The sequence below is a fragment of the Hyaloscypha bicolor genome (genome assembly GCF_002865645.1).
Source record: "Hyaloscypha bicolor E unplaced genomic scaffold K444scaffold_47, whole genome shotgun sequence".
In the NCBI taxonomy this organism is placed as follows: domain Eukaryota; kingdom Fungi; phylum Ascomycota; class Leotiomycetes; order Helotiales; family Hyaloscyphaceae; genus Hyaloscypha; species Hyaloscypha bicolor.
In genome coordinates, this window is record NW_020194549.1 from 395,648 (window position 1) to 467,736 (window position 72,089).

General features: G+C 23.3%; 7 protein-coding genes across 7 annotated transcripts; 3 read left to right on the forward strand and 4 right to left on the reverse strand.

Annotated features, from left to right (window-relative positions):
* Positions 1 to 10,394: 10,394 nt before the first annotated feature.
* Positions 10,395 to 10,550, reverse strand: K444DRAFT_521985 (uncharacterized protein; the record flags this gene model as incomplete). The annotated part of the gene is made up of 1 exon (XM_024874166.1): positions 10,395 to 10,550. A coding segment is annotated over one exon (156 nt), but the record flags the coding sequence as incomplete, so codon positions are not given.
* Positions 10,551 to 11,915: 1,365 nt separating this feature from the next.
* Positions 11,916 to 13,152, reverse strand: K444DRAFT_660853 (uncharacterized protein). The gene is made up of 2 exons (XM_024886512.1): positions 12,174 to 13,152; positions 11,916 to 12,100 (listed from the first exon to the last, which is right to left on the reverse strand). Exon 1 carries the CDS (start codon positions 13,048 to 13,050, stop codon positions 12,226 to 12,228), a length of 825 nt encoding a protein of 274 aa, XP_024740853.1. The 5' UTR covers positions 13,051 to 13,152; the 3' UTR covers positions 11,916 to 12,100; positions 12,174 to 12,225.
* Positions 13,153 to 17,405: 4,253 nt separating this feature from the next.
* On the reverse strand, positions 17,406 to 18,343 carry K444DRAFT_584032 (uncharacterized protein; the record flags this gene model as incomplete). The annotated part of the gene is made up of 2 exons (XM_024877847.1): positions 18,088 to 18,343; positions 17,406 to 18,032 (listed from the first exon to the last, which is right to left on the reverse strand). The coding sequence occupies exons 1-2, from the start codon at positions 18,148 to 18,150 to the stop codon at positions 17,406 to 17,408; spliced, it is 690 nt and encodes a 229-aa protein (XP_024740854.1). The 5' UTR covers positions 18,151 to 18,343.
* Positions 18,242 to 20,672, reverse strand: K444DRAFT_316875 (uncharacterized protein). Its single transcript, XM_024871857.1, has 3 exons — positions 19,835 to 20,672; positions 18,517 to 19,761; positions 18,242 to 18,408 (listed from the first exon to the last, which is right to left on the reverse strand). Exons 1-3 carry the CDS (start codon positions 20,605 to 20,607, stop codon positions 18,333 to 18,335), a joined length of 2,094 nt encoding a protein of 697 aa, XP_024740855.1. The 5' UTR covers positions 20,608 to 20,672; the 3' UTR covers positions 18,242 to 18,332.
* Positions 20,673 to 22,414: 1,742 nt separating this feature from the next.
* On the forward strand, positions 22,415 to 22,789 carry K444DRAFT_475222 (uncharacterized protein; the record flags this gene model as incomplete). Its single annotated transcript, XM_024872930.1, has 1 exon — positions 22,415 to 22,789. A coding segment is annotated over one exon (375 nt), but the record flags the coding sequence as incomplete, so codon positions are not given.
* Positions 22,790 to 23,122: 333 nt separating this feature from the next.
* K444DRAFT_504259 (kinase-like protein) lies at positions 23,123 to 24,627 on the forward strand (the record flags this gene model as incomplete). The annotated part of the gene is made up of 2 exons (XM_024873378.1): positions 23,123 to 23,437; positions 23,746 to 24,627. Coding segments are annotated over 2 exons (1,197 nt in total), but the record flags the coding sequence as incomplete, so codon positions are not given.
* Positions 24,628 to 24,888: 261 nt separating this feature from the next.
* Positions 24,889 to 26,018, forward strand: K444DRAFT_651063 (uncharacterized protein). Its single transcript, XM_024885678.1, has 2 exons — positions 24,889 to 25,075; positions 25,139 to 26,018. Exons 1-2 carry the CDS (start codon positions 24,991 to 24,993, stop codon positions 25,840 to 25,842), a joined length of 789 nt encoding a protein of 262 aa, XP_024740858.1. The 5' UTR covers positions 24,889 to 24,990; the 3' UTR covers positions 25,843 to 26,018.
* Positions 26,019 to 72,089: the final 46,071 nt, after the last annotated feature.

Consider the following 72,089-nt stretch of genomic DNA (forward strand, 5'->3'; position numbering starts at 1 on the left):
CTACTAGTTTATTCTTATTACTTTTATTATTCTCTTCTCCTTCGAATTCGGTAATATATTATATATAAGTATTACTAAAACATTTATTAAAGTTACAGGTATTTCGGAATCTAAATTAGTAAATATTTCTACCTTTAAATCGAGCCTTCTTAGCCTCTTATTTCTCTAGTATATATTTTTATAAGTAGTATTTAGGTCTCTTATATATAAAATATAACTTCGAGATATAATTATTATAATTATAGGGCTTGAAGTAGTTATTATAGATTCCGAAATTATAGCTAGATCTATATTAATAATTTCCGGACAGATAGTAGTTTAGATAGTTTTAAGAATAGTATTATTAATTAATAAAATAGGTTTTAGTAGTAATTTATTACTTTTTCTTATAGGTAGTAATAGATAATTAAAGCTTATTAATAAGCTAGCCAAGATTATTAAAAAAGTCCGAAACTATATATTAGTATACCGGTAAGCCTTAATAGGAAATAATAATCTTATTATATAGGAATTCGGTAGTTTATAAAATAAAAGTAAAGTTATATTATAATTTATATAGATTATTAATTAGTAATTAAACAAGCTCAAATATTGTTTTTTTAGAGTTTTTTATTATTATAATTACTAAAGTAATAGTATTTTATTTATCTAAATTTCGATAATAGTAACTAGAGCTTTTAAAGAAACTATAAATATATATATAGGCTTCTTTATATATATATTAAGAGAGCTAGTTATTATAGAAGTAGTCTTATACTAGTTCCTTTAATATAGTAGGAAAAGCTTTTACTAATATCTTTTCTAAGAGCTTTATATATTAGTAAATATTTAGAAAGATAATAAGTTTTTAGTTAAAACTATTATTAGTTCTATTATATTTCTATATTTTAGTATATATCTTTACTACTTTTCTAATAAGCTTTCTAGTAATAATAATAGAAATTAACTAAGTATTTTTCGGGTATAATAGATCTAGTAGTAGTAATAAAGATAAATATAGTAGATAAGTTTAATTTAAAGAAGGTAAATAGATATCTTAATTTAACTAGCTAGTTAACTAAGAATACTTGGTTTCCTTCTATCTAGTTTCTTTTAAAGTAAGATAAATTAATATAATAGGTTTTTTTAGAAGATCTATTCTAATTAGGCTATCTTTAATAATATTAGTTTTATATTAAATATATATTATTTCTTTCTAAATAATATCGAATAAGAATTATATTATAGTAAAATATATATAGTTCTATTTAATATAAATATTACTATATCAAAGATATTTTCGAAAGGTTTATAGTTTAGTATAGCTATATTAACTAAAAGTTATATTACTAATGTTCTTAAAGTTATTCTTAAATAGATTTTATAGATTCTTATTAGAAGTTCTATATAAAATATACTAATATAGCTTAATATTTAGATATTCCCGAAAATCTACTTTTATAATATTATTAGTATTAATTCTATTTTTCTATTTCTTAATTAATTTCTTCCTCTTTTTATTATCTATACTAAATTAAATTTAGGCTCTTTCTAGTATATATATATATATATAGTTTATAATAAGAGGTATTTAAAAGTAAAATAGTTTATAATAGGTTTATAGAAAGAATTTAGTAGTAAAGATATTTAGATATCTGGTTTAGATATCTAGTTCAGATACTAGATATCTAGTAGGATATTAAAGTAAATATTTTACTCTTAAATATTTTGTTTATAATAAGAAATTTAGGAAGTGAAATATTATAATTCCGGAAGAATCTAAAGCTCTAAAAACTCGATTTGATAGTAAAATCGAAGTAGTAGTTAAAGAGCTTTAAGGATATATATAGGGTATATATTTCGGAAAAAAGATTCTATAAATATAAATATTATATAAGTAGAAAAGATAGTTTTTAAGAAAATAGTCTTAGAACTAAAAGAAGTTAGTTTTAAAAGATAATAGAAATTAAATAGATAGATAAATAGTTAAATAGCTAATTACTTATTAATTAGTAAGAGCTAGTATTTTTTCTTTAGGCTATTAAATACTTTTCCGGAGTTAATAGTAGTTCCCTCTTTTAACTAGAAGTAAACTACTTGTCTTAAGCTATTAAATATTTTTCTGACTAGCTGAGTTTTTCTCTAATCTATATATATAAATTAATTAGTATTAGTTTACTAGTAATATATAGTACCGTTATATAAATTATAAAATACTATTTATATATAGTTAGTAAAGTTATTATTTAGAAATAAAGATTATAGTATTATAGTATTAATATATAATTCCTAAATCTACTAAGCCTAAAGGAATCTAGTTTACTAGTTAAGTTACTAATAGGATATAAGGTTATATAACTATATTCTATATTCTATATTCTATTATTTATATTCTATTACCTATATTCTATATCTTATATCTATATATATAACTTCTAAAGAAATAGCTATACTAATAATCTTCTATAACTTCTATAATATTAAGCCTAATTCCCTATATTAATAAGTTTTCCGAACTTTAATACTTTTATTATATAATTAATATAGGCTAACTAGTAATTAAATATTAATAATATAGTTCTATAATTATTTCTTATTTCTGTTTTATATATATATATCTTATTAAGAATTAAGCTTTTTATTTTAGTTTTTTAGAATATAATACTTTTATTTATAAAAGATTATATTAGATAAAAGAAAATATATTATATTTTAGTTTATTATATTAATTATAACTATTTTCCAGAATTTAATAAGAATTATTATTAATAGAAACTTTATTATATATATAATATAAATAGAATTAGATATATTATTTAATTATAAATATAAAAATAATTTTATCTAAAATAAAGTTAGTTTTCCTTATTTTAATTATATTATTATAATTAATTTATAATATTAATATTTTCTTATAAAGAAATTACTATAGAATTAATAAAAATATAGCTTTCTTATATAATTAAATATTAACTAATTCGGTTCTTATTATATTTTCTTTTATATATTAAGATATTTAAAATTAAATTCTTTTAAATTAAATAATTAAAGAATTATAATATAATTAATTCAAATATTAAGATATTATAAAGAATTATTTATAATCTTAATATAATTAAATTAATTATATACTATTATAAATAATAATTAATATTTTATTAATACTTTATTATATTCTATAATAAACTATATATAGTCTAATATATTTACTAAAATATTATAATATTTAAAGGCTTTAGGTTCTAGTAAATAAAAATAAAAATAAAAGTAATTCTAAAAATATATTCTTATATTTTTATCTAATAACTAGTACTAGCTATTTGAGTTTTATAAAAGTATTATAAAATAATTAGAAGTTTATAGAAAGTTATAATATCTTATTTAATATTAATAATAATTAAGTTTTAAAGAAATATATCTTATATTTTATTTTAGTATATACTTTTAAAAAAGTATAATTAATAATTCTTTACTATAGTATTAGTATAGCTATTTCTTTAAAAGTTATATATATAGTTATGGAATACGGGATATAGGATATAGATAATAGAATATAAAATACAGGATATAGTTATATAACCTTATATTCTATTAGTAACTTAACTAGTAAACTAGACTTCTTTAGGTTTAGTAGATTTAGGAATTATATATTAATACTATAATATTATAATCTCTATTTCTAGAATAATAACTTTATTAACTAATATAATTAGTATTTTTATATTTATATAATAATATTATATATTACTAATAAACTAATACTAATTAGTTAGTATTTATAGATTAGAGAAAGACTTAGCTAATTAGAAAAGTATTTAATAGCCTAAAACAAGTAATTTACTTCTAGTTAAAAGAGGGAATTACTATTAATTCCAGAAAAGTATTTAGTAGCCTAAAGAGAAAATATTATCTTTTACTAATTAATAAATAATTAGTTATTTAATTATTTAATTATTTATTCAACTTCTATTATTCTTTAAAACTAACTTCTTTTAGCCCTAAAATTACTTTCTTAGAAATTATTTCTTTTACTTATATAATACCTATATTTATAAAATTCTTTCTCTGAAATATATATCTTATATATATTCTTAAAGCTTTTTAATTATAACTATAACTTCGGTTTTTTTATTAAATTAAGTTCTTTAAGCTTTAGATTTATCCGGAATTATAATATTTCATTTCCTAAATTTCTTATTATAAATAAAATATTTAAGAATAAAATATTTACTTTAATACTCTAATATTTCTAGATATCTAAGATATCTAGTATCTTAATTAGATATCTGGTATCTGAACTAGATATCTAGTATCTAAATTAGATATCTAATATCTTAACTAGATATTTAAATCTAATATCTAAATTAGATATTTAGATATCTAGATACTTTTATTACTAAATTCTTTTTATAAATTTACTATAAATTATCTTACTTTTAAATATCTCTTATTATAAAGTATATATATATATACTAGAAAGAAACTAAACTTGATTTAGTATAGATAATAAAAAGAAAAAGAAATTAATTAAAAAATAGAAAAATAGAATTAATACTAATAATACTATAAAAATAAATCTTTAGAAATATCTAAATACTAAGCTATATTAGTATATCTTATATAGAACTTTTAATAAGAATTTATAGAATTTATTTAAGAATAATTTTAAGAATTTTAGTAATATAATTTTTAGTTAATATAATTATACTAAATTATAAATTTTTCGAAAATACTTTTAATATAATAGTATCTATATTAAATAAAACTATATATACCTTATTATAATATAGTTCTTATTTAATATTATTTAAAAGAAAATAATATATATTTAGTATAAAGCTAATATTATTAAAAATAGCCTAATTAGAATAGATCTTTTAAAGAAATCTATTATATTAGTTTATCTTATTTTAGAAGAAACTAGATAAAAGAGAACTAAATATTCTTAGTTAATTAGCTAGTTAAATTAAGATATCTATTTATTTTCTCTAAATTAAAATTATTTACTATTTCTATTTTTATTATTATTATTAGATCTATTATATCTAAAGAACCTTTAGTCGATTTCTATTATTATTACTAGAAAGCTTACTAGAGAAGTAGTAAAGATATATTCTAAAATATAGAAATATAATAGAACTAATAATAGTTTTAATTATAAACTTAATATTTTTCTTAATATTTACTAATATATAAAGCTTTTAAAAAAGATATTAGTAAGAGCTTTTTCTATTATATTAAAGGAACTAGTATAAGACTATTTCTATAATAACTAGCTTTTTTAATATATATATAAAAAAGCCTATATAAATATTTATAATTTCTTTAAAAGCCCTGGTTACTATTATTAAAATTTAGATAAATAGAATACTATTATTTTAATAATTATAATAATAAAAGACTTTAAAAAACGATATTTAAGCTTATCTAAATACTAATTAATAACCTATATAAATTATAATATAGCCTTATTTCTGCTTTATAAACTACTAAATTCTTATATAATAAGATTATTACTTCTTATTAAAGCTTATTAGTATACTAATATATAATCTCGGATTCTTCTAATAATCTTGGCTAGTTTATTAATAAGCTCTAATTATCTATTACTACCTATAAAAAGAAATAATAGATTAATATCTAGATTTTCTTTACTAATTAAAAATACTATTCTTAAAATCCTTTAAATTATTATTTATTCGGAAATTATTAATATAAATCTAGCTATAATTTCGGAACTTGTAATAATTACTTTAAGTTCTATAATTATAATAATTATATTTTGAAGTTATATTTTATATATAAGAAACCCGAATATTATTTATAAAAGTATATACTAAAGAAATAAAAGATTAAGAAGGCTTAATTTAAGAATAGAAATATTTACTAATTTAGATCCCGAAATATCTATAACTTTAATAAATACTTTAGTAATACTTATATATAATATATTACTAAATTTTAAAAAAAGAAGATAATAAGAATAATAAGAATAAACTAGTAAATAATACTTTTAAAGCCTTATTAGTAGAAATAAATAAAGGAAAAAAATATTATTCTAATTCCTATTTTATTTCTATTAAGAGCTTTCTAGCTACTCTTATAGCTTCTATTTCTGCTATTTTTATAACTAATACTCTTATAAATAATCTTATATTTCTTTCTTTTATATACTAGATAATAGGTAAAAACTATATCTTAAAGCTTACTAAATAAATAAAGAATATTTAGATATTTATAATTAATAATATATTAAGATATAATATTTATTATTTTTATAGAATTATAATTAATATCGGAATTTCTAGATTTTTAATTACTAGTTCTAACTAATTCTAAGCTTTATAACAGACTAATAATAGTATTTAATTTAATGAAATTATTAAAGATTAAGTTAATATCTAGTTTAGTATTAGATTTATATTTTCTATTAAATCTATAATAATAAAAATACTAATTAGGTAAGTATAATTATATATTATACTTATAAAAACTCTATTTCTATTTAGTTTAGCTAATATAGATAAACTAGAAATTTATTTTAATAATCTTACTAATTATTTTATTACTTCTAATAAATGCTTTATATTTATAATATAATGTTTTAAATACTTTTTCTTGCTTTAAAATACTATTCTATAAAGCTTTATTTCCGAATTCTTTATTTATTTTTTACGGAATTTATATATAATAATTCAAAATATTAGATTTTATAAAATATATCTTTTAATATATATTATAGATATTATTCTTAATTTTTATAGAATTCTAAAGATAGAATTATAAAAAAAGTATTAGTTATATATAAGAGGTTAGAAACCCTTAAAGTAAAATAGAAAAAGCTTAAGAATTTATAGTATTATATATAAAATAACTAGTAAACCTATTATAATAGGTACTAGTTAGTTTAATACTATTTTAAAGAAGCCTGGATAATATTATTAATAAAAAACATTAAACTTAAAATAGAAAAGCTTAAGCCAAAATTTATAAGTCTATTTAGAATCTTTAAATATATTAGTAATTTAATATATAAGTTAGAATTACTAAATATATATAATTATTTATATTTAACTTTCTATATTTCTTTCTTTAAAAAATATATAGTAAAAAAGAATTAGAAGCTATACTTATATTTCTTTAGAGAACTTCCGGAATTAGTAAATAATAATAAAGAATAAGAATAGAAAATAGAAGCTATTATTAATTACTAATAAAATAATAAAAGTAAGAAGTAATAGTATTTAATTAAATAGAAAGCCTAGCCTAAAGATTATAATATCTAATTATTTACTTTTTCTAACCTTGAAAATTCTAAAGAACTTTTAAAATTATATAACTAAAACTATAACTTAAAATCCGAAATCACCTTTTAATAATTTCTTAAGATTAAAAAGAATTCTAAACTATTAAGAAAAAGGCTACTTAAAAGAAAGAGAGGACCTAAATAGCCAAGAAAAGGCCTAGAATAATAATAGAAATATTCTTTCTCTAGGTTTTTTTATTTATAAAGGTTTTCTAGGGTTTTATTAAAGCTTATAAGAATTATATTTAAATTATTAGAAAAAGATTTAGAATTAAGAAAGGTTTATTATAGATAAACTAGCTATAAGTATCTTAAATAAGTAAACTCTAATTCTTATAAATTCCTAATTTCTAAAGCAAGAATACTAAATACTAGCCTTATTTAGAACTTAATAAAGAATTAGCTAATACTTTCCGGAATCTGCTTATTTTTTAATAAGATATAGTTATACTATAATAATATTAGTATTAAGAATATTAAAAGAAGTAAGTAAGAAATTTATAATAGCTATATATACCTTATAAAAGGCCCGAATTTCTAAAATCAGATCTCGAATAATTATAAATATTATATTATTAGTACTTAAAGTACTAGTAATAAACTATTTAGTAATCTCGGTAGTAAGCTTAATAATAAGATTAATACCTTAAAAATAAATATTATAGTATTTCTTTAAGAAATTAATAAGTATCTAAGTATATTAGAAAAAACTTATTTTTAGGATACTAACCTAAATAATATTATTATCTGCCTTATTAAGACAGGAAAAAGAATTCCGAAGCTTATTAGAGTTCTTCTAGTTTTCGAAAACCTAATTAATAGTATTATTTTTATTAGTATAATACTATTTAAGATATACTTTAAGAAATTTCTTAAAAGTTATAATAATATTTTCCTAGAACTAATAAGCCTCTAATAAATAGCAAGAAATCTGAAATCGCATTAGCTTTAATAAATATTAAAGCTAAAGAACTTACTAATATATAAGATTTAGAACCCTTATTATAATAGTTATAATTTTTCTTATTAGATACTATAGTATATAAGATAAAGGAATTAATAAGTAAATACTTAAAATATTTCAAGTATTTACTAGTAATAGAAAGAAAAGCTATAAAGTTACCTTTATACTTATTATTATATAAACGAATAATAAAGCTAGAAAAAGATATTATAGAATTAATTAAAAATAATTAAAGAAGACTTGAAAAAGAATAAAAGAAGAAATTAGAAAATAATAATAGGAAAAGTTATTATATATATAGTTATTAGAAAAAAAAAGAATATATAATAATATAAAGAGATTCTTTTATAGAAGTAAAGAACTACCTAAATTAACTACTAGTTTTTATATTAGTTCTAATTAGAAATTAGTATAACTAATTAATATATATTTCCAGAAGTCTATAAATAATCTCTAGAATCTCAGAAATATTTATATAGGTTTCTTATATAAATATTTATTAAATTCTTTCTATATAGCTATTTAGATTATTTTAATATAAGATCTAATAAATAGTATTAATTTTATAGAATAATATTTTAGTATTTTAAATTAAGCTAATTAGAATATTTTAATCCTAAATAAAATCGCAATTACTAGCTAGCTCCTATATCTGAAATATAATTATTCTTCTCTTTTACTTACTTAGCTCTAATCTAATTAGATAAATTTTATATCTATTATTTAGATTATATTAGTAAAACTATTTCTTAAGATACTAAAAGTTTATCTTAATTAAATAAATAATTAATTAAATATTTACTAGAATAGATTAATAGATCTTGGGAATAAGATTCTAGAAGAGAAGTATAGTTATAATATATATAGGGTTATATATAACTTAAGAATATATAATAAACCTCAGATATTACAAGTATTAATTAGAGAAATCGGTAGCCCTTTGACTTTATAACTAATTACTATTTATATTATATATAGTCGGCTTATAAATTACTAATTATATATACGTTATCGGGGCCCTCTATTTAGAGGGGGCTTCTCTAGACCTTATAGGAAAGACAGAGATTAGTTCTATACTAAATTTAATACTATAGTTTTATAACTTACTAATTCATTCTATTATCTTATTACCTACTAATAAATACCTTATAGTATTATTAGTATTATAAAGCTTTCTAATATAGGTATTATTACAAATATTTTTCTTTTTAAAGGTTATAATATTAAGTATCTTTTACTAATTAAGTACCTAAAACGGAACCGGATTTAAGAGGTAATATAGATAGGAACTTTTAGGGCTTTTTATACTTCTAGAATTCTTATAATATTTAAGGATATCTAGATTATTTTATATCTCTATTATTCTATTTATAAACTATATAAAGGCCTTATTAACTGGTATTAAGTAATTTGAGTTTAACTCTCTATCTAGAGTATTTATTACAAGCCCAAATAGAGTATATAACTTATTATTTAAGTCGGATACTTTATATATCTGTAATTAGTCAAGAAGTAAAAGAAGATCCAGATCTTTATCTTAGTTAATTTGGCTTTGTCTAATGCTATATAAGCTTGAGACTTTCTGGAAGTATATAAGATCTGGAGTTTCGGAGTTAAGATATAATACTTGCCGTACCCTATAGTATAATACTTGAATTATAGTTATAGTAACTCTTGTAAACTCTGTCTTATATCTGCTATATATGAAATAGGTTTATTCGGATATGTAGCTTTTTTGAATAACCTAGATCCGAGTCTACTAGTCTCGGTTAAGAAGCAGATCTAGTGCCTTGAGAAATCTGTTACTAAAAGTAGGAGGTACTAAGTCCGGAGGGTTACCAGATTTTGATCCTAACGTTATCTAGCTATCGTATACTATATTTATAGCTTCTATTATAAAGCTTCTGTTATTTATATCCAGACCTAGCCAAATAATTACCTTCTGGGCCTAATTATAAATGGCTTTCATATATTGAACCTGTCGCTTCGCTCCCGAGTATCCTCCTAGTCAATACAGACTGCATTTATCCAGAAGCTAATAGTCTATATATAAGACGGAATGTATTAGAGGGCTGTTATAAGATTTCGAGTAACTGGAAATAAGAAGCCATTGAGTAATATATTTGTTATATCTGCAGGATTGCCTCAGGTATATAAAAGCGCCTTATATAGTGGGAAAGTGAGTAATGAGGTATGTCCAAGACTGTACTCTATTTCAAATGAGGAGTTCGGCTGGATTAAAAGAATCCGTATTTCTCTCAACTCGCTGTCTAAAGCTCGATATCCTAACTTCGATCGTTTTTCGCGAACTAGCGGCTTATTTATGACTCTAATAGTTAATGAAACGAGTTTTCTATGACAGAGAGCTGAAAAATGATAATTTGTCAGCAAGTAGGACAATTACCGAAAAAAGTATGTAATAACAAGTGGCAGATATGAAATAAAAGCAGTTCCCCTAATTTACTTTCAGCCATTTGACTCCCCTTATTGAGTTATAACCAGACATACGCCCGACTACGGGGTGTGTACCCCAATACTCGGGCAACAGCTAAGACGTTAGATATACCACTTGCTGCCTTGCACCAGGCTGCGCCACTCGTACCTCCCTAGCTATTTACTCCGTAGGCTGCTAAGGCTATCAAGGCTACTCAGGCTACTCAGGCTGCTCAGGTGAGCCTCGCGAGCCTCGGATGAGCCGAGGGTGATTAGCACCTGAGTTAAAGCAGCGAGCTTACTAACCAACCTTAGGGCAAAGGAAGAAAAGTTGTATTCAACTACCTAGATAGTTGGGCTATCATGTAGAAACCAAAACCTGGTGGGTCGGTACCATTGTATTAAGCGAAAATTGAGATACTTCACATTTTATATAATCATAACGGGAAACAGATTGGAGTTTGGGTTAATTAAATTAATCGTTCTCCAATTTACTTTCATACCTTTTAGCATGGTGTAAAGAACGTCGTCTCATTGGTGCAGGAGTTCTGAGGAGTCCAAAAGCAGTAAAGCGCCTGGAATACCACACTGCCTCGCGCGTTAATAGGTCCAGCAGTAGGTAATCAGGAGTTAAATTGAAGTTACGTCCTAAACCAGGCTAAGTAAGGCCAAAAAGAGGGTCAAAGATCACGCAAGTGTCGGCCCGCTATAGCCCATCTCATGGCTTGGCGGAAGGTCTCAAACATTCAGGTTGAATAGGATGTGAAGGCTTCGGGTTAAATTTATTCCCAAGGGGCATTTTTTCAAGACAATTCGTATGGGATGATAGCATACAGCATAAAAATGAGAAGTTGAGGGCTCCGGGTGTTCCGTTACACGGCTGAGAAGTGGTTTCTCAGAACGAAGGACTCAAGTCCGCAGCTTAATTTCCATGCATGATTATCGTGAGCTTCAGACGGGAAGAATCACAGGATCCTATTTATAGAATGGTGGCATGCGATATTCCTGGGTCCTCGAATGAGCAGGTTGCGAGTGCCGGTGACATGCTGTGTTGTTCAACCAACTGCTTTAAGAGGCGGTCAATAAGTTGACGTTGCTTGTCACTCGCAGTACATATCTGCAATGGCCACATTTGCATCTGCGACAAGCTGTTCCAAAGTATCAGCTGCGACAGGTCTATACTGAATTTTGTAGGCCTTGTTTTGCTTCGAACGAAGGATTTGCATGAATTTAGTGGTTGAGATGGTATGGAAAATCACAGAACGACACTGCATCAAATTCCACGAGTCATTGATGCCCCGTATAATTGCATACCAGTAGACCGTTTGTATATTAAATCAGTGACACGTTAACAATTATGGGCAAGCAAAGGAGACTGTCTCTGTTGTATTTAAGAATTGAAATTAGTGACTATTGTACTTTCTTAAGTTAGTGGATTCCTCGAAAAGGGTTGAGTTTGATATACAAAAAGTAATAACCTTAGACGCTTACCCGGATGTTCTGCTTGTGAGCTCCCAGTAAGCAGCAGTTTATTTTACAAAGGTCACTCATCCGGAAGGTAGAGGTCGTACTCTCCCTCGGTGAAATCATCCTGGATCTTCTCGGCTTGCATTCCGTCCACGTCATATTCATCCAACTCGGCATCGAATTCGACTTCATGCTCGACGGGCTCATCATCGGTGCCGAAATACGCTCCGTGCTCTTCATCCGTCGCCGTCACCTTGTCGTCCTTTAGCTCCAGCTTCTGCACCTTGAAGGCGAGCAAGGTCGGCCCGTCGTCCTCCCAGTCAATCTTCAGCGTTCGCTTCTTAGACCGCTTGCCGCTGGGGCCGAACGAGACCCCATTGGCGTTGATGCCCAGGCTCGCCTCGTTCTCTCCGTCCTTGATGTCGGCTGACTTGAAGACAATGCCCGACGCCACCACAATACCTGTGATGAGGAAAGCGCATGGTTCTGAGCCGTCCTTGAGGATGTCCATGATAGGCTTTTGCGCCTGTAGTCCTGCGAGGAAGTCTGGAGTCGGCTCGAAGGCCTTGAAGGTCATGCTCTTGATCTCGTAGCGCTCCGAGACATCGGTCCCGGACGAGTGGGAGATATTGGCGCCGATACCGAAGAAGTCAAGAATCTTGGCAAAGAGGCCATACTTGGAAGACTTGGCGTCGACTTTCTCGATGTTGTACTTCTTAAGCGTCTTTGGAGAGGGTAACTCTCCGAGTGCAAGAGGTGGGACAGCCTTGTCTGGCCGGAAGAGCACCACGTCGGGTCGTTTTACTTGATAGATGACATTTCCAAGCTGGACTGTGGAATTGTAATTCTTCTTCTCGTCCGGCACAAGGAAGAAAGACGGCGGAGCTTTTGTTGATGGCATTATGATTATCTTCAAACAAGCTGTGGAGGAGGCCTGTTCTCGTTGGACGTTCGATGTCTTAGGTGTCCTGAGAGTGAAATATGCCGCACGGTCGAAGCATAGCAATCGGGCTTATGATCATACCAAAATCCGCGAATGATCCATCATCTATATGAGCCTGGTGTCCATTCGGCTAACTGGAAAGGGTCTAGGTTTTTGACTTCAACTTGCATTGTGCAGAAAAGTTGCATATGGCTTCTCCAATCACTGGCCAAGCGCTGGATCCATCCCAGCCAGCGGCCAAGAAATAATTTACTCAGTGGACAGCCACACTTACTACATGCACAGCTTGCCGCATAAACTAGCCACGTATAGCTGCATCTCGCGTAAAGTAACCCCAAGGAAACAAACAGCCAAAGAGCCTCAAGGCAACGCATCCATCCTACCCTGGACCCACTATGCCACAAATTATAGTGACTGCCTACCAGAAGACAAACACTATGGGAGGAGCTATACTTGGAACTATAGTATGCTTGGGACTTGGGACTGCACCGACTAAACCGCACCCCTGACTCACTAACACTCTATGAGGCAGACTGTGAAATTTCTTTATAACCTTGTTTAAACGGTAATATTGCAGGTGACATTAAGAACGCAAGTAACTGCGGGTTGTGTATCGAGTACTTCTCTTTCTCGACAACAGAGCGTGCAAGGTCTTCCTTGACATACAGTCGGTCCGATCCAAAAGCGACAAAACGGTCGCTATTTTACGCCCATAATAACTTTTTAACTATAACCCTAATTAATTCTTACTAAGTAATGTAATTATAGAATAGAATCAGGCAAAAAATACCTATTAATTAGATTTTTAATATAATTTGTAGTTTATTAATAATCGAGGCTTAAAGTAAATAGACCCTTTTTACTTTTTTGATTTTTCCCTATATAAAACACAAATATATTTGCTTGCTAAGATTATATAAGCCCGGGCTTTAGAAAAAGATTATAGTATCTTACTAGCTTTATTATTAATATAATAATAATAATTAAGCCTTATAAGCTCAAGTAAGCCTTTCTAAATACTAAATATAGCTTTTTCTAATATTATATATATTATATATATAGTAGGGCCCTAATTATATAGGTTTCAAGCTAATTTTTAGCTAAACTAAATCTATAAACCTTATTTATTACTTAGCTACTTTCTTTCTCTTACTTTTATATATTATTTTATTTATTTATTACTTTTTTAAATATTATTCTATAGTATTTTTGCTTCTATATATACTAAATAGATTATTTAATACTTAATTTCTTCTAATATATATTTATCTAGTAAAATATATAATTATAAAACCTCTATATAATCTTAATTAAATAAGCTTTAAGTATCTCTATTACCTTAATCTTAGTATCTAGAAAGCTAGTCTTTTTTACTTAATAATATCGAGTTTTACTATATCCCTAATATATTTTAATTAGATTAATTTTATAATAGAACTTTAGTAAAAATATAGCCTTATATTTCTAATCTATAATAAGCTTTTTAATTTGGGACTTCTTTTTAAAGAAGTTTTAGTAATTCGATAATATATAAGCTAAATAGTATATTTATTATAATATAGTAGGCTATATTCTCTAAAAATTATATTATTTTAGCGGTTTTAAGATTTTAATTATATAATAAAAGCTATAGCCTTTTATATATAACTTATAGAAATTATATAAGAAAGCTGGTTTTTCTATAATTCTAGAGAATAATTTCTTTTTAGTATTTAATTAATTAAGCTTTTATATACTATATACTATTTATACTTTACTATTTATATTTTTAATCTTATTATTTTACTATTAAGTTATATTTTATACTCTAGTATACTTTATATAGGTTTTTGTTTTATTATAGTTTCTTTCTTATATTATTTAATAATAGGAAAGTATTTAAGAAATATAGTATATTTAGTATTCTTTAGATACTTAAATCTTAAGCCAGAGATATTATAATCTTATTTAATAAGAATCTATTCTATACTTTTAGGCTTTCTTTCTCTATTTAAATTAAATTACTAAAATACTTAAATAATATCTTATAATCCCGGAATTATATATTCTAATAAAAAGTATATATCTCTTTTATAAGCCTTAATATTATTCTTTTTAATTCTTTCTAATTCCTTATTTATATAAAAAATATTTAGTATATCTTTACTATATAAAGTATATATAAAAAATTAATTAAATATTAGAATAGCTATATAATTTAGGTACTTCTATTTAAATATATTAAGTATTCTAGTAATCTATACTAGTAGCTATTTTATATTCTACTAGGGATCTCTATTTAAGCCTAAATATATAATTTAATAGATATTTAAATTAGAATTATCTAAAATAAAAATACCTTTATTATTTAGTACTCTAATATATCTCTTAAAGCCTATAAATTCAAAATTATAAATTAGCTTTCTTTTACTCTTTCCGGGCATTTTTTACTAATTATTTACTAGCTAGAGACTCTTTTTATAATTAAATCTATAGAAATAGCTCTTATTATAAAAATATATTATATATATCTAAACTTTAATTAGAAGTAAAAATTAAATTATATACTATATACTAGTTTTATTTCTCTTATATTAAACTATATATAATAAAACCTCCTTTATTAAGAATAAAAATATCTCTTAATAATACTTAATTATATTAGATTATTTATATTTATTTATATAAAGCCCTTTCTTAGTTTTATAGTAATAAAAGCCGAGTTTAGAAAGCTATAAATAAGCTATACTATAAATAATAGTCTTTTCTATTATTAATAATAATAAAGGTAAAATCTTCTAATTAATAGTATTTAGGAAATTATTTAATAATATTATTTCAAACTCTTAATTAATTAATTAAGTATAACAGGCTAAAAAAATATTTCTATTATCTAAATGAGAGATAATCTTTCTTTTACTATCTCTAGTTTCTTATAGAATATTATACTACTATTAATAGTAATTAAATAGCTTTTTAATTTACTAAACTAATATCTTTCTATTATTTAAATAGTAATTACTAGAAGCTACTAAAAGTAATATATTAATTCTTTTAAGTTAATATTATTCTAGCTTTAGAAGCTATTAAATATATTACTAAAATAAGTATAAGTTAGTAATTATATATAAAATATATAGTTCTTTAATTTAAACTAGCTTAATATTTATATTATTAAGAACTTCTTAATAAGTTATTTATATATTTAGAGCTTTATTATCTCTATAAGTATTTCTAATAAAAGTATCTAAAAGTAGCTTATTTATTTTATTATTTTTATCTTTAAGCCTTTACTTTTTCCTTAATTATATATCTCTAGAAATATTAATTAATTCTCTAATAATATTAAATTATAGCTTCTTTTATTTAAAAAATAATATAATTATAGAAGTTTTAAGCCTACTAGATTACTTTATAACTTAATATCTTTTACTCTCTAATTATATATATATATTTATTAAGTTCTTAATAGCTTTACTAATTCCTTTATTAATTTGGGAATATATAAGCCTCTAGAAGCTAGAAATAATATTAGTATACTTATATTATAATATAAAAATAAGAAAATAAGATAAGAAACTTACTAGCCTATTCTATAAGTCTTTACTCTTATTATATAAATATAGGCTTCTTTAAAATAATTATCTTATTACTACTAATAATAAGCTTTTATTAAGCCTAAAAGAGAGTCGAATCTTTAAGCTCTATTTTATTATTTTATTTAATATCTGATTTATTAGAATCGTCCTCTATATTAGAGGGTTTCCTATATTATTTATTAATAAATACTTAAATTATAGCTTCTTTAGCTATAGTAAGAACTATAATTGAATTAAGAGTCGAATTAGCTTGCTTATATTTCTAAAGGCCTATAGAGATAGCTATTAGAAGTATATAAAAGGGGTACTGAATTGGGTTTATAGTTATTAAGATATTAATATAATTATAGAAGAGCAGTCAATTAAGGGGGGCAGTCACGTGACAACCAAAGTAAAAAACGATTATATAAAAAGCAAAAATATTTACTCGCTTAATTACGTGCATTATAACTTCCTTAATAATAAAGATATTATAATTTTGAGAACATAGAATTAATTCCTATAGTATATAGTATAGTTTTAATTAATACGATTTATATTAATTAGTATTGTAGTGGGTTTTATTTTTTTTTGTCGCTTTTGGATCGGACCGACTGTATTCTTCTAGGCCTTGCTCATTCAAGCGACGAATACCGACAGGGGACGCGATGCTATTGTGTTTCAGGTACCTGAATATTCTATACTTAGGAACTGTGAATCAAGAAATCGATTACTCTGAGCTGCTTATTTCCGACTTCAGGCATAACCAATGCGGCGCTTGATTGCGTCGCCGATATCTTTCTTGGTGTTATACCCATTCCGCGCAAGATGCCACGGTGCCAGGTAGGTGAAATCTTCACTGTCCCCTTTCATACACATGAGATGAAGAACGCCTCTCATCCCTTTGAAAGATGAAATATGCCTCCACTTATAGTCATCTAGATTTAGGTTCCGCCGCGCAAACTCTATTATGTTGCCCGCAATTGCAGCGGCAATTGGAGCCGCATATGAGGTTCCGGTCAGCCACACTTTCTCTCCTTTCCATTCCGATTCAATGGCGACTCCCAGGGTCGCAAAGGGCGGTAGCTTGTCAGGGTCTGCTTCGTTGTGCGTGGAGTACTTCGGAGCGAATTTTCCATCAAACCCAAATCCATTCACAGAATAAACACAAAAGACGCCGTACTTGCAAGCCGGGAATGCTAGTGGGAAGTTGTAGCCCCAGTTGGATGCCGCAGCAAAGACGACCCTAGGTCTAGTGTTTTCGTTTCCTTCTTCTGGATTGATAGCGTCTTCAAGTTCAGCATCAATCACGGGGATGTCTCTCTTGAACCCCAAGGAGAGAGAGATTATGTCTGCATCCTCCTTGACTGCCCACCGGATAGCCTACATTGGAAAGATTAGATCTGTAGAGCTAAATAGGCCCTCCTTCGAGCCTTACCTGAGCTATCTTCAGTGAATCTCCTTCCTTGAACTCTTTATCCTCCGAGACCTTGGCCACCATGATGTCTGCTGTCTTGTTGACCTGGAGAACTAATCGCACAAGATGCGTGCCATGGCCACAGGAGTCGCTGAAATCATTAGGGTTAGACCCAACCCAGCTTTGCCCCTTGATTCTTCCATTGACATGCTCTGGCAGTATGAGGGGATCAGAAAGGTCTACACCGGTATCGATCAAAGCAATCTTTATTTTCCGGATCTTTTCAGGCTCCTCTTTAGATTTAGGGGCGATGATTTGGCGCCGCAGTTTCGGTAAATGTGTCTTATTGAACTCCCTTATTAGCTCCCAGTAGTCATTAGCCCACTTGGCTAGTCTGTAATAGTATTCAGGTTAAATGGAATATTGTGATGCTTTTGCAGGGTCACTTACCTCTTATTCTCACCTTCCAGCTCAGTATTTTCTATTTCGAAGAACTGCCACGGTTCTTGAGAATTTAGATGAACTGTATCGTTTGGACCGTCTAGACCAGCAAACCACCGCGACATGTGGTAGTTTGGTGTTGCTTTCGTCATATCTAGAGAGTTGTCCCCTTGATTGTCGCCAGACATGTACTGCTGGGATTTACTAATCTTACTTGGTGCCGAGTTTTGATAGTGGTGGACTTCACTGACTGAGGAGCTAGAGCTCGAGCTGGATTGAGGAGGCACAGAGAAAACAGCAGATGCTGAGGAAGTGTTGTCTCTCGATCCACTCCCCTGAGAGTTAGAGGTCCGAGGAGAATTTCTAGGTCTGATTGAGAACAGATAAGAATGTTTCGACGTATCCTGAATCGTCTTTTGGCCTCCGTGGTGGTCCACCTTCGAAGTCGTTGTCTTCGCTGCTGTAGGAATACTTGTGGAAGGTACCACAAGCTTCTCGACCACATCCTTGATGTATCTTCTGTCCCACTCGCACCACTCCCCAGGATCTCCAGTTAACTCCTCTGCCTCAAATTTTATCTTGCGAACCTTGTGGAACCTGAGACACGCGTCGATTGCATCGCCGTACTCGAGATGACCCTTAGAGTTTTTGTAAATTCCCGATAAAAGTAACCAGACGGTCTCCTTTGTATCTTTCTTCAACTCCTCTTCAATATGGCTGTCCAAACTTCCGCCAAGATCGATCTCTAATAGTAGCTTTCCAAGAAAGAGGAATACGGGTGGCTTTGTATTTGCAAGCTTTGATTCCCATTTAACATAGTCAGCAAGGTAGGGGCCAGCCGGAGAGCACGATATGAATGGTCCAACAGGTATGTCTGATTCACTTTGGCCATCTTCATCGGCGAGAAAGAGCATGTCTTTGGCGCACCATCCTTTCCCAACCCATTCCGAGCCCAGTAGACGACAGAGGGAGGAGGCGATACTTGTGGCAAGAGTCCTCTTCTGGCCTCTACTAAATCGATTCGAGGTCATGCTATTAAGATCGAACCCCTTGAAAGCCCCGCTCTCAAGTAAGGTGTGGAGAGACTTCCTAGGAAATTTGTTACTGTGGAGTGTAGTTTGTGTTGCTTGTGAGAGATTCTGAATCTGGTCCCCAGTCACATGTAAATGCAACCCCTCTCGGTCTGACTGGGAGTCTTTAATCTTGCTACAAAGGTCCATATTTCGTACTGTTCGAGGGCCAACGTCGAGATTTCTTGGGTTGATCAATTAACGCTAAGCACTTTCTCGGTGGGTTCTTGCTGAGGGACACAGAAAAAGCAACTTACTCGCGCTTGCCACATTGCGTCTCTTGCCAGTCGCAATGATCAGGGCAGACAGAAATAAACATATCCAGCAATATCTTCGGTGCACAGTCACTACTATCGTGTTGCTTAGGGAGATAAAGCATGAGCTTGTGTTCCGTTTGGCAGTGCTGGAGGTGACTGAAAATGGCGCCAAAAGCCGACGTTGCATAGTCTCGTATACTGGAATCTTGAATTTCGACGGAATCGGACGACTCCAAAGCCGCTGGAATCGATTTGGTCTGCTGGGGGAGTGGTACTGAGTCGAGAAAGTGGTTGAGATCCAGAACTGTCTCCAGGTTGGCTGCAACCGAATCGTCTGGTGGCAGATTAAATGCAGGGCCCAAAGGGCCGTTTATGAGGTTGAAAGGCACTCGTGACGTTTCTAGGAGTTCTAGCAGCGCCCAGAGCCTCTTGTACTTGGTGTCATGACTGAAAAGATGTCCAAACTTGTTATCGGGCTCTTGTCCCGTGAACTTTTGGTTATGACTTGGGTTCACCAGTGACTCAAGCAGTAAAATGACTTTCACCAGCTTTTCTTCGCAGGTAGCAATCCTTTCGGGAGGTATATCACAAGGCAATCTGGGCCGAACAAAGACTCTGGTCAGTTCAAAGTCGAAATTTTCCTTTGAGTTACCAATGAGGATAGCAGCCTCGTCCAGACAATCAAAATCCTCAACTGTCTCAGGCAGGGTGAATATCAAGTAGCCACTAAGGGCACTGATAATTCGCCATGCTAAGATGCTGTTTAGGGACATGTCAGACCAAGGTCGCAAAGTCGAAGGCGAGGGCGAGGGCGAGGAGCGAGAGCTGTGAGACTTTGAACAAATTACCCGATTCTGTAACTATTGGAGATGGGAGATATTTCAGTCTCGGCCCGCGACCGAAAGGTGCTTGCGGGATGGCGGGGCAGGAATAAGCGGCATTGCACGCACCAGCGCCATTGAATGCATGCCAATTGGTGGCTGAGTCGGCTGAGATACTTTTGCTTTTGCACAGGGAGGACTCCACCACCAGTTGGCAGAGACTTTAGCCTATCAATCGCTGAGGTGATGGCGAGCCGGGCAACGCCATGCAGCAGCTGAAAGTTTTACTTCGAGGCACCCACTGTAGGGTTGTTGTGTTCATAGATGATTCGTTGGATCTCTCATCATCACGTGTGTGGCTTTTGTCTGCAGCAGAAGGACCTTGACCTGCCTCTTTGCTCTTCGAAGCAGGCAATTGAGGTTGTGCAACTATCACACAATCATTCAAGCAGATAAGACACTTTAGAGGAAGGTCCCGATTCGAAACAGTAGTGCCATATCTGTTGAGGAGCTTACTATTCCTGCTTGTCTCAGTACACCCACAAGGCTCAGGCCGAAAATTCCGGCGCCAGGAAATGCTTAATTTATCGGATTTAAGACAAGATGTCCCCCAAGCTCCAACCCCGCCTCAGCGAGCGGAGCTCTATATATTTTCAGTGGCAACTGATTGCTGGGAATCCTTTGCCAACCTTCTTGCTGAGCTAGACAACAACGTGCCCCTGACATGGCGTCTTGTCACTGAGTATCAGCAAAGATACGAAGCCTGGATCGGCTTCCTCGGAGTCTTTGCCGATGGGAATCTCAGCCTTGACCACAGGCTTAGGAATAGTGCTGAGGTCAAGAGTCTTGTGATACAGCAGCTTCATTTAGCTAAGAAAAACCTAGTCGCAGGTACGTTTAATATACCTGTTGGTGGTCATGTGGCATGCTCAGCGCTCGTTGCCAATAACCTTCGAACGTAGCATTTGAACTTGTCAAGAAAAAGACAGCGGACGATGATCCCGCCACTCATCTGGTCGAGGAGAACCACAATGTTCGTCTCTCACCGCCTCTGAAAGCTACCTTCAACGGGGTTGAAGGCGCTCTCGATCGGCTTCATCGGCTGGGAGTGGCAATACGCCAAGCTTCAGCTGGGCAGCTTATGTCCCGAATCAAACCTTTCGACCAGGATGAACGAGTGGGTTCATTTGAGATGTTGGCCTACTCTCTCCTGGAGAGCCTATACCCCAGCACTAATCCTCGGCTTTTGGAGCATGTGAGTGCATCATTGTCCCAGAAGTACAAGGTGTTTCTGTACCTGCAAGAACGTGGCACACAGTATCGTCCGTCTCCCGGGCGTTTTAAACCGAGAACGATCCAGGTGCAGTCAGGTTCAGAGGTAGACAGTCAGAAAAAAATCGAAGCAAGTTCTTCGACCAACCCCAAGCCAGAGACTCATCAGCGACCAGGCTACTTCCGAAAGTATATCCAGCCGTCTGTAAGATCATCCGCCTTCGATGAGGACGAGTTTATGAGGAAGCAGTCGCAGACGACTCCGATTCTGGAACAATCTGCCCCACCAACAACGTCGGTCGCAAAAGGCCTTGCTGGCTACCTTCCCCTTCAGGCCGTCCCCGATAAGGCCATGTATGCAGACTGTGAGTGGTGTCGCGAGAATCAGCTAGCTAAGGTGTTTACTACACCATCTCTGTGGAAGTATGCTCAAACCGAACGAATTGAAATCCTCGACTTCAGATGGGACTTACTAACAATTCTTCCCAGAGAACACGTGAAAAGGGATTGGAAACCTTATGTGTGTATCGCTGAGGACTGTGCCAAGCTTCATCCAGTTCCCAGCTTTGCGGGATCTAGACAGTGGGAAAGGCACATGAGGAAGACACATTCAGCAAGGTGGTCCCGAACAATATACAAGCAGCCAACATGGATCTGTGACATCGATTCCAAACCCCCGGCCGGACATATAAAAACTCTTCGCTTTGCCACGGAATTGGAATTTTTGGAGCACATCCAAGAGTCTCACGGGCCTTTCACTTCTCAACAACTGCAGACCATGGCCCATCAGAGTATAGTCTTTCTCAACCGAGCTGAAGATATCTGTCCGTTCTGTTGTTTTCTAATCGAAGACGATAGCAGCCCCGAGGAAGCCAAAGCCGGAAAGAGAAATGATCCCAACCTCGGCAAGGATTTACATGACATACCCGAAGAATCCACGGATTCAGATGAACAGGATCCAGACATGAAACCCGAGTTGTCGGCTTCAAAACGGATGGCCAAGCATGTTGCACGTCATATGCAGACCTTCACATTTCTTGTGGTTCGACTTCTCTCTTTGCCCAAAAGTACGGAAAAAGAGAAAAAAGAAGAAGAAAATAATGATTCAGTCACTTTTGCTGATACCAACCCATCGGAAGCTGTCCACTCCGACTATCAAAAATGGGCCAAGGAGGACTTACCACCTGATTTACCATTACCACATCAAATTATACGAAAGTACGTCGACAGCAAGTTTGATCCCGAAGTGAAACGGTTTCTGCCTGCGAGCTGTATGGATGAACTGATAACGTCGGATACCGTCATTAAAGAAATATTTGGGAAAGACGAATTGGCACCTGAAGATTTAGATCTGCGAGAGGGGCCAACGATATCAGAACTTGTTGGATTCGTGCTCTCAAAAGCAAAGAAGGTGTTTGCGATCACTATTCTCAGTGGTCTCCGTGGTAAGGAAATAGAGAGGGCGGTATTCACTTTCATGAGGGCAGACTTCACCGATAGCTCCCTACCCGTTAAAGAAAAGAGCGCAGAGGAAGATATTGGGTGCTTCCGCGATACAGTCTGGTCGAAAGTGCGGATCCACAACTTTTGTCGAGAGCAATGGAGCTTTTTGGCACCGATCTTTCCTCAACAGAACTTCGTAATCGATCTCGAACCAGAGCATATTCTGCCCTTCACTGAGAGGAGCAGCGCATTGAAAGAGGGAGCCTTTTCCCAGGTTTTCCAGGTGGAGCTTCACCGTGCTCATTGTAAGGATCCATACTTGAATGTAAGATCTCTCGAAACCTCAATCATTTCTTCCTACTTCAAATGGTCGAGCACTTACATAGAAAATTTATTCAGGGCAAGGGCAATCTTGCCAAATTTGCCATTAAGCAATTCATGCCTCCCCCGGATTCCAAATTGGAAGACGACATTGATTGGATCTGGGAGCCCGAAGTCATGCTGTTGGAGGAAATACGTGGCCTAAGTCACCCGAATCTTACTCAAGGTATTGCTGCAATAAGAAGAGGCAGAGAACGCTATGTAATGTTTCCATGGGCAGACGGTGGTAATTTGCGAGATTTATGGATCGATAACCCGGAACCAAAGGTCACAGCAGGTCTAGTCCGTGACATTATTGAGCAACTTTTGGGGATGGCCGAGGCATTAATGCGATTACATTTTTGGACAGACCAGCCTCATGTTCGTCATGGAAACATCAAGCCAGAAAATATCTTAGTCTTTCCGACAGGAGACAAGTCATGCATAGGAACCTTAGAGCTATCCGATGTGGGGTCAGTCCGAGATCATTCTGCTCGCACTCAACTTCGATCACGAAATTCAGGAAATTCTTATGGGACTGTGAAGTACGAGCCACCGGAGTCTGTTACCAAGAAACTATCTCCAAGGTCTAGGCTGTCTGACATTTGGTCCATGGGATGCGTTACTGTAGAATTTATGGTATGGCTTCTGTATGGCTATGAAGAACTCAAAGAGTTCAATGCACACATCAGTGGAAAGCTAGAGGAGCCAAGCCGTTTCTTTGTGGTCGACCAGATAGAGGACCAAGGGCAGCAAGGCACCTTTCCACAACTCGTTGCCAACGTTCACCCTGCTGTCCAAGCTTGTATTGATCATATGTCAAAGGACAAAGAGTGTGTAGGAGAGACGGCATTAGGAGATCTCCTTAATATTGTCAAAACGAAACTTCTAGTTGTCGAACTCCCCAATCAAACAGTATCGGCCACCGCAATGATGGAAAATCCTTCTGTCACGATAACCAATTATAGCTCCAAAGAACCGAGATTTGGACGGGTTCGCGCAAATGCTTCACAACTCGTGCATGCACTGGAAGAAATCATGCAACGTGGGATTGCATCTAACGAGCGCTACTGGCTCACAGGTCATGATCGAGATAATGTCCGCCTTCCTCGAGTAACTTTGAGAAATATTACCAAAGGAAGATCTTATTACTTATCTCCTGAACGGACGCTAGAACAGCACATTCCGGGTCAATTTGACCCCCTTGTTGATGAAAATGGACTTAACGAACAAGGAGAGCGAGAGGTTGTGATTGCCGTTATGGGAGTCACAGGGGCTGGAAAAAGCTATCTAATACGTCAGGTAACAGGACAGGATGTTGTGGTTGGCGATGGGATAGCGGCGTGTAAGTCCCCCAATAAAAATATTGCGTCCCTTGCTACTCCCAAAATCTGACGGAACAATATAGCTACCCAGAATGTTTTTGGAGTCCGAGTAAAGTACAGGGGAGTCAAGTTGACCATGATCGACTCTCCTGGGTTCGACAATACCTACCGCACTGATACCGAAGTACTCTCTGATATCTCGACATATTTGTCTCGAACATATAGCCAAGGATTCAAACTCTCTGGCATCATATACCTACACCCCATCTCTCAAGCAAGAATGGACGACTCTTCACTGCGAAGTCTTCGCATGCTCAGGGAACTGGTTGGAGATTATGCCTTGGGAAATGTGGTTCTTGCCACGTCACACTGGAGCAGAGTCTCGTCCGAAGAAGGAATTAGACGGGAGACCGAACTCAAGAACACTTTCTGGAAAGATCTTATCAGTCGAGGTGCTATCATGACTAGATACTCTGGAGACCAGAGATCCGGCAACGCGCTCATAGACTTGCTCATCGATAAACGCCGGATTGTTCTCCACATCCAGCGTGAGCTGGTCGATGAAGGCAAGAAGCTCATCGAAACGACTGCAGGCCACGTCCTTAACGAAGAAATAATCAAGCTGCAAAAGAAACATGAAGAGGAATTGAAGAAATTAAAAGAAGAAATGGATGCAGCAATGAGAAATCGTGACAAGAATGCCCAGGAAGAACTAGCAGAATTGAAGAAGGAACTGGAGCGCCAAATCGATTTGACGAAGAGAGAGCGAGAGAATGTTAAAGAGTAGAGGGAGAATCACATTTCGAGACCAGCAACAGATTTAATCTCAACTGCAACTCATTCAAATGAATTTGGGGAAGCAGCAAAAGGAGAACAAGATGTTACAGGAAGATCACGCGAAGCAATCAAAGGAGATATAGAATAAAAAATTGACCTGAAAGCTCAGATCGCTAATCAATCCACAAGTTCAATATCAGATGTTCTTTCCTATATTACACTTATTGCGAATATTGCTTCAAAATGCTTTTATTATGTAGCTACGCGCAAGTGATCGGTGAGCAATTTGTATGTAGCGAGTAGTATAGTATAATGGGAGCAGCTGTTCCCAGTAGCGTGAGCTTGACTTCATCTCCAAGAAAGCTCTAGAGGTAGCCAGATCCGCCTATATCAACAGAGTTTTCTTCTGGCTTTCCATTAGCCTCAAATAAGCCGAGACGTATAAGAGTGGTAACGAATAAACGTTAAACCTCTATTTCCCGTTGAGAAAGACATCTATTCGGTTCCTTATCCTCTACTGCAAGGCTATAAAATGCTATAGTTGCAAATCGATTCGCCTGTTTAAGATTAACTAGGGGTGGACGCTTGGTTATATAGTCTAGTTCAGAGATGCTATTGGATATACTATTTAAAATCAGCTATTATCTACTTGCCGGAGGTCGGAATAATTATGCTTCCCAGCTTTTATATATAAACTAAAGTTTTAATAGTAGACGTTTTAGATTATATCTTATATTACTTATATATACTAAATAGAAGTAGTAAGTCTAGTTAATAAGTAGTTCGATATATGCCTAGTATAGTATAGCAGGCTGTACTTGTCGAAAATCACGTTATTTTAGCGGTTTTGAGGTTTAGGTCATATAGTAAAGGCTACGGCCTTTTGCACGTGACTTGCAGAAATTATATAAGAAAGCTAGTTTTTCTATAGACTTAGAGAATAATCCTTTATAAATATTTAATTAATTAAGCTTTTATATACTATATACTATTTATACTTTTGATTTATTATTTTACTATTAAGTTATATTTTATACTCTAATATATTTTATATAGGTTTTTGTCTTATTATAGTTTCGCTTCTATATATTTTATAATAAGTAATATAAGAAGAATAGAAACTTTATAATTAAGGTAATACTCTTATAAAGTTCTAAGGAATATTTATAAGGCGGATTATTAGCTTAGTAAGTTAGGAAAAAAAAGAACTATTATAATACTTTAAACCTAAAGCCGGAATATTAAGGATATATAAATATTAATTTTAGTATCTTATATTAATTTCTGATATATCTAGTAACTTAAATACAGATTAGCTATAAAATATAGTTACTAGTATAGTATATAGAAATAGTAGAAATAGAGACTAATTATAAAAGGAAAAAAAGTAAAGGAAATAGAATAGAAAAAATTATACTAAAATAGTATAAGTTAGATCTTAGTTAGAAATAGACTTTAGTATTCGGAAATAAAATTATATTATTAATTTATATATTAGTTTTAGTTATAGTAAAAACAGAAATAGAGATAGTATTAATTTTAGTAGAAAAGGTTATTTCTAAATCCGGAAAAAATATCTAAAAGAAAGAATATTCTTAAATTTAAGTAAAATAGTAAATAGAAATCAGAAATAAGAATTAAAAAGAAATCGGAAATAAGAAATTATATAAATAAACTAGAGAAGCTTCTAGAGAAAGAAAAGAATACTAAATAAAGAAAAGAAAAAAAATTCAGAAAAATCAGAAAAATTAGCGAAATTATATTTATTATTTTTATTATTATCTTTAATAATATTATTAGATATATCTAGTTTAGTAAAAATAAGAAGAAATATTATAGATATTAAGCTAATAGAGCAGAAAAGAGAATATAAGTAATAGAAATAAGACTAAAAAAGCTATTATTTTATTATTACTAATACTAAAACTCGAACTCTAACTATATTTATTATTATTAACCGGGTTTTCTCTAATTCTAGTTTCTAAATTAAAAGATATACTTAAATAGAAAATTAGTCTTTTAAAAATATTATTAATAAAAGTCTTAAATATAGAAACTCTATAATTAATTATAGAAGAAATTATTAAGATTAATATAGCTAAAAATAAGTATATACTAGTACCGGATTTAAATCTACTATTTATAGAAGCTTCTAAAATATTATAGTTTTAAGAAAGTAATATTTTTATATTTTTAAAATAATATATAAATATATATAAAAACTATTATATTTCTAATAATACTAAAAGAAAGAGAATTATTTATTATATCTTATCTATTTATAAGAATTAGATTAAAGCTATACCGGAATACTATATTAATAACCTAAGAGATTACTAGAAAACTAAGTTCTTTAAGGCCTTACTAAAGGAATTCCGAGAATATAACTAGAAAATATTTAAAATTAGCTATAACTTTTTTAATTAGATTATTATATAAGTTTAGAATAGAGGGATTTCTTCTAAGTTCTATATTAATATATTTAATAAAGTATTAAAGAAATTACTAAAAAGAAAAGAAATAGATAAAATTATTTAATACCGAGAATTTATAAGGGAATTATTTATTCTAATAAGAGATTATATTTTTAAAGATATAAACTTCGAATTTATAAATATTTCTATTTATAAATATAGTAAGATATATAAGAAAATAATAATATTCTATTAGTATAAAAAGAAGAAATACTATTTTAATATTACTAATAATTCAAATATATTTAGATTTAGATAAAAATACTTGAATATAGTAGTCTATAATATAGTTTCTAAACCAGAAAATAAGTATTTTTTACTAGTTTCTTCTATTATATTTCCTAAAGCTATTATAGATATAAGTAAGAAAAGAACCTAGCTTATAGTTAATTATATAAAGCCTATAAAAAGCAGTAAACCTAAGAAAAATAATATTAACTAGCTAATAAAAAGTCTAAAAAAACTATCTATTATTATTATAACTTAAAAGAACTTATAAAAATAACTTAATATAGCTACTATTATAATTCAAAGAAATATCTATAGCCTACTTATATAACTCAGTTAATTATAGTAAATATAGCTAGTATAATAGTATTAATAGCTTAATAAATATAATTCAAGTTTTTAGGAAAAATATACTAGAATTTATAATAAAGAATATAGAAAATATTATAATAGTTATAGTAATTAAGCTAGAATAAATAAAGAGTCTAAATAACTATATTCTAGAGAAAGTTAGTCTTAAGTATAATTAGAAAATATTATTTAAGTTAATATAGCCTATAATATAGATTTAAAACTAAAAGAATAAATTTGTTATAGATATTATAATAGAAATAAAAATAATAATATTAATCTAGAATATATTTATATCTTTTAGTTTTATTACCTACTAATAAAAGAACTTATAAATTATAAATATATTTACTAATTTAATAGAAAATAGTATAAAGAACTATTTAAGTCTAGATAAGAAAGTATTTCTTTTTTCCTTACTAGTAAGTATTAATAGTTTAATTAAATTATTTCCTAAGTTCGAAAAAGAGAATTTAACTATAACTTAAATATTTAACCTAAAAATATCTAGAAATTAATAGAGGATATCTAGTTTACTAAATAAGAGAGGAAAAAAAGAACTAGCTAACCGGAATCTATATATAGAAGTAAGTAAGTTATATCTAGGGAATCTAAATAGCTACTTTACTTTAGAGAAAATTATATTGAAATTACTAATATTTTGGATTCTGGAATTAATAAATAATACTAAGATTTAATTATAAATAGTATTTCTATTAATACTATAATAAGTTCTTTATTAAAAAGAAAGAGAAAAGAGATAAAAATAGTTAAAGAAGTTTTCCGAAAATAAGCTAGAGTAAAAGAAAAGCTATTTTATATAAGAAACTAGAAGAATATTATTTCAAGAAGTAATAAATAAAGAAATAGCTTAGCTAAAAATATAGATATTAATAGTTCCGGAAATAAATAAAATAAATTAGAAATCTAATATATATTTAACTATAATAAATATAGAACTTCTAAAGTTAATAATATTCTAATAAGATTACTAAAGAAAGTAATTATTTTACTTCCGAAAACTTAGAAAGAAATAAAAATACTTATTAATATTTTAAAAATACTAGATTTAGCTATTTTATTTTAGAACTAATAAATTAAAAATAATACTCTTTATTTTATTATTTTATAAATAGGAAATACTATTATATTAAATATAGTTAGATATACTAGAAAATCTATAAAGCTAATAGTTATAGCTTATATAATAAATAGAATATTTAAGAAACTAGAAATACTAGCTTAGATATCTAATACTAATAGAATTATTTACTTTAAAAGTAATAGTATTAATATTCGGATATTACTAGCTTATAAATATATTATATAATCTTTATATCTTTAATTTATATTTTAAGAACCTTAAGAAAGTATTAAATATAAAGAAATAATTAATATTAGAACTAAAGTTAATATTTTTCTCGAAAAGATCTCTAGAAATATTAGTAAAATAGTATATAATATTATAAATTATTAAATATTTACTATTATTAGAATAGAATTTAGATTTATAAAAATAGTAAAACTCAGAGCTAAAATTATAAATAAAATAGAATATAAAGATATATTTTTCCTAATTAAAGAAGCTTTAAAAATTCTACTTAATTAACTATTTTTAGTAAAAATAAAAATAAATATTATATATAGAAATAATAGTTTATAAAATAGAAGATTTATTAACTCTAAAGATAACTAGAATATCTATATTATTATAATTATTTTATTTTTAAAGAATACCGGAAAATAGAAGAAAGTAATAGTTTAAAAGTACTAAGCTTTTAGAATTAAGAAATTAAGTAATATAAAATAGGAAACTAAAAGTAAAGAAGAAAAATAGAATCTAGTATTATAACTAGTAATAATACTAGAGGAAATAAGAAAATACCGGAATTTCTTATAGATTCTTTTATTTTAGGTTTAGAAATTTAGGAAATTAATAATATTTTTAAAGAAACTAAAATAGAAAAGGCTCTAATTAGAATATTATTAAGAGTTATTCCGAATTTAATAAAAAATAAAATAAAAAGAATATTAAGTAAAGATATTTCTAAAGAAGAAATAAAATAATATTTTCTAATAATAAAGAAATATATTTCTGAAGCTAAGAAATATTAAATCTAAAACTAAAAAGAATTCTGGAATATATAAGAGCTTAAAGAAAATATATTAAAATACTAGATAAAAAAGTATTTTCTATATCTAATTAAGAAGAAGCTAAATAGAAAAATTATAAATTCCGGAAATTAAATAAAAAGAATACTAGAAAGAATAGCTATAGCTTTTAAAGAAAAAGATAATAATTATAGTCTATTTCTAGTTATAGAAATATATAAAATAAAAAATAAAAAGATTTAACTAGTAAATATTAATAATAGAACTAGAAAAAGTTATAATAAATATCTAGACTAGTTTAAGAGATCTAAAGCTAGAGAATATTTATAGAAATATACTAGAAAGTATAAGAACTATTTTTTATTAAGAATATTAGCTATTTTAAAAGATTTATAACTTATTTTAAAATGCTTTAAATAATTAGATATTAGTAATTAGTTCTAGAAGAAAAATAATAGCTATATTTCGAGAATTAATAATTAATTAAAAAGATATTATAATAATTAATTAGAAAGAAATAAGAAAAATCTATAAAAATATTAGTTCTTTTATTCTAATTAAAACTATTAAATATAAAGCCTAATAAGAAAAGAATTTCCTATATTTTAAAGTACTAGTACTAGTAGTAGTAAAAATATTATTAAAATATCTAGATTATAAAGTTCTTAAGAAATATAATAGATTTTACTAAAATCTATAATTTTTAGTTATAAAGAAGGTTACTAGAGCTTATAAACTAATTAATACTACTATAAAAATAAATTTAGTAATCTTATAAAATATTAATCTATTTCTATTTACTAATAAGATTTCGGAAGAATTTATTAGATATATTTATATTTCTCTAATTAATTTCTTTTCTAGATATAATTAACTTATACTAGATATTTATAATAGAGATTTAACTATATTTATAATATCTCTAAAGCTATTAAGAATAATTATATTACTTTAAAAAGCTACTAATTCTGTTATATAGTTTATATAGATTATTATAACTATTCTAAAGAATCTATTTCCTAAAATTACTATATTATTTATTAATAATATCGGAATTAAAAGACTTTATATAGATTATAATAGATAGTTTATTTTATCTGAAATTCGGTGTTTTATATTTAAATATTTTTAAAATCTAGATATAACTTTAAATAAAGTTAAATAAACCGGAACTAGTATTAGAGAAAAATTATAGTTCTATTATAATAGTATAGTTATTATTAGCTTTATTTATAAAATACTTAAAAGAAGCCCTTTAAGTTTAAATATTACTAAGATCTTAAAATAGAAATATTATAATAATATAACTAAAGGTAAAGTATTTATTAGAATTATTATTTATTATTATATTTGAATTAAAGACTTTATAATTATTACTAAATCCATTTACTATTTAATAAGAAAAGATATAATATAGAACTAAAGTAATAAATAAATATTAGCTATATAAATTCTTTAAGAAAAGCTTATTATTATTCTAATACTTTATAAATTATACTATAATTTATTAAAAAGTTAGAAAATAATTATATTAGTAATAGATATTAGCCTAGATAAATAAAATAGAATTTTTAGTTAATATAATAATAAAAGAAAAAAGAAAGTTATATAATATAAGTCTAAAATCTAGAATAATATTAAATAAAAATATAATATTATTAAAAGAAAATACTAAGAGCTAGTAAAATATTTATAGAAAGTATAATTTTAGCTATATAGAATTTACTTTATTCTTGAACTAGATACTAATATACTTGTTATATAGCTAAATAATATAGCTATAGATTTTTCTAGAGCTCTAATTATTTATTAGCTAATATAAATTTAACTATTTAATTTTAAAATCAAGTATATTAAAGAAATCAAGTATATTACTACTAATAAATTATTAAGATATTTATAGCAAGAAAGTAATACTAAAGATAATAAGAATATTAATAAATAGTTAATAATAGAGCTTAATACTATTAGAATAATATCTATTAAGTAGAAAGTTTAGTTAAAGAAAGTAGTTCCGGTTTAGTTATATAATATTATTTTAAGAAATTAGATTTCTAAGACTTTTACTAGATATTTAAATAATAGTATTTAGTTACTAGAGATTAATAATTAAAGCTTTATTATATCTGGAAGCAAATTAGTAATATTAAAAAATAATAAAATCCGGAAGTTATATAATAAAAACTATAGCTTTTTATATATAATCTTTAGTAAAATAATAAATAATAATACTAATTTATATATTTTATTTAATAACCTAACTATTTTACTAGACTTTTTAGATAATAGCTATTTCGAATAATATTAGAATATTATATAATATCTTATAATACTTTCTAGACTAGAAGAAATATCTAGAATCAAGTTTCGAAAATTAAGTAAAGAAGCTTTAAATTATAGTATAAGAAATTAATTATTCTAGAAAATTATATCTAAAATATACTTATTTTAACTTATTATTAATAATTAAGAATAAAGGGAAATTATTATTAAAGAGCTATATAATAAGATTAAATATACTAGAAGAAAGAATACTTTTTATTTAGTAACTAGCTACTATTACTAGGAAGATTACTATAACTATATATAGAAATATATTAGTATTTATAAAGTTTATTAGTATAAAAGTAAAAAAAGACAAGAAAAAGCTCTATATCTAATAAAAGTTATATTTCTTTTCTATTATATTAGAATTAATATAATTAAACTATTAAACTATAAAAGATATAATTTATTAATTATTACTAGAAATAACTTCTCAAAATAGGTTAAAGCTAGACTTTTAAAGAACCTAACTAGTAAGAAGATTATTAAATTTATTTGAGAAAAAATTATTTATAAGTATAGTTTATTTAGATAACTTAAAATAAATAGCAGATTAGAATTTAAAGAAATAGTAATTTAGGAACTTAATAAACTAAAGATTAATAGAATTATTATTTTAGTCTATAATTTTAAAAGAAATAATATAATTAAAAGAAGATATTAACTAATTATTTAAATACTTATTATATTTATAATAAATAAAAAAAAACTTTAGATAGATTTACTATTATATATTCTATTTACTAATTAAATTATTATATATAAACTAACTAGATTTACTTCTTTTTATATAGTCTATAATAGGAAAGTTATACTATTTATAGAAAGATATTTTCTAATCTAGAAAATACTTAAATAAAATAAAGTTTATAATAGAGAAATATTTCTAGAAATATATATAAAGCAAATATAAATAAGAAATAAAGATATTAAAAAAGCTAGAATAAAAAAGAATAGATAATATTAAGAAAGAAAAGAGTAATTTAATATTATTTACTAGATTTATATAAAGTTTATTTCTAAAAAGAATCTAGTTCTTATATATAATATTAAATTAATAAATTAAAACAGGTTAAGAAATATAAAGCTACTATACTATTAGCTTAGCTTATATAGAATAAGATATATAGACTAATTAAAAGAATACTATATACTAGAAAAGCTTAATAGTACTATATTTTAAAGAATATATACTAGAAATTAATTTAAGTAGTTTATTAAAAGAAATAGATTCTAATATTTCTCTAAAAATAAAGTTAATAATAAATATATATTTATAAATAAATATTTTAAAACAGATATAGAACTAGAAAAGAAAGTAGTTATAAAATATTATAAGTAAAATAGTACTTAGAAAATTAAGAAAGCTACTAATATTATTATATATATTCTAGAGTTATTAGAATTAGAAAGAATAAAATATATTTTCTTTATAGAGAATTAGAAGAAAATATCTAATAATAGAAACTTTTCTTAAGATAAAATAAAATCTATTACTTTTAATTTTTTATATATCTTTTATTTCTTTTTTCTAACTATTATTTATAACTTTTAGAGAATATTATTATTAAATTATTATTCTGGAAATCAAATAAGTTTTATTATTACTTATTTTCTATTATTATCTAATTATTATTACTAGATAGTATTCTTAATATAAAATTCTATTATTAGATCTTAAAAATCAAATATAAAGAATTCTTTTTAATATAAAAATAAATAGGGAATTAAAAGATTATTTTATAGACTCTGAATTCCGAACTATAATAATAGATAATAATTATATTTGAAATTAAGGAAAAAAAAAAGAAGAAATATAATTTTTTATATATATTTTATTAAAATAAAAACTTTTTAGAAGCTTTATTTACTTTTTTAACTAGCTATTTTTATAGCTTATACTAGTTTAAAGCTTAACTATAATATCTATAGATCTTAACTTTAATTTAAACTATTATTATAAGTTTTTTTTAAGATATTTAAATAAACTTCCTAATTAAAAGTTATATATAGATAAAATAGCTAAACTAGAAGTCTTATAAAAGGAAAAACAAACCTTATTAAATCTAATAAATATTTCCAAAAGTATTTAATAATATATAATTCTAGAAATCTTTTAAATATTAGATAAACTAAATTTATTTATTATAAGGTATTTATTAATAAGTAATAAGATAATAGAATAAATTAGTATATTATAAAACTATAGTATTAAATTCAGTATAGAACTAATCTCTGTTCCTCCTATAAGGTCTAGGGAAGCCCCCTCTAAATAAGAGGCCCTAATAGTATATATATAATTAGTAATTTATAAGTCTAATATATATAATATAAATAGTAGTTAGTTAGGATATTAAAGGGCTACTAAACTCCCTAATTAATACCCGTAATATCTGAGGTTCGTTATATGCCCTTAAGTTACGTATGACCCTATATATATTATAACTATATCTCCCTTCTAGGATCTTATTCCCAAGATTTATTAATTTATTCTAGTAAATATTTAATTAATTATTTATTTAATTAATATAAACTTCTAGTATCTTGGGAAGTGGTTTTACTAATATAATCTAGATAATAAACATAAAAATTATCTAATTAAATCGGGGCTAAATAAGCAAGAAAGAAAAGTAATTATACCCCAGGTATAGGGGCTAGCCGGTAATTACGATTTCGTTTAGGATCTAAATATTCTAATTAGCTTAATCCAAAATACTAAGATACTATCTCATAAAACCAATACTACTTATTAGATCTCGTATTAGAATAATCTAAATAGCTATATGGAAAGTATTTAATAGATATTTATATAAGAAACCTATATAAATATTTCTAAGATCCTAGAAATTATTTATAGGCTTCTGGAAGTATATATTAATTAGTTATACTAGTTTCTAATTAGAACTAGTATAAAAACTAGTAGTTAATCTAGGTAATTCTTTACCTCTATAAAAGGACCTCTTTATATTACTATATATTCTCTTTCTTTCTAATAATTATATATATAACTTTTTCTATTATTACTTTCTAGCCTCTTTTTCTATTTTTCTTTAAATCTTCTTTAATTATTTTTAATTAATTCTATAATATTTTCTTCTGGCTTTATTATTTATTCCTATAATAATAAGTATAAAGGTAATCTTATAGCCTTCTTTCCTATTACTAGTAAATACTTGAAATATTTCAAGTATTTGCTTATTAATTCCTTTATCTTATATATTATAGTACCTAGTAAGAAGAATTATAACTATTATAATAAGGATTCTAAGTCTTATATATTAGTAAGTTCTTTAGCTTTAATATTTATTAAAGCTAATATAATTTCAGATTTCTTACTACTTATTAGAGGCTTGCCAGTTCTAGGAAAATATTATTATAACCTTTAAGAAATTTCTTAAAATATATCCTAAATAGTATTATACTAATAAGGATAATACTATTAATTAGGTTTTTAAAAACTAAAAGAATATTAATAAGCTTCGGAATTCTTTTTCCCGTCTTAATAAGGTAAATAATAATATTACTTGGATTAGTATCCTAAAGATAAGTTTTTTCTAATATATTTAGGTATTTACTAATTCCTTAAAGAAATACTATAATATTTACTTTTAAGATATTAACCTTATTACTAAACTTATTACTAAGATTACTAAGTAGTTTACTACTAGTATTTTAAATACTAATAATATAATACTTATAGCTATTCGGGACCTGACTTCAGAAATTCGGGCCTTTTATAAGATATATATAACTATTATAAGTTCCTTACTTACTTCTCTTAATATTCTTAATACTAATATTATTATAGTATAACTATATTCCGTTAAAAAATAAGCGGATTCCGGAGAATATTAGCTAATTTTTTACTAAGTCCTAAATAAGGCTAGTATTTAGTATTCTTACTTTGGGAATTAGGAATTTATAGGAATTAGAGTTTATTTATTTGAAATACTCATAGCTAGTTTACCTATAATAAACCTTTCTTAATTCTAAACCTTTTTCTAATAATTTGAATATAATTCTTATAAGCCTTAATAAAATTCTAGAAAATCTTTATAAATAAAAAACCCAGGGAAAGAGTATCTCTATTATTATTCCGGGCCTTTTCTTAGCTATTTAGGTTCTTTCTTTCTTTTAAGTAGCTTTTTTCTTAATAGTCCAGAATTCTTTTTAATCTTAAGAGATTATTAAAAGATAATTTCGGATTCTAAGCTATAGTTTCAGTTATATAATTTCAGAAATTCCTTAGAATTTTCAAGATTAGGAAAAGCAGGTAATTAGATATTATAATCTTTAGGCCAGGCTTTCTATTTAATTAAATACTATTATTTTTTACTTTTACTATTTTATTAGTAACTAATAATAGCTTCTATTTCCTATTCTTATTCTTTATTATTATCTACTAATTCCGGAAGTTCTCTAGAAAAATATAAATATAGCTCCTAACTCTTTTTTATTATATACTCTTTAAGAAAAGAAATATAGAAAATTAGATATAAATAATTATATATACTTAGTAGTTCTAACTTATATATTAAATTACTAATATATTTAAGGATCCTAAATAGACCTATAAATTTTGGCTTAAGCTTTCCTGCTTTAAGTTTAATATTTCTTATTAATAGTATTACCTAGGCTTCTTTAGAATAGTATTTAGCTAACTAGTACCTATTATAGTAAGTTTTCCGGTTATTTTATATATAATATTATAAATTCTTAAGTTTTCTTTACTTTATTTTAAGGATTTCTAGCCTTTTATATATAGCTAGTATCTCTCTTATAATCCTATTCTTAGAATTCTATAGAAATTAAGAATAGTATCTATAATATATATAGAAAGATATATTCTATAAAACCTAATATTTTAAATTATTATATATAAATTCTATAAAAGATAACTTCTTAAACTAGTTATTTTTTTAGATATTATAATAATATTTCAGGTAATATTCCAGGACCTAGTTTTGCCTTTCTATCTAATTATTTATCTAAGAATAATAAGCTATATTTAAATACTATTTATATATTAAATAGAAACAGAAAGCAGACCAGAACTAGCTAATAAATACCATTCCTCGGTCGGAAATAATTCTATTAGAGGAGCTAAAGATTAAGAAAACATATTCCTATATAATCTTAGTAAGCTCCGGAGAGTTAATAGTCTTATAATATATAATATATCTTATTATTTTAGAATACTAGTTAATAATTATAAGAATTATATTAAAATCGGGATTTTTTACTAGGTTCTTATATAGTAGTAAACCTATAATAAAATTTATAGAGATCTTATTCTAGGGTCTTTTAGGCTATAGTAAACTACTAAGTAGACTATATAGTAAATGCCTCTTTGCCTTAACTTTCTAGTAGATATTATATTCTTAATAATAATTACAAATATTTCTTTCTATATTTTCCTAATACTAGGACCTTCTAAGAAATTCGAGAGTCTTTTTTATTTTATAATATCTAGCTATTAGGTTATTATAATAAAGCTTTATGACTTCTTAATATAAAGCGGAATTATTAGGTATAATAATTCTTGAATAGTACCTAAATAGGCCTAAATTATTTTTCTAGATTTCTTTTCCCTTAGTATTTTTCTTACTAAGCTTTTATTTTATAATATTCTAATATCGAGAATTATTTCTCTAAGCTACCTAAATAATATCTAGAAAGGATTTAGATAAAGGGGCTAGTACTATAGCTCTTTTAGTAATCATATATATTTATATATAGGGAATTAGGTATTTATAATTATCTAATTTAAAAACTCGGGAAACTAAGAAGTCTTTAATTCTATTAAGTAATATAGTTATAGATACTCTTATTACCTTAGCTATAGTAATAGAGCCTTTAAGGCATCTCCCTATACCTTGCTTCTTAACTAATTTTATAATTAAGGGATCTATAAAATAATCTATTTATTTGTTTTATAGCAAATATTTCTTCTTGGCTATTATAGATATAGTAAGTATTAAATAATACCTATTTTAAAGAGGAAATTCTTTAGATATTTATAAGGACCTCTAAATTATAATTATAAAAGCTTTTTTTAACTTATTCTAAAAGGTTAGAAGCCAAGTTATATTAATAGGACCTTTTTTATAATCAGGTCTTCTATTAGGTCTATTTACTGGGTTTGAGGCGCCTCTATAATAAATAATATTAAAATTATATATTATAAGATATATTACCTAATATACTTAATAGCTCTCTAAATACTTTATTTCTATAAAATATTAGAGATTATTATAGTCTATAATAACCTCAATTATAAACCTGGACCTTTTAAGATAATAGTACTAATACTTAAAGGCTTTAATAATTATAAGTAGCTTCCTATTATAGGTACTATAGTTATATTTAGCTCCGGAAAGTTTCCAGGACTAGAATACTATTAGATACTAGTATTTTTTTAGGCTATTACTAGAATTAACTTATTATAAAATAGTACTAGTAATTACGAATTTTAATATATTAGTTTTAATATAAATCTTCTTAAAAAGGTCAAAATAGATTAGGATAGGCATTATAGTAAAAGCTTTTTTTAAAGTCTTAAAGCTTTTAGTTACTTTATTTATCTATATAAAGGGACCGGATTTCCGGCTCTTTTCTATTCCTTTTAAGAGGTTTATTAAGCCTATAATTACCTGAGAATAATAGTAAATAAACCTATAGTAGAAATTAGTAAATCCAAGAAATACTTAAATATTATAAAATAATTCTGGTTCTAGCTATTTAATAATATTACGGACCTATTTAGGATCCGTATAAATATTTTCTATTCTAATAAGGAAGTTTAAAAATTCGACTTCCTTAATATTAAACTTATATTTACTAAGTTTATAAAACAGGTTATTTTTATATAGCCTAGTAAGTACCTAGCGAATATAATTATAGTATTTATCCTTATTTCGGGAATAAATAAGAATATTATCTAAATAAATAATTATAAAATAATTTAGGAGCCCTATAAATATAGTATTAATATATATTTAAAATATGGCTAGTATATTAACCAGCCCAAAAGATATTATAAGATATTTAAAATGGCTATAGTAGGTCCTAAAAGCCGTCTTTTACTTGTATTCTTTACGAATTCTTACCTAATAATATATATTCTTAAGATCTAGCTTTATAAAGATCTTAGCTCTTCGGAGCCGGTTAAGGGTCTTATTAATAAAAGAAAGCAAATACTAATTCTTAATTATAACTTAGTTAAGTCTATAATAATTAATATAAAAATATAGTTCTCTATTCTTCTTAGGAATAAAAAAAATAGGTATTCCTACTAGGCTTTTACTAGGCCTTATCTAATATTTATAAAGTATATCCTGCAAATATAGATATAATACTTCTAGTTAGGTCTCTAATAGATTATATAAAGGCCTATATAGGACCGTACTATTTATATTAATAAAGTATTTAATACTACCAAGATTAGGAAGTTCCGAAGCTTTATTAGGGTTAAAAACCTCTAAGAAGTCTTTATATTTATTATTCCGGAAATAAATAGGTACTTTTAAGGCTCCTTTCCGGAAAGTATTAATTTACTATATTAAAAACTCCTATTTAGTATTACTAGAACCATATAATAAAGTAGAGATCTAGTAACTATTATAAATATATAAAGCCTACTATCTAGAATAGTTATATTTGCCTTTAGTTAAGAATAAGACTTAAGATACTAGCTTAGGGTACTAGTTAAGCTCCTTACCAAATTCTTTTGGTATTAGGATCTTAATATTATTAGGCTATATAGATATATATACTTATTATTTCTTAATATAGTCTATATATTATATAAGGGTTACTTTATAAAATTTCATACTAAAGACAAGGCTATAAGAGCTAATATTCTTATACCTATAGAACCAGAGCTTAAAAGGATATATCTCGCTATAATTATCTATAATAAATACCTTAAAATTATAGGCTTAATAGACCTTAAATCTGTTCCTATAAAAGGTTATAAACTCTTAGTTATATTTAGCTAAGGTAATAAAGCCCCGGCTTTAAACCCAATTATTATTAAGGAAGTTATAGTCTAATCCGGTATTACCGAGTTTGCTATATATCTCTAAGATATTTATTTCTGGCTATATTAATCTTACTTAAATAGTTATATAAAGTAATATACCTTTTTTATTATAGCCAAAATTATTAATATTTAAGATTTGGCCTTCTCTTTTCCCTATTTCTTAGGAGAGTCTCCTCTGGAATATTTTTCTATAATAATAGTATTAACCTGCTTTTGTAAATACCTTAACTTTTCTATAGTTTTGGCCTTATTAGGGTTTTACTAAGCCTATTTAATATACTTAAAATACTTTATATTTCCTAAGAAATATTCTTTTTATTTATAAGTCTAATAAACTATACCTAAAGTGGATCTGGTATTCTATTAAGGCCTTAAAGGGGCCAAAGTACTACCTAAGGGTTTCTTATATGATTTTCGGAACTTATCCTTTCTTTTTTAATAGTCTTACAAATTAGAATTTGCTAAGTCAGAGTTCTTAGAGGCAGAATTACTCTTACTAGATTCTCTTGCCTTTACTTTCCTTGATTTAGGGTAAGTAGTATATTCTGCTTTCTGAGCTTTCTTAAGCTATTTAGAAATAGATACTATCTTATCTCCTAAGAGAATAGATATAAGTATCTAATAAGTCTTATAATCAGATAAAGTAGTATTAAGAGTCCGGACCCGGTTCTTCTCAGGATATAGGTCCTAGTTAACTTTAAGACTAATTATCCGAGTATATAACTCGGTAACTATCTCGCTATTCTTCTAATAAAGATCTCGGAATTCCTTAAAGGTATTTTATTAACGGGTTTAAGGTACTTGGAGTATATTAGCTAAGTAGGCCTTAAATTGCTTCTAATAGACCTTATATAATAGTAGGCTTTGCTTTATTATAGTCTCCTAAGTATTATAAGATTTGTTCCTAAGGGCACTTATAGTAAAGTTAACTCTAGAAGAATATCTATTATAAATCCAAGGCTAGGTCCTAAAAACCGCCTTTTAGGAAAATACGAATATTCTCTATTCCTTAAGGGACTTTCTATAATATAAATCAGGTATCCGGACCTTAAGAAGCTTCTCTCGGTCTAAATATATCTTTAGGATATTATATAGTAGCTCCTAATAAATAATATCGAGATTACTCTCAAAGCTTATTATATTAGGAAAGGGGGTAGGTTCTAATCCCATTTCAGGAAGTTCCCTAGTAGGAATTACTAAAGAAGAGAGAATAAACTTACAAATAGAGTTTCTATAAGATATAGTAAACCGCAAGGTATCCCTAAGGGTACTCTTATATTACTCTAACTATAGGATATACTAGTTAATTACATCTACTAATTCTTGCTTTTATTAGAGCGCTTCGACTTTAGTATATAAGCCCTGTTCCGTAGCTTGGGCGGTAGCGACTCGGGTATTAATCTCGGTATCTTAATTATTACCGGGATTATTTCCATTATTATTACTAGCTCTCGGAGGCTCCTGAGGGGCCCTATTAAAAGTATTAGACAAGCCTTTGCTATTACCCATATTGGGGTTAATCTGGTCGACTTCCTCTATAGGAATAGCTTTGGTAAGGGATTATATATTTCGCAGATTTCGAGATATAATTACTTATTAAACTATCTCCTTTAAGGATAGAGAGATTAGCTTATAAGGTATTTATTAGTAGATAATAAGATAATAGAATAAATTAGGATATTATAAAACTATAGTATTAAATTCAGTATAGAACTAATCTCTGTTTCTCCTATAAGGTCCAGGGAAGCCCCCTCTAAATAGGAGGCCCCGATAACATATATATAATTAGTAATTTATAAGCCTAATATATATAATATAAATAGTAATTAGTTAGGATATTAAAGGGCTGCCGAATTCCCTAATTAATACCTGTAATATCCGAGGTTCGTTATATGCCCTTAAGTCACGTGCGACCCTATATATATTACATTTATTTAAAGCCTATCTTATATTAGAAAACCTACTTTCTCTTTAATATATTTATAGCTACTCTTAAAACTTATATTAAAGCTTAATTAATATATTATATATTTCTATTTTTATAAAGAACTTCTTTAATATAGAACTTATTCTCTAACTATAATACTATTTTATTACTAGAAACCAATTACTTCTTTAAAAAGCTAGTATAACTTATTAATTTTTACTAATAATCTATTTCTTACTATTAAATATTATCTAAATAATTTCTATATTCTTAATACTAATTTAGAATACCTAATTTCTCTATATTCTATATTAATTTTAATATTAACTATTTCAAACTTAATAATAGTATTATAAACCTTATTTATACTATCTTATAGTTCTTTTTTCTATAATTTCCGAAGTATTTAATATTACTTTTATAAATATAGATATTACTTTAAAATTCTAACTAACTAAATAGTTTTATATTATATAAAGCTAGCTTTAATAAATACTAAATAAATATAATTAGCTTTTAGAAGAGATATAAATTAGTTTCGGAAAAAGTAATATCTTATTCTAAGTTATTTTTTAATCTTATTATTCTGATTTCTTTTCTATTAATACTTATTTTATATTTTCCTAATATTTTTAATATTTTTAATATTTTTAATATTTTTAATATTTTTAATATTTTTAATATTTTTAATATTTTTATATATCTTATTTTTTATATATTTCTTATATTATTTCCTTTCTTTTATACTATTTCTTAAGTTAATAGAAATATCTCTAAATAAATAAAGAATTAGAATATATTTATATTATAAAATTTTTATTATTTCCTTTTATATTCTAATACTTTAGATACTATTATTATTATATTTATATTTCTATTATATTACTTTCTTATTTCTCTATTATTACTATTTAGTTTAATTTACCTTAATTATTTTCTAGATTATATTTCTTTAAGTATATATTTTTATTTTTTATTTTTTATATTTATTTCTAATTTATAATTATATTATCTTAAATATATCTAATTATTATATTTATTTTCTCTATTATATATATTACTATTTCAGTTTTATTTTCTTACTAAAAAGAAAGAAAAAAAGAAAAAAAAAAACTCGAATATATATAATACCTTTATATAATCTAAGACTATTTTAATTTACTTTTTATTTTGAAATATATTTAAAAGAAATCCTTATAATTTATTAAAAATAATAAAATAGCTAAAGAATAGATTTCTTAAGTTAGTAAAATATAGTAGCTAGTTCTTATAAGCTATAGTATTATTAAAAGCCTATAGATTAATAGTATTAAAGTTTAGAGTATTAAAAAAGTTTAGGCAATTATAGAAGCTTTATTAATACTAGAAAAAATAACTATAATTACTGAATTTAATATAAATATTCTAGATAAACTAAGTAATATATATAATAAGCTCTTAAAATAGAAAACCTTTATTAGAGATAGAACTAGACTAGAATTAACTAAGGAAAAACTAAAGAATTACTAAGCTAATAATAGAGAATTCGAGAATATTATTAAAGGCATTTCTAAAAGCAAATAAGAGAAGCTTAATAAGATTAAGACTATAGTAAATAGTTTAAAAACTAAAAGTCAGAATAGAATTATATTATATAATAAAGCTTTTAACTAATATATTAATAATATCTATAATAACTTTAGTAAAAATATTTATAAAAAGTTATATTCTCTCTTTAAAATAAAAGCTTTAATATATAAAGCTATTTAGTTAATTAATAAAGCTACTTTAAAATATATTAAAAATAAAAAGTATTAAAATACTAGTATATTTACTAAATTAAATATTACTAAGATATTTAAATATATTAAAGCTATTTCGGAATCTATAGAATTAGAATTTAAGCTACTATTAGCTAATAATTTTAAAACTAAATAGTATATTTTTAATACTTTCGGAATTCTAATTAAGGAAGCTTATAGTAATAAGCCTTTTTCTATTTTCCGAAATAAGCCTAAAAAATAGGCCTTTATTATAATTTTAACTTCGACTTAATTAGATCTAGCTAAGAAAAATAAAGCTAATTTAATAAAACTTAGTAAGAAAGCTACTAGTAAAGCTAGTAGAACTAGTAAGACTAGTAAAACTAATATAACTAGATAAGAAGAATCTAGTAAAAATAGAGAGTAAACTAAACCTAAAACTTTTAATAAATAGTAGAGATCTGAATACTAGACTAAATATAAAGTTTATAAAATAGAGGAAAGTAAAAAAGAGCTCTTTATATTAAAAGGAAAAATACTATTTAAAAAGACTCTCTTAATTATATTTAGAACTAAAAAGTAAAAGACTAGAAATATTAAATCCGGAGAACTTAATAAAGGCATTTAATATATTTATAAGATACTAGCTAAATAGAAATTAATACTTGCTTAATAGAATAAATATATCTTTAAAAAATATATATATAATAGTATTATAGGTTCTATTTATAAGCGAGATTACTATAGGATTAATAATAGATTCTTTAAAGCTTTTTATATAATATATATTTAGTAACTTATTAATACTTTCTCTATTAATATATAAGAGATTAAGAATACTTTAAAAATAGTTACTAAAATCTATAAAGTTACTAAAGGCAAGAAATATATTTCTATTACTTGAATAAATAAGAAAATACAGGATTTTTTCTTTAAAAACTAGAAAATTAAAAAATATAAATATAAGTACTATATTTCTAATTAATTCCGCTCTAATCTATAGCTTTAATTCGATATTACAATCTCTATTTCTAAGTCTAGTACTACTAATTTAGGTATAAATGGCTATATTTATAAGAAGAATTATCTAAAGTAAATTAAAAAGTTTAATATTCGAGAACTCTTAATAAAAGAGATAGAAATATTATAGTTCTATTTTAAAAAAATATATATTAATATATAGAGATCTTAGTAATAGCTATTTTACTTTAGTTTCTTAACTTTTAATAATAGATCTATTAATATAGCTTGAATTTCACGAGATATTAAATAAGTATTTTATTTATCTAGTTATTTATTTTTAGCTAGTCTAATACTTTACTTCTAGAAATATTAATTATAATTAATATAAAGGCAATATTAAAGATCTAGCTATTACTAAAGCTTTAAATAGCAAATTCTATCTTAGTAAAAAGTATTAGAATATTAGCTATATTTTCCTTATAAATTATAAAAAGCTATTACCTTTAATAAGAAGTTCTTTAAAGATATTAATTACTTTTCTATTTCTAATAAATTTAAGCTAGAAATAGCTAAAGAATTAGGCAAATATTTACTAAAAGTAGTAAAAGAAAAGACTTCGAGTATAATTTATATAACTAGATAAATAAATACCTTTAACTAGATAATTTATAAGTCTGGAATTATAGGAAAGTATTAATTCTCGAATAATATATAAGTTAAAAAATAACTTAATAATAATTTGCTATTTAATAAGCCTTTTATTATAGTTCTAATAAGTCTAGTTATTATTAAAAATAGAATATATAAAAATAAAATCTCCTATAAAGTTATTAAAGCCTCTTATCTAGAGCTTTCCTCTTCTATTAAAGATTAATTTAAAAATATAGTAAATAATATAAAATTTAAAGAAGTTATCTATTTAGAGTATATTAGTATAATTTATAATATAATTTACTATAATAAGCCTTTTTAATACCCTATAATAAAGGCAGAAATTAAGTAATAATTAAAAGTAAATACTAATTAATATAGAGAACTATATTGGATTTAATATAAGAATATAACTAAATATATTCGGATTACCTTTAAGCAAGTTCAGAAATATGAAATAAGACTATTTAAGGGTAATAAGTCTTATTTTAGATATATAGAAAAGAAGTTAGATTAACTAATAAAGGAAGATTCTAAATATTTTATTATTTCGGATTCTGAATAGAATTTTTCTATTATTTTTAGTATTTAGGAAATAAGTATAAATAAATAGAGAATCGGATATAATATAATAGGCTATATTTATTGAAAATTATATTATTTTAGCGGTTTTGAGATTTAGGTTATATAATAAAAGCTATAGCCTTTTATATATAACTTGTAAAAATTATATAAGAAAGCTAGTTTTTTATAGACTTAAAGAATAATTCTTTATAAGTATTTAATTAATTAAGCTTTTATATACTATATACTATATACTATTTATACTTTACTATTTATACTTTACTATTTATACTTTACTATTTATATTTTTAATTTATTATTTTACTATTAAGTTACTTTTTATATTCTAGTATATTTTATATAAGTTTTTGTTTTATTATAGTTTCCTTTCTATACTAGTTTAACTTAACTAAAATTGAGAGATAATAAATTATTTAATAAATATTTAATAAATATACTTATTTTCTTAACTTCTTTCTAATTACCTTCTATACTTATTTAGTATATTTATAAATACTAAAAAGCTTTTTACTATATCTTAAATTTAGTAAAATAGAATAATTTATCTTTTATTATTATATATTTTTTTTATATATATATTATATATCTATATTACTATCTTTATATATTAATATAAAGTATCTTTCTTACTAAAAGTATAGTAATAAAAGTTCTATAACTTGAATTCGAATTTTATTTTATATAATAAAATAAAAGATACTATTTATTTATAAATTCGAAAGCAATTTCTATTAAGAAGTAATTAAATAATATATAATAAAGTAATTAATAGATCTATTATAAAATCTAATAATATAATAAGTACTATTAGTTCTTAGCATACTATATATATAATTTTATAGATTTCAGATTCTAATAATAGCTTAATAGCTTATAATTATTATTATAAGTATCTAGAAATCTATAAATAAAAAAAGAAATAATTTATTTATATCTTAAAGTTTCTAAATATATATCCTATATACTAATTCTTATATAGAGCAAGATCTGCTTTTTTCTTTAAGATTTCGAGGCTATAATTATATAGTTTTTTAAAATATATATTACTTTTTTTAATAAGATCTATAGATTCTATACTAATAATAAATAAAGAAATAAGAGAATTAAATCTGGATATAATATTAACCGGCAGATTTATATAAAGCTATTAGTAGCCTAAAGTAATAATATTTATAATATATAAGAATTCTTTAAATACCTTTATTTAAAATATATTATTATTTTATATTTCTTTTTCTTTTACTTTTACTTATAAAAAAATGTATTTTACTATATATAATTATATTTAAATTAAATTTTAATACAGGTATATTTATTATATAATTCGAATATAATATATTAATTATAAGAAAACTTATAAATATTATTCTTCTTTAGTTATTATAATTGAATTCAGATATATTTTATTACTCTAAGCTAATAACTACTAACTTACTATTACTAGATAAAACTAAAAATAAAGTAATTATTATTTATTAGTTATAAATCTTATTTAAATAATCTATTAAATAAATAATTCTAGTATCCAGATATAAGAAATAGAGAAAGAAAGTATAAGAGGTTATTTATAAATAAAGAGAGTAATTATAAAAGTAGTATTAGAAGAATAGTATAATATTTGATTTTTTGGGAAGTAGTAGCTAGTAATAGAGCTAATAGATAAATTCGAGATATATTTCGAGACTATTATAAGATTAGTAATATTTTAATAAACTTTATAGTAGCTTCGTTTTAATTAATAAGTTTTAGTACTATAGAATACTTTATAATAAGAATATATAGTTTGTAAAGAATTTACTATATTAAATTCAATATCTTTATATAGTAATCGGGTATTATAAAGCCTCAAGTATTTTGCCTTTTTAAGTTCTAATAAACTACCTTAATTCTGACTTCTATCTCTTATAATATTAGATCTAAAGAATATTATCTATTAGAAATAGAGAACTTAGCAAATTTGTAACTACTTTAGAAAAAGGTACTTTACTTGAATAAAAAACTTGAAGAACCTGTAATTCCCTTATAGAGAAGTGCTTTATTTAAATAAAAAATTCGGAGAATCTATAACCCTCTTATAAAGAGGTACCTTAGCTAAATAATAAACTCAAAGAATTTGTAATCTTCTGGCTTCTCTTTATAAACTAGTACTTCTAATTCCGAGAGTCTTCTAGTCTATATATATATTACTACTAATTATAGTATCTTATATATTTATTATATAAATATTTTATTACTTGGTTTTATTAGAGAAATTACTTTCTCTTATTATTCTGAGCTATATTATTTGCCTTCTTTACTTATACTAAATTATAGAAGAGATATCTATAGCTACTTCTTTATTACTACTTCTAATTTAAGAAGTTACTAAAAATAACGAAATTTTAATTATATTTGAGATTAAGTAAATAAGGCTCTCTAGAAAGCTCTTACTTAAGAACCTATACTAATTTAATAGATTTTTAAGTAAACCCGATTTAATATTAATAAGCTTATTAGTATATCTCTAGATAATAAGCTATAAATATCTTAATTTATATTAATAGTATAAATAGAGCCTAAAACTTCTAATTAGAATTAAAGAAAAATAGTATTAGAAATATATATTATTAAGAAAACCTATAATAGTAAGTTTTATAAAATTACTATTTATAAGTTATATTTTCTATAGCTTCTTAGTTATAGATTTGAGTTTGAGCTTAATGTTAATTATAATTAGATAAAACTAATAGATATAGAAATATAGGTTTATAAAATATTACTAGTAAGAAAAAAAGCTTAAGCTTATTTTCTTAAAAATATTATTAGAGAAATCTCATTTAAATAAAGGCAAAAATTCGAATAATATTATTATTATATTATATTATATAAATTATAAATATTATTTAAATAAGCTATTTTAAACTATTATATTCTAGTAAATTTAATATTTACTATTTTTAAATATTTTTATTAATTTTCTCGGAAATCTAATTTTTAGATCTATAATAAACTTTACTAGTAGCTTATATTTATTAGTTTAAGTTTAGACTCTAATTATAGTCTCATTTCTGAACTTTTTAGAAAGAACTAAAATTATATAAATCTTTTTAAAGATATATTAAAAAATTAATAAAATATAAAATCTTATTATATTTTACTTTATTAGTTACTATTTATATTATATAGTATAAAGTATAATTTTAGACTATATAAATTTAATCCGAAATATATAACTAATAAAAATATTAATATAATTAGTTCTTTTATTAGTATTAAAGAATTAAACTATTTTGGGTACTTTAATTTATAAATAATAGCTAATACTTTTTTATATTTTAAGGTCTTTATTAAGTATAATAGTAGTATATTAGATATTATAAAATTAGCTAATAAAATAATAATATCTTTTCTAATTAGTTTCTCGGAAAAATATTTAATATAATATATCTAATAACTAATCTGGAAAATACTAATATGCTCTAGAATCTTCTAATTAAAATATTATATAAACTTAATATAGAAGTAGTAAATAAAGCTTATATATACTAGTTATATATTTATTATTAGTAATTTTTCTTTAAAAAGTCAGATAATAATATATTACTAGTTCTAATTTAGAGTTTAATAACTAGTAATATTATTTGAAACTTTAGTAAATAAGTAATCTCAAATAATAGTTTAAATTTATATTAATAACTTCTTAAAAACATTCAGAAATCTTAAATAATAGAATAGCTTATATTAATTCTAGCTATCTAGCTATATTTTTAATAGCTTTTTTTTTACTTTTCTAATATTATATAATTTATTAAAGGCTCTTTTCTAGCAGATTTTAATACTTTTCTAATAGGCAAGCGATTTAGTAATAAGTATATAGTTCTTAAATATATAATATTTTTATTTTCTTAGGCTTTTAATAATTTAAGAAATAATTATTAAAATATATATTAATTTCTTAATACTATATTTAATATAGAAACCCTTGCTTTAAAATATTCTAATAGAACTTTAATTTAATATTAGATATATAAAATAAAGAAAAGGCTAGCTTATAAAGCTACTAAAGTATAAATATATAAGTTCTATATATTTCAGAATTCTAAAAGGTTTTTAACTAGTATTTTAGCTATTATATTTTCTATAAGATATAATCTAATTTATTAAATTCAATTATTTCTTTATTTTATTTTCTGGTATTACTTCTTAACTATTATTTTAGCTATTATACTTTATATAAAATATAATTAAATTAGTAAAAATATTTAATATTTAGTTAATATTACTAATAATATTTTTTTAATATCTTAAGTTATTTTTGGTTTATAAAATTCTTCTTTTTTCGATTTATAAATTTTATTTTATTTTATTTATACTTATATATATATATATATTATAGTCTCTATTAACCGAATTAATAATTTCTATTTATTTATATTTTTATATTTTTCTTAAAGTTTATTCTTATTTTTCTTTCTTTATAAACTAGAGTAAATTAGTTAGAATTAGTAGTTTATTAGCTTTTTTTATATTAGTAAATTAGAAGCTTTTTTTTAATAAAAAAAAAGAACTAGACTAATACTAGATAAAAATTACTTATAGCCTTTAGAATACTCTTTTTTAGATTTACTATTTAGTAGCTTATTTAAATTCATTTATTATATAATATAAAATATAGAACTTAAAAAAGATATTTAATATAAATATAGAAAATAGAATACTTAACTTGAAGTTAGAATATTAATATTTAAGAAAGAATTCTCTTATTATATTATTATAGATCTATAAAAGAAGCCTATAAATAAGGCACTTATAGAAGAACTATTTATTAAAAAAAAACTAAACTAAAGAGAAAAGAAAGTCTCGAGCTAAAATCCCTTAAGTATTTATAGTTCCTTACTTATAGCTCGGCCTAATAAGGCTTAATATTCTAAATTTCCCAAAGTATAGCTTTCCTTAGCTTTATTATATATAACTATTATATAACTTCAGATATTAGATATTAAGCTCAGATACTAAGCTTAGATATTAAATACCAGATATTAAGCTTAGATACTAAATACCAGATACTAAGCTAGGTAAAGTATTAAATTATAATATTACTTCTTTTTTTTTTTTTAGAAAAAGCTTGTTTTTAAACAAATAGATATTATAGAATTATTATTTAAATTATTATAATTCTTTATTTCGTTTTTCTAGGCTTTTATCTAGTTAACTAGCCTCTTTAGTAGACCTGGTTATTATTAATTAGCCAAGTAGTAATCTTATAGCTTATAGAGAAAGTATTTCAGATTAGAAGCCAGATACTAGTTAAGGTCTTTATTATATCTAATCTAACTAATCCTATATAAAAGCTTGCCCCACTTTGCCTTTAATACTAGAATATCTTATACTTTATATTTTTAGTCTATTATTACTTGAATTAGTAATAGTAGTTTATTTTTCTAGCCAGATAGTAGATTATTAGTAGCCTTATATAAATAGTTAGAAGAAAATATATTATAAATTTTAATACTTTTAAATAGTTTAATTTTATAGAAGTTACTAACTTAATATAATATTAAATAAAGCCCGGTTATTTAGTAGTCTAGCTTATAGCTAGAGTATTATATTTTCTATTTATTTATTAATATATATATTTTATTTCTTACTTTAAAGTCTATAAAATAATATTTAATACTAATATATTTCTTTATTCTCTTTTATATTTATTCTATATTTTTCTTATTTCTTTTTATAGTATTCTCTATTTAGCTAATAATCTATTAAGCCTTTATTTTATTTAGCTTGTCTTAAAGTATATATAATAGATATATATAATAATATATAAATATATATTAGATATTATAGATCTAGTTTTCTATTTTAGATAAAGCTTATAATTAGAATTATATAAATTATATAAAATTGCATTTTCTAGTTAAGTAAAATACTTTATAGGCTTAGCTAAATACTAGAAAATATATAGGGAAATATTTCTAGCTTTAGAAAAAGATATTAATTAGTTTTTTATTAGAATTAATTCTTGAAATTAGTTATATTTATAAGTATTATTTTATTACTTATATATTACTTTATTATTATATATTTTATAATATAGTTATTAGAGTTAATTAGTTAAAAGAGGCTTATAAAAGTATATTATTAAGGAGTTTATATAAAGATATACTAATAAAGCTATATAGAAAAATAAGTTAAATATAATTAATTATTAGTAAATAGTTATTTTAATTATTTTAGTAATATATAATATATAGATATAATTATTAATTAATATATTAGTTTATAATTTCTATTTATCTATTAGTTTATAAATAATATATTATTAATAGCTTTGGCTTTATATCTAGAATTCTATTAAACTTCTTCTAAAATACTAATATAAATTACGGATTATAATTAGAAATAATAGAGGCTAGAAGGCTATAATAATAGTAAATAGTTTATAGATATATCTTTATTATATTCTTTATTATAATTATCTTATAATAAGATATAGAAATAGCTTACTTACTTAATTAGTTAATTATAATATATATAGTATTATAACTAAACTTTAAACTAGATATTAACTTGAAATCTATTATAATATATTATTATAAATAGTTCGGAATTAATAAAGAATAAAATAAACTAGAGGTTTTATTTTTTGAAATATTTACTTATTTATATAATTAGTAGTTATAAATATATTAAATAATATTATATTATATATTTTTCTAGTAATACTATAGCTATAATAGTTTATATATCTTATTTTTACCGGGATATATTATAAAGACTTAATTATAAGTCTTATAAATTAAATCTATATATAATTATTTTTCTAATATTATAAGTTATCTATAATATAGTAATAATCTATTCTTTATAGTAAAGTCGGTATTATTCTATTTAGTCTATTTATAGAGGACTTATAAAAAGAAAACTTTATAGTTATTTTATAGGATTTATTTAATTAAATTATTTATTTTATTAAGGTTATTATTATTATTTTAAAAAGAAAAGAGAGAGTTAACTTTAATATTAAGGTCCTAAAATATCTTTAAATTAACTTAATTTTAAGAAAGAAAAGCTATAGTATAGTATTTATTTTTTATTTTATTTTATTAGATAATCTTATTATTTTAATATATTAAAGTATTAACTTTTATATTCTATTTACTAGATCTATATTAAATAATAAAATAATATTTAACTAAGACTTTAGTTTATCTAGCTTATTTACTTACAAGCTTTTTATTATTATAAAGTATTCTAATATATAATAGTTTATATAAATCTAGATTTAATAAATAATTCCCTAAAATTTCGAATATTATTAATTCAAAAATTATATAATAGTAAGTATTTCTTTATTATATATTTTATAGTTATATTCTATAAATACTATTATTTTTAAGAAGAATATTATAGGATATTATTTATTACTATATTATTAGAAGAAAATACTAGTAATAATATTATTTAATATATTAGTTTTAATTATTAATTATTATTTTAGATTATAGTAATAGAATAGAGCTAATAATATAAAATAAACTTTAGGTTTCTTAAAAGTATTCTAATAAATCTTATTAAATAAAAAGAGAATATCTATATATATAAGATTTAATAGAGGCTTAGTAATCTTACTATAATTATAAATAAATCTTTTATAAAAGTTATAGAATTCTAGAAAGGCTTATATATCTTTTATAATTTAAAAAGCTTTCTAATTCTTTATAATAGTAATCTTTTTAGAGCCGACTTTAATACTATCTATAAAGATAATAAAGCCAAGATATTTCATATATATAATATAAAATTTGTATTTCTTAATATCTATTTATAAGTCTATATTCTAGAGTTACTAAAGGATCTTCTTTATATAGAATTTATATTCTAATTTATTATTAGAATAAATAAGGATATTATCTAGATAAGCTATATAAAAGTCGTCTAGGTAATTAAATAAAATCTCGTTTATATAGTATTAGTAAATAGCTAGTCTATTAGTTAATTTAAAAAATAAAACCTTATATTTATATATTCTATAATATATATAAAATATTATTAATTCTTCTAATTCGGGATCTATACGAATTTAAAAAGCCTAATAAATATTAAGCTTTATAAAGATTTTAGTTTTACTAATTCTAGCTAAGGTTTTATTAATAAAAGAAAGAAAATAATAGTTCTTATAAATAATCTAGTTAAGTTTCTAATAATTAATATAGAATTATAGGCTTTTATTAGACTTTTTTATAAAAAGAATAAAGGCTATAAATAATAATTAGCTAGAAATAAGAAAGCTCTTATTAAGGTTCTTTAGAAAATATTTCTTTATAGCTTCTAATTCGGCTATTATTATCTAATATAAAAGGCTATATTTCAGATATTTCTCTGCTTTATTTTCTAATTATATCTTATAATTATATAACTAGTAAAAAAGTAAAAAATTAGAGGCTTTTTTAGAGAAAGTATTATTAAACTTAATATATTATTCGGAAATAATAGGGTTTTTAATATTAGCTTTTAAAGAAGGCTCTTTTTATTATTTAAAAAAGCTATTAATCTTATAAAGGCTTATAGTAAAGGCTTTATTCTCGGATTATTAAAGGTAATAATATATATTTATAGAACTAATACTAGTAATTTTAATAATAGAAGCTTTTACTAGCTTTCTTTTTATATATAGTCTCTTCTAATATAAGGTATTTATATAATAAATAATACTAGCTAGAGAGTTTTCTATTTAGTAATAGCTATTTTAAGTATTCTATTTATAGAAGTATTTAATTTTTGGCTTTCAAGAAATAGAAGCAACTAATATTAGTTTTAGCTTTTTATTTAAATCTAATTCAGAATTAGTAGAATTATATCTAGAGGTAGTATTATTATTAGAACTAGTATATAGAAAGAAGTTAGTAATAAAGTTATTCTTTATATTATAATTTTTAATAAAAGCTTATTTTCTAATAACTTATTATTAGTTCTTGTTATTAAATATATAGTTTCTGACTTTAATATTTATTTAATAATTAGAGTAAGAGGTATATCTCGGAGCAAGAAGTAAAGCTTTTCAAGATATAGAAATCTCTTATATAACCGAGAGTAATAAAAAGAGAAGTTCGGGCTATATTAAATATTAGTTTCAAATATTAAGAAATAAATTAAAGTATTTTAGCTATTTGTGGCCAAGAATAAAATTATAAGATTTAAGCTTAAGAATTAATAAGGAAATATTATACTATTATCTCTAATTAATAATAAGATATATTTTTAAGAAGTAGGTAATATAGGTTTCTAGCTTGCTATTATATCTCTTAATATTAATAGGCTTAAATAAATACTGGAATTTGAGATTAAAGAAAGTAGTAATATCTATAATAAAAAAAGTATTAATAAATATAAAACTATTTACTCTAGAGTTAGTAAGAAAGGAAATATTAATTAAATATCTATTATAAAATAAGCTATAAGATATAGTTAAGTATAGTTCTTTTATTAACTAGTTTAGGTTAATCTTTATAAAATTAATTTCAAGTTTACCTAAAAAGAAGTTTTTTTCTAGGTATTCTTATTTCCCGGTATATTATTTATATTAGCTTTTATAAGCTTATTATCTTTCTCTAATTCCTTAATATTAGTAATATACTTTAATACTAAATAGTTATAGGCTATATAACGAGTCTAAAAGTAGTTAAAATAGATTAAAATTAAAGTAAAAGTGCTTTTTCTTTTAATAGCTAGCTTACTAATAATTAGAAGTATTCGGGCTAGTATAAAAATATAAGAAGTTATTATATAGAGCTTAGAAATAGCAAATATAGAGGTATTAGAAATAGTAAAAGTTAGAAAAATAGTAATAGCTCGAGCTTTAATATATTTTCTAAGATTCTTATAGGTTTATAATACTTTTATCTCGGAATTAACTAATGAGGCTATATAGTATAAATTATAGAATATATAAATAAAGTAGTATTAGCTTATAAGTTATTTTAAAAAAGAAAGATTAGCTTATTATATAGCTTATTAATATAGTTCTATAAATAGATCTAAGCTTTATTTACTAAATAAATAAACTTAATCTTAAATTTATAAAAGATCTAAATATTATTTATTTATAGCTTCTTATATTTATATCTAGCTTTATATATATAGCAAGAGTTAATAAAGTATTTACTGAGATAGTTAATTATCTCTATAGCTATCTTAAAAGAATTAGTAATATTAGGCTTATATTAAATATATAAGTAATATTAGATATTACTAAGCTTTAAGGAATTCGGAATTTTTATAAAATAAAACTTACTATATTTAGAAACTTCTCTAGCTAGATATACTTATTTAATAAAAGAAACTAGAGAATTAGATATTATATTATAGTATTTAGATTAGAAATATATATTATTTAAAGTATAATTTCTATTAATAAAATATTTTCGGGAAATCTTTTCTATATTAAGTAAGTAAGCTAGACTAGTAGCCAAGCTATTCAGGATTATATAATTAGTCTGAGTATTTATCTGAATTTTAACTTGAGCTTATTATAATACAAATATATTAGAATAGATATTAGATAAAATAAAAAATTCTTTTAGAATAAAAGGTTTTACTTTAAAAATATTTTTAGTACTAGATATAAGAGGTGAAATTACAGGATATAAATAAAGATTCTTAGAAGAGCTATTAGTATAAGAGGCTATATTAAAGGTATTAGATATATATAATTTATATATAGAGAATTATTTTTTAAAAATAAATAAATATTTTAGAAAAGATATTCTAGAATCTTTTTAAGCAGAAAAAATAAGCTTAGTTTAGTATTATAAACCTATAAAGAAAGCCTATAAATAAAGTATTTATAGAAGAACTATTTATTAAAAAAACTAAGCTAAGAAGAAAAGGAAATCTCGAGCTAAGATCTCTTAAATATTTATAGTTCCTTACTTATAACTCGGCCTAATAGAGCTTAGTATCCTAAATTTCCCAGAATATAGCTTCTCTTAGCTTTATTATATATAACTATTATATAACCTCAAATACTAGATATTAAGCTCAGATATTAAGCTCAGATATTAAATACTAGATATTAAGCTAGATAAAATATTAAATTATAATATATATTATATTTAAAGTTTAATTATATATTATATATATTTATATAATTATCTAATCTAGGAAATTATAAAAGAAAAGAGATATTTATAAAGCTAAATAAAGTTAAGAGGCTCTATAAAATCTCTAGTATATTAAAGTTACTAGATAAGTTCTAAGAAATAGTTATACTTAAATTATATCTTTTAGAACTAGAAATTAAATTAAGCGAGATATTTTCTGGTTATTACTTTTATTTGACTTATAATTCTATAAAGCCTAATAAAAAAAATATAAAGTATTTTCTTATTATAACTAAAAATTCGAAATTATTAGCCGAGCTAGAAAAAATAGTTATAAAAGTAAAGTAGTATTATATTATAATAAAAATTCTAAAGATTAATATATTTTCGAGTAAAGTAATAGTTATAATAAAAGAAAAATACTAGCTTATAGTAGTTATATATTATATTTATTTACTAGAATATAAAATAATCTAGTTAAAGAAAAATATATTATATAATAAAATTAAAATTAAATATTATTAAGTAATTTAAAAGTAGAATTAGTAAAGATTCTTATTTCTTTTTTCTAATAAGTAATAGAGTATTATTCTTTTATAAAAAGATATTTATTTAAGAAATATATTCTAGTATTTAAGTAATTTAGATTTCTTACTCTTAATTTATTAGAATAGAAACTTATTATTTTCTTTTAAGCTTTAATTATATATTATATTTTAGTAACTTTAAATAATATAGTTTTACTAAAAGGAAATATTTTTATAAATTAAATTACTAATATAAGAAGCTATATATATTCAGGTATTTTCTAATTAATTAGAGGATTTTTTTATAATATATAATAAAACTAGCTATCTTATATATAGTAATATAGTTTCTTTTTAGAAGTAAAATTAAAGTAAAATAAAGCAAATAAATATTAAATTAAAACTTCGAGCTTTTTACTCGAGTATATATAATTAAATATATTATATAATTTATATTATATATTAATTAAATATACTATATAATTTATATTATATATTAATTAATTCTATATATAAAATATTAGCTCTAATATTATATAAAGGCTAATATATTACTCTATATAACAGGCTATATTATTAGACTATAAAAAGGCTTATTTATAGTAGGGTTTAATATATATATATATATATTTTATATATTTTTCTTTTATAAATAGTATTTTAAAGCTGCTTTAGCTTCTTTTTCTATTTTATTATAAATATTTAAAATACTATTAAAATATAAAATATAAAGAAATCTATATATTAAGTTTATTTATATAATAAAAGATATATAAAATACTAAAGCGAATTTATTATACTTATAAAATTAAATTAAAAGTAGCTATACTTTATAATAAATATTACTTGCTTTATAGAAAAAGAATAACTTCCTTTCTAATATAGTATATAATATCTATTTATCTAATATACTAACTAGTTATAATAATAATAGTTTTTTATAACTAGTATTAAGCTTTTTTCCTTATATATATTATTTCTATAAATTACTATTAACTATTAAAATATTAAATATAAAGTTACTAAATTCTATTAAATATTATAGTTATTTTTATACTAATTAAGTTTATTAACTTATGAAATTACTTTTATAAATATAATAATATTACTAGTATTATAACTTATATAAAGTTAATAAATAATAAAAAATAAGAAACTAAAATATATAAGAAAAATAAGAATATTATTTAAGGAAATTATATAAGATATAAATACTATATTTATAAAAAGAATTATTAACTAATTTCTTATAATATTTCAGAAGTTCTCTATTATTCTATAAGATTTTTAGTAGTTTTATATATTTTAAATAAGAATATATTAGTTATTAAAATAGAATAAATAGTAGATAATATTTATATATAAATCTATAGTTTATTTTCTACTAAATACTATTAAGAATTACTAGATTTAATATTTAATTAATAGATTTAAGATAATATAATTCTAAATATAAATTCCTTTATATTTATATTTTTTATTTTTAAAAATCGGCTCTTTTATATTTCTGTAATTTCAGAGAAATTCTTTTATATTAGTTAAAGCTAAACTTATTATTTCTAATTTATATTCTTTATATTATTATCTAGAAAATCGAAATTTATATTCTAATAAATATAAAACTTTATTTTAATTTATTTCTTAGAAATAAATCCGGTTATTTTCTAATTAATAAATCTAATTTTATAGCTTTTAATTAAATTAATAATAGTATTCTTTAGTTTTATATTATAATAATATAATATAAAAATATTTTATTTTATCTTAAGTTCTTTATAATATAGAAGTAATATTTTATATAAATATTTATTAGATATTTAAAGAGATTTTATTTAATTCTCTAATAAATTACTTTTATTAATACTATATATCTTATTTTTCTTTTTTGTATTAATTCTTTATAAATTTTTATAATATATCTAATATATATTTTCTTTATTACTTTATTTATATTTAACTAAGCCTTTTCTAAAGTATTTTCTAATATTCGACTTATAAAGAAATAGTATTAATTATTATATTTTTTATAATATAGAATATAAGAAATTAGAAATATTAGAATAGAGCTATTTATAAAATTATATAAATAGCTTAGTATAATATATTCGGGTATTTTACTTGAGGTTTTTAGAACTTATACTTTTAGAAATACTTTACTAATTTATTATATTATATTATAATTACTAGTATTATAAATTAATTATACTAGACTAGTAAAAAAAAGTAGACAAGTTTAGTTCTTTAAATAATCTAGCTTAAATAAAATATAAAATACATTTCTATTATTATTTCAAAAATAACTAAATAATAGTCTAATAATTATATATAAAAAAAGAAGTATATTTCCGATAATTTATAAGTTATAATTAATTTCGCAAACCGACTATTAAACTAGTTTCGGTTTATATATATTAGTAATAAATTCAGAATAGAAAAAGAATTTCAGGCTAAAGTAAAAAATTTAAAAATAATTTATATTTTGACTATAAGTATAGCTTAGTATTTAAAGCAAATTAAGCTATATCTAATAGTAGAACTTTAATCTAATACCTTAGAAACTAGCTTTTATCTATAGCTTTTATAAGCTAGAGAATAGTTATATTTAGTTATAAAAGATAAAAAGAAAAGTTAATTTCTTATTTTAGAGGTCTTATAAATTTAGTAACTAATTTAAATCTTTTACTTTTTTCTAGTATAAGAGAGAAACTATAATAAAACAAAAACCTATATAAAGTATATTAGAATATAAAATATAACTTAATAAAATAATAAAATTAAAAATATAAATAATAAAGTACAAATAATATATAGTATATAAAAGCTTAATTAATTAAATATTAAAAAGAGATTATTCTTTAGAACTATAAAAAAACTAGCTTTTTTATATAATTTCTATAAGTTATATATAAAAGGCTATAGCTTTTATTATATAACCAAAATCTCAAAACTATTAAAATAATATAATTTTTAGAAAATATAGTCTATTATATTATATTTAATCTCTTATTTATTTATATTTATTTCCTAAGTACTAAAACTAATAGAAAAATCCTATTTAGAGTCCGAAATAATAAAATAATTAGAATCTTTCTTTATTAGCTAATCTAATTTCTTTTTAATATACCTAAAATAAAATCTATTACTTTTAAATAATCTTATTTTATACTCTCGAACTTATTTAAAAGTAATTCGAATCCGCTTAGCTATATTCTTATATTAAATCTAATATAGTTCTTTATATTAATTAGTATCTACTTTTAATTATTACTTAATTTCTATTTTTATTACTAGATATTAAAACGGCTTATTATAATAAATTATATTATAAATTATACTAATATATTCTAAATAGATAGCTTCTTTAAATTTCGTATTATCTATAGTATTCTTAAATTAATCTTTAATAAAAGAGGAAAGCTTTAGATAAGAAGCTTTAATAATCTTATAGAAAACTTTATTTTCATATATTTTATTTTTAATAATAACTAGATTTATTAGAATTATAATAAAGAACTTATTAAATAGCAAATTATTATTAAGCTATTCTTTAGCTTTTATATTATTCGAGAATTATTACTTACTTATAGTTTTAGACTTATAAATTACTTAGCTAATAGTATTTATTAATCTAGTTAAATAAAATATACTTAAACTTTTTTCTTCTATTATTCTTAATAAATACTCGCTTATTTCTTTAGCTACTTCCGGTTTAAAATTATTAGAAATAGAGAAGTAATTAATATTCTTAAAAAACTTCTTATTAAAAATAATAGCCTTCTTATAATTTATAAGAAAAATATAGCTAATATTCTAATATTTTTTATTAAAATAGAATTCGCTATTTAAAGCTTTAGTAATAGCTAGATCTTTAGTATTACCTTTATACTAATTATAATTAATATTTCCAGAAATATAGTATTAGGTTAGCTAAAAGTAAGTAACTAAATAAATAGAATATTTATTTAATATTTTATAAAATCCGAGCTATATTAATAGATCTACTATTAAGAGTTAAGAAGCTAAGATAAAGTAGCTATTATCTAAATCTCTATATTTTATTATATTACTTTTTTAGAGACAGAATTATAATATTTCTATTTTCTATATTAAAAGCTTTTAAATACTAAACTTCTTAATTTACTTTAGGTAATTCTTCTTATAAATATAATTATTTATATTTAAATTAATAATATTAGACTCAGAAAAAGAAACTATAATATTAAATTAGAGCTATAGATTTAAGTAGAATTAATTAGAAATATAATACTTATATTTATATTTCTTAATTTCCTAGTTTTTTAAAAAGAAATCTTATATTTCCTTATTTACTCAAATAATAGAAATATATTTCTTGCTTTTAGTAATTTTATAGATCTTAGTAACTAGTTTTAGAGTATTCTTAATAATATAAATATCTCTTATATTAATAAAGAAAGTATTAGTAAGCTACTAAATATATATTTTATAAGAAGCTTTAAGAAATCTATTAATAATTCTATAATATTCTTATTTATAAATAAATCTTAAAATACTATTATATATTTCCTTAAAAATATACTTATTTTATTAAATAAGTATTAATTTCTATTTAGCTAGTATCTTATAAATATATTAGTTAATTTTAATTTCTCCGGATTTAATATTCTTAGTTTTCTATTTCTTAGTTCTAAATATAATTATAGGAATTTTTCCGAATAATATCTTTTTCTTTAAAGTAAAGAATTTCTTTACTTTATTAGCCTTATATTTAGACTAGTATTTAGATTTTCGCTATTTATTAGAAATTTTAGGCTTAGCTTAATTTTTTTTTTTAGATTTTTTTTATCTAATTATACTAGTTCTATTAGTTTTATTAGCAGATTTATTATTAGACTATATTAAATTAGTATTATTTTTATTAGTTAAATCCGATTAAGTTAAAGCTAAAATTATAATAAAAGCCTATTTTTTAGGCTTATTTCAAAAAGCAGGAAAAGGCTTATTACTATAAATTTCCTTAATTAGAATTCCGGAAATATTAAAGATATATTATCTAGTTTTAAGATTATTAGCTAATAGTAGCTTAAAAACTAATTCTCTAGATTTCGAAATAGCTTTAGTAATATCTAATTTAATAAATATATTAGTATTCTAATATTTCTTATTTTTAATATACTTTAAAATAGCTTTATTAATTAACTAAATAGCTTTATATACTAAAGCTTTTATTTTAAAAAGAGAATATAACTTCTTATAGATATTTTTACTAAGATTATTATAGATATTATTAATATATTAGCTAAAAGCTTTATTATATAGTATAATTCTATTTTAATTCTTAGTTTCTAGACTATTTACTATAGTCTTAATCTTATTAAGCTTCTCTTATTTATCTTTAGTAATGCCTTTAATAATATTCTCGAATTTCTTATTATTAGCTTAGTAATTCTTTAGCTTTTTCTTAGTTAATTCTAGTCTAGTTTAATTTCTAATAAAGGTTTTCTATTTTAAGAGCTTATTATATATATTACTTAATTTATTTAGAATAATTTTATTAAATTTAGTAATTATAGCTATCTTTTCTAATATTAGTAGGCCTTTTATAACTATCTAAATTCCCTTAATATTCTGAACTTTAATACTATTAATTTATGGGGGTTTAATAATATTATAGCTTATAAGAACTAGCTATTATATTTTATTAGCTTAAGAAATCTATTCTTTAGCTATTTTATTATTTTTAAAGAAATTATAAAGATATTATTAGTATAATAATTATAAGTTATAAAATTAAAAGTTCTTAAAATTATAAGAATTTCTTTTAAGTATTTTCTAAAATAAAGAATAAATTAGAATAGACTTGAATTATATAAAGATATATATATTCGAGTTTTTTTTCTTTCTAGTAAGAAAATAAAGCTAAAATAGTAATATATATATAATAGAGAAAATAAATATAATAATTAGATATATTTAAAATAATATAATTATAAATTAGAAATAATTATAGAAAATAAAATATAGAATTAGGCTTTTATTATAAAAAAGAATATAAATATATATATCTAAAGAAAAATAATCTGGGAAATAATTAAAGTAAATTAAACTAAATAGTAATAATAGAGAAATAAGAAAGTAATATAATAGAAATATAAATATAATAATAATATTTAAAGTATTGAAATATAAAAGAAAATAATATAAATTTTATAATATAAATATATTTCAATTCCTTATTTATTTAGAAATATTTCTATTAACTTAAAAAATAGTATAAAAGAAAAGAAATAATATAAGAAATATATAAAAAGTAAAATATATAAATATATTAAAAATATTAGAAAAGTATAAAGTAAATATTAATAGAAAAAAAGTTAGAATAATAGAATTAAGAAATAACTTAAAATAAGATATTACTTCTTCTAAAACTAATTCGTATTTCTTCTAAAAGCTAATTATATTTATTTAGTATTTACTAAAGTCGATTTTATATAATATAAAACTATTTAGTTAGTTAGAACTTTAATATTATATTATTTAATATAGCTAGCTAATATAACTATCTTTATAATTAGTTCCTGCCTATAAGGGCTATAAATTAATTAACTTCTATATATATTAATATTTTATTATAATAAATAGTAGTAATTGTCTTATTATCTATTTAATAACTTAATTAGAGATTCTTAGTAGAACCGAGTTCGTTTTCTGCTATCTAAAACTATTTAAAACTATTTAAAACTATCTAATTAAGTTATTATTAACTATTATCTAACTAGCTAATCTATAAATAGAAATACTTAATAATAATATAGTTACTATTAGATAACTTTATTAAGCTTATATACTAATTATATAGCTTCCGAGTAATAAAGTATAAATATACTAAAAGAATAAAGATTATTAATAATATTATTAATAGGATTATTACTATATATTCTTATTTCTCGGTTATATAATATATTTTAGAGAGCTACTATAGTTATTTCTTGTTTATAGATCCAGTTATATTCGTTTCTTTACTAACTAATTTATACTTCTCTAATTAGGTAATTAATAAATTAAAGTTAGAAGAGTCTATATAAAAATTTAGTACTTTTTATAATAAATATATACCAGATACTTTTCAGATATTATTTATAAATAGAAGCAGTATTTAAAGTATTTATTCTAGTAACTAATAAGTCAAGTTTACTTTACTAAATATATTATAGAAGAAATATTACAGAGAACTAAAATACTAGATAAAACCCAGATAGAAGAGGAGGCCGGTATCTGGTAAGATAGATAACCTCTACTATTACCCGAAATAATATCCGAAATTACGAATTTAATTAATATAGCCTTTAATACCCGGGATAGATAGTATTAATAAGAATAAAGTAATACGGGAATTAGCTTAAGAAGAGCTAATAGCCTTGAATTAAATAAATAAAGCTCTTTTAGTTAGAATAATATTAGTTAAAATAATCTTAATTAGAATAATCTTAATTAGAATAACTTTATTCTCGGATTCGGTAATAATTTTAATTAAGTAAATACTAGTAGTATTTCTATATATTAGTTACTAGAAAATATTAGATTTTTTAATTCTATATTACTAGATAAGATTAATTATAAATATTAGAATAAGACTATAATATAAAAAAACGTTTATCTTTTTATTAACTTATTTAAGTTTAATATATAAGAAGAAAGAGATATAATTATTTAAGGAAACCTATATTTCTATTTCTAAGATATTATATAATAGTAATATATAGAAAAAATTAAAGAGATTACTCGACTTGTATTTTACTTTATATCGGAAGATATTAAAGTCTGAATTAAGGCTTTTATTAACTAGTTTAAGAACTTTATACTAATAGTAATAAAAAAACTATTTATAAAGGTTTATATATAGAATAATACTATAAAAGACCGAGTTATATATATCTATATAGCTATAGTAATAAAATATACTAAAGTAGTAGAAATAGAAAAGCTATACTAGTAGCTATCTTATATTTATAATAATCTGAATCCCGAATTCTAATTATAAGTTATAGTTCTAGATAAGAAAATTATAATATTATAATAGCTTAAAAATCTAGTAATAAAGCAGGAAGTATAATATAATATACTAGTAGTAAGGATATATATTTACTATATATAAAGGCTATTATACTTTAATTATAAAGATACTAATTTTTAAGAAGACTAGAGATATAATAACTAATATTAAAACTCCGGTATCTAATACTTTATCTTCTAGCTATAATAGTAAACTCGGCTATAGTAAATATAGAAGCTATAAGGGCTAGTATATAGTAATACTAATAATAGATAAAATAAACCGCTATTACTAGTTCGGCTCTATAATCTATTTATAGTATTCTATAGAAATAATTAAAAGAACTTTCAGGCTTATTTTAAAAAGCTATACTTTAAATAGAAGTATATAAAGTAATATTATAGATATTACTAGTATAGAGAAGAAGCTAACTATAGATTAGACTATATTAATATTCCGGAAAATTATAATATAGAATATAATAAAGAATTAGAAAAAAGCAATTATATTATAATAAAGAAGTTTATATATTTATATTTTTCTAATAATAATAGAGATAAATTATAAGATACTAGCTACTTAACTATAACTAATATAATTAATTTATATATATATAAAAAGTATAAAGAGATTTTTCTTTTTCAGATAAAAATATTTAAATATATCTTTATAAATACTTATAATAAATAAATATTAAAGACTTTATTAACTCTAATAAACCTCAATATTATTAAAATAAAGCTATATAAATATAATAATAAGAATAACTATATTATATATATTTATATAAAACTATTAATCCGATTCTTACTAAGCTAAATAAAGAAGTTATACTATATTAATATTAGTTATATTCGGCTAGTTATTAGAGAAAACTAATTAAAAGATTATATAAAAATAATATATAATAACTTATAAAAAACGTTTTTTAAGAGTATTATAAATAAGTCTATATTAATAAAATATATAACCTTTCTTATATATATTATAAATAAACTAGATAAAGAAAAATAATTCGGAAAGATCTTTATTATAGCCTAAATAATAATTTAGCTAAAATCCGGCCTATTACTTAATATAGAGTTTCTTTAGTAAATATTATTTATTATTAATTACTAAGACTTAATACTTACTATTAGGGCTTATAAAGATCTCGTTATAAATATTATAGTAATTAACTATTTTCTTAAGATTAATTATAATATACTAGTTATATAAAAGATTATTATATTACTATATTTTATAGTACTTATTTCTACTAACTATAAACTAGTTTTAGTAAATAGAATATATTTCTTTAAAAGATATTATATAGAAATATAGAATACTATTCTTAATTATATAAACTTTATAAATATAGCTAATAATTCTAATATAGTAAAAATAATATTTCCGGATATAAAACTCGGGAAGTTAAGAAATATAGAAAAACAGGTATTTTATATAATAAAAGGCACTTATAATAATAGATATATAAAATATTAAATAGAGAAGTCTTTTAATAATTCCGGTAATAATAAAAAGCTATTCTAGAGATAATAATAATATAATTTTAGTATTAATAAGCCAGAGGATATTCCTGAAATTATATATAAAAATAGTATTTATATTTATAATATTAACTCTAATATAGTAATAGTATTATATAACTTTATTAGCTATTACTAGAAATATTAGTCGGATTACGGCTCTATTAATATATTATAAGAAAATTATATAAGAAGACTATTTATAAAAGGCTAGTAAAATAAATAAATTATATAAAAGAAGTTTTCTATTAATATTAAATATAAAGCTATTATTAATTGCATTTTTAATAATTTATAAAAAAGAAATAAAATAGAATATATTATAGAACTAATTCTTCTTATAATACTAGTATTTATTATTATTAAGAAATATCTAGTTATTAACCTATAAGTTATAAATAAACTTATAGTTCTAGATATTTATTCTATATTTCTATAATCTAATTTTATTAATATATTTTAAAGGAAAAAGGCTATATTTATTATAAATAGCTTATAGTTTTTTACTAATTTCTTATTACTAAAAAGTATTATAACTACTTTATAATAATTAGCTATAAGAGGCTAGAATAATTAAATATTATTCTAATAGGTTTCTATAACTCAGTCTAATATATATAGCACTTTATAAATAAGTAATTATAAATATATATTTATTTTATATAAAACTTTATTAATAATATTATTATATTCTCAGATATAATAAAATAATATATTTATTATTTAGAAACTATTCTTTAACTATTCTTTAAGCTTTAACTTTTCCTTTCTATAAAAAAGTCATTTATTAGATATATTTTAGTAAAATTACTTGGCTATTTTATTAATGCCCTAGATATATTAATAACTAAGAATAAAGTTATAATATTTAAGAATATTAAGTTTCTAATAACTTTAAAAGTACTAGAGATATATATTAGTATAACTAGATAGCTATAACTATACTTACTAAGCTATATTTAGATTATTAAGCTAATATAGTAATAAAAAATAATATTATTTAAAGTAAGAAAAGAAATAGAAGTAATAAAAGGAAAATATTATAGCTATATTACTAAAACTACTTATATACCTATATCTGTAAAAGAGAAGGCCTTTAAAGCTCTTTAGGACATACTAATAAAGCCGAGATTTCTAGTATATTTCTCTCTAGAAAAGATTCTATTTCTTAATCTAGATACTTTAGTAAAATAAGGCTTTATAATTATAGTTTTCTACTTTATATTAGGTATTTAACTAATAAAGATAACTATTAAGCTATTAGCTAAATATATATAGCTAATAATATTTATAAGTAAATTACTAAATATTATAAAAAAGTACTATTATATTATTAAACTAGAAGTTATAGAACTAGTATAGGTTTATTAAAAGCTTTATCTAATAATCTAATCTAGTAATTATTTTATTATTATTCTTACTAACTATATATTAATAAGAAATATATATAAATAAATAAATTTAAATACTTCTAATATTTTTAAAATAAATATAAGACTAGTATATACCTTTATTTATTTATTCTAATTTAATCTAGATATTAGATATTATTCGGGTAAACTAAATATTATTCCGGATATACTTTTATAATTAAAGGCTATAAAGTAATAAGATATCTTAGTAAATAATAAACTAGAATATATTCTATTTATAATAAAAACTATTATATATCCTAACTTTAAAACAAAATTAATTAAAGAATTACGAACTAAGCTAAAGTTTATATATATACTCCGATTTCTGGGAATTCTAGAAAAAGATTTCCTTTTAAAATAAGTAAAAAAGAATAGTATAGTATTTTATATTAAGAATAAACTTTTATACTATATTATTAGTATTTGCCTCTATTTATATATTTCTAATATAATTACTAATAAAGTAATTAGTATAGCCTATAACTATTTCTACTTTAGTATAGAAAGAATATTTTATAAACTAGACAAATTCTATATTTCTTAGCTTAAAAAATAACTTAAAAAGTATATTATTTATTATTCTATATATTTACTTAATTAAATATCTAGAGAATACTTATATAATAAATTATAACTAATTAAAATAATCTCAATTCTATACTATACTATTATTATAGATTTTATAATAGTATTACTAATAATTCTAGTAATTAGCTTATAGAAAATTAATAAATATAACTTTTTTAATTATATAATAATATAATCTTATAAGATAAATAAGAAAATATTACTTATTTCAGGATATAATATATATTTAGCTAAAGACTAAGCTATAATCTATATAACTCTTTAGCTATTACTTAATTAGGATATTTCGTAAGAAATAATCTTTAATAAAAACTATAAATTCGTTTCTAACTTCTAGAAAAATATATTTTATTACTTAAAAACAAAACTTCTTATATTAATAGTATAATATCTATAAATAAATAATACTTCCGAAAAAAAAACCAGATTATAGAGATTAGTTTATAGTATATTATTTTTCTTTATTTAGACTAACTTTAGTCTATAAAGATTATTTCCTTCTAATTAGCTTTAAATAATATCTAAATAGCTATAATTCAAATATTACTAAATAAATATATTAGTAGCTTTTATCTAGCTATAAACCTATTTCTTCTAGTAAATAATATTAAGAACAAATTACCTAATATAATCCGGAAACTATAATAATATAATATATAAATTACTATAGACTTTACTAATAATACTACTAAATAATACTATAATATAAAGTATAAGCTAATTATAATAAATATTAGAGACCTTATTTATCTAAGACTATATAAGAAATATTATTTTTCGGGTTATATAAATAGAAAACTAATAAAATAATAAATAGAATCTTTTAAAATATTTTATTAGATTAGAAGATTAGTATATAAATTAGAATTCTCTTAATAATAGAAGATATATCCTATAATCTCTATTACTTATTTAGAACCTGCCCTAAAAAGCAAAGACTTATATAAATAAAAGTTAATTTAAGAAAAAGAACTAGTAAAAAATATCTAGAATAATAATAAGAACTAGTAAAGTTAGAAGCTCGAATATATTATAAATAAAAAAATAGTAAAATATAATAAATAAAACTATATTAAGTACTTAATAAAATATATAGAATAAGGAAATAAATGTAATAACTAGTAGCTAGTAAAGGTTCTTAATAATATATTAGAACTAGTAATAGATTATAAAAAGTAATTAGAAATAGTTCCTATAAAGAAATACTAAATAGTAATTATAGAATAATAACTATTATTACCGAATATATATATATAAGAAATATTATTATATTTCTATAGCTATATACTAGTATAAACTAGAATATTTATTTTCCTTATAATTAAAGAAGTATTTCCTTAATACTAAATAGTATAAAATATATATAACTATAATAATTACTATAATTATTATATTACTATATAGAAAAATATTATATAACTTACTATTACTATTATTATAGTATTTCCTATATTAACTAAAAGTATTCCGTTATTATAACTAGTATATTACCGAGTTTATAAGAAGCTAGAGAAAAGTAATACCTCTACTAATAAGAACTTTAAGAACTTCTTTAATATTATTAGTAATTCTAAAGATTATCTAAAAATTCAGATATTACTAGACAAGTACTTAAAAAAACGAAATATTCTTATAATATATATTAAGAAAATATATAAGTTCGTTTTTAAGGCAACTGAGCTA

Bases quoted from the DNA above. Each gene is read 5' to 3' on its own strand.
- K444DRAFT_660853 (XM_024886512.1), bottom strand. From the start codon at position 13,050: ATGCCATCAACAAAAGCTCCGCCGTCTTTCTTCCTTGTGCCGGACGAG.
- K444DRAFT_316875 (XM_024871857.1), bottom strand. From the start codon at position 20,607: ATGTCCCTAAACAGCATCTTAGCATGGCGAATTATCAGTGCCCTTAGT. The intron at 19,762-19,834 runs GTAAGTTGCTTT...GATCAACCCAAG, and splicing joins ACGCAATGTGGCAAGCGCGA to AAATCTCGACGTTGGCCCTC. The intron at 18,409-18,516 runs GTAAGTGACCCT...GAGTTCAATAAG, and splicing joins CTGGAAGGTGAGAATAAGAG to ACACATTTACCGAAACTGCG.
- K444DRAFT_651063 (XM_024885678.1), top strand. From the start codon at position 24,991: ATGGGAGTCACAGGGGCTGGAAAAAGCTATCTAATACGTCAGGTAACA. The intron at 25,076-25,138 runs GTAAGTCCCCCA...GGAACAATATAG, and splicing joins TGGCGATGGGATAGCGGCGT to CTACCCAGAATGTTTTTGGA.